At 40.0% G+C, this 72,089-nt stretch overlaps 2 protein-coding genes across 2 annotated transcripts; one reads left to right on the top strand and one right to left on the bottom strand.

The window, feature by feature from the left end:
- Positions 1–16,401: 16,401 nt before the first annotated feature.
- TMEM179 (transmembrane protein 179) lies at positions 16,402–23,657 on the top strand (the record flags this gene model as incomplete). The annotated part of the gene is made up of 4 exons (XM_083349650.1): positions 16,402–16,703; positions 20,819–20,956; positions 22,033–22,111; positions 23,478–23,657. The coding sequence occupies 4 exons, from the start codon at positions 16,402–16,404 to the stop codon at positions 23,655–23,657; spliced, it is 699 nt and encodes a 232-aa protein (XP_083205776.1).
- A 16,516-nt stretch (positions 23,658–40,173) lies between these two features.
- LOC310634746 (nutritionally-regulated adipose and cardiac enriched protein homolog) lies at positions 40,174–58,184 on the bottom strand (the record flags this gene model as incomplete). Its single annotated transcript, XM_083353281.1, has 5 exons — positions 40,174–40,712; positions 51,585–51,711; positions 56,654–56,762; positions 56,862–56,866; positions 58,047–58,184. 5 exons carry the CDS (start codon positions 58,182–58,184, stop codon positions 40,510–40,512), a joined length of 582 nt encoding a protein of 193 aa, XP_083209407.1. The 3' UTR covers positions 40,174–40,509.
- Positions 58,185–72,089: the final 13,905 nt, after the last annotated feature.

Below are 72,089 nucleotides of genomic sequence, written 5' to 3' on the forward strand. Positions count from 1 at the left end.
ATTCTGTGGGAAAAGAAATCTCCCCCAACACACTATTTGGTTTACCTTGCATGGGTGGGGTCAGATAGAGAGATGAGGGAAAGAGGAATCACATTGAAGACCATTGTGATTGATTTGTAATGCTGCATAGGTATCTTACAAGCTAGAAACTAGTGACAGGTTGTACTCTGGGGCCACTCCATATTTCTAACAGAGATCCAGGATTTGGAGGTATCACTTTTAATATAAATCAAAGTCATTGTGATGGGTTGAATTGGATAATGAAGTTATTTATTTATTTTTTTATTTTAATCCCATTTATATCCCGCCCTTCTCCGAAGACTCAGGGTGGCTTACAATTTAAGCACAAACCAATGTGCTTAGCAGTAGCCTTCATTCTATGTATATTTATTTATTTATTTATTTATTTATTTATTTATTTATTTGTTTGTTTGTTTGTTTTTATAAACCGCCCTTCTCCCGAGGGACTCGGGGCGGTGTACAGAGTAAGGTAGGCAAACATAATGAAACAGTACTGAAAAACAATAAACAAAACAAACTGGGACCCCAATTAGAGCTATCAGGCCAGGCCGGACTGCTGGAATAGGTAAGTCTTCAAGTCGCGCCGGAAGGTGCGGAGGTCGGGGGCCATCCGGATTTCAGTTGGTAGGCAGTTCCAGAGGGCTGGCGCACCCACTGAAAATGCCCTCCCCCTGGGGGCCACCAGCCGACATTCCTTGAGCGGTGGCACCCTGAGGAGGCCCTCTCTGTGGGAGCGCACAGGGCGGTGGGGTGTTGACATTGGCAGAAGGTGCTCCCGTAGGTAGTCCGGACCCATGCCATGTAGGGCTTTGTATGTCATTGTTAGCACCTTGAACTTCACCCGGAAGGCAACTGGAAGCCAGTGCAGCGCACGGAGGAGAGGTGTGATATGGGAGTATCGGGAGGCTCCCAAAAGTGTCCGTGCCGCTGCACTTTGCACCAGTTGAAGCTTCCGAGTGGATCTCAAGGGCAGCCCCATGTAGAGAGCGTTACAGTAGTCTAGGCGAGAGGTCACAAGGGCATGGGTGACTGTACGTAAGGCATCCAGGTCCAGATAAGGCCGTAGTTGGCGCACCAGTCGAACCCGGGAGAAGGCCCCCTTGGTCACAGCTCCTATGTGATCTTCCAGGGAGAGCTGTGAGTCTAGGAGGACACCCAGGTTGGGGGCCCTATCAACAGGGGGTAGTAACTCATCCCTGATGTTAAGGGATGGGATGCTCTGAGTAACCTGGCTTGCCGGTACGTACAGCCATTCAGTCTTGTCTGGGTTCAGTTGAAGCCTGTTCCTCCCCATCCATTCCCGGACCGCTTTCAGGCAGCGGGACATCACGTCGAGGGCATCACTGATGCTGTTTGGAGTTGAGATGAAAAGCTGGGTGTCATCAGCATACTGATGGTACCCTACTCCAAAGCTACGAATGATCTCACCCAGCGGTTTCATGTAGATGTTGAACAGGAGAGGCGAGAGGACCGACCCCTGAGGGACTCCGCAAACGAGAGGCCTTGGAGTCGACCTCTGTCCCCCTACCAGCACCGACTGCGAGCGACCCTGGAGAAAGGAGGAGAACCAATGCAGAACCGTGCCTCCCACTCCCAGTCCCCTGAGGCGCCGCAGCAAGATACCATGGTCGATGGTATCGAAAGCCGCCGAAAGGTCTAATAAGACTAGGACAGAGGAATGGCCCCTGTCCCGGGCTCTCCAGAGATCATTCATCAGAGCAACCAATGCCGTCTCCATGCTGTAGCCCGGCCTGAAGCCCGATTGGCATGGGTCTAGATAAACCGCTTCATCCAGGACCTGAGGAAGTTGGTGCGCCACCACGCTCTCAACAACCTTCGCAAGGAAGCGAAGATTGGAGACTGGACGAAAGTTATTCAATGAGGATGGGTCCAAGGTGGGCTTCTTGAGGAGAGGTCTCACCACCGCCTCCTTCAAGGCAGTGGGGAAGTGACCCTCACTCAGAGAAGCAGAGATGACTGCCAGGAACCAGCCTCGTGTCCCCTCTTGAGCCGCATAAGCCAGCCAGGAAGGGCACGGGTCCAGTAAGCATGTGGAGGAGCTCAACCTCCTCATAATCCTGTCCACTTCCTTAGGAGTCACAGGATCAAATTCCTCCCAGATGACGTCGACAAGACTGTCCATGTCTTGTTCTTCCAACTCAGCCCAGTTGGAGTCCAGGCCGGTTCGAATCCGAGCAATTTTATCCAGCAGATATTGACCGAATTCCTCGGCTCGACCCTGCAAGGGTTCCTCCCTCACCTCTTGGTTCAGTAGGGAGCGAGTCACCCTGAACAAGGCAGCCGGGCGATTATCTGCGGACGCGATGAGGGTGGAAAAGTAGTTGGATTTTGCCACCCTTATCGCAGCGAGATAAGACCTGGTGAGGATTCTTAATCGCAATCGGTCGGATTCTGATCGACTGGATCTCCAATGGCTCTCTAGGCCCCGTCTCCGACGCTTCATCTCCCGGAGCTCCGCGGTGAACCATGGGGCTCGCTGGGATCTGCGCCGGGTCAGAGGCCGCAAGGGTACAACTCGGTCCAGAGCCTCCGTGGCTGCCTTTTCCCAGGCTTCCACTAAGGCATCCGCCGAGCTGTGAGCAGGGAGTACATGTGCGTCCCCAAGCGCTGCCTGGAACCTATCAGGGTCCATTAGGCGCCTAGGGCGGTACCATCTGGTTGGCACCGTGCACCCACGGCGGGGGGTGGCAAAGGGGAAGTCTAGTCGTAGGAGGTGATGATCGGTCCATGACAGGGACGTAACAGTCGTGGCACCCCCACCGATATCATCACGCCACCGTCCAGACAAGAACACCAAGTCTGGGGTGTGGCCTCCCTCATGAGTCGGTCCAGAAATTATTTGCGACAGGTCCATGGCCGCCATGGAAGCCATGAACTCCCGAGCCAGTTCAGACGATCCTCCCAGGGATGGTAGGTTAAAGTCGCCGAAGACCATGAGTTTTGGGAATTCAACCACCAACCCTGAGAGGACATCGAGTAGCTCGGGCAGGGCTGCCGCTGCACAATTAGGTGGTAGGTACGCCAGCAGCAGACCCAACTGCGCCCCCGGGCCATATCTCAGAAGGAGAGACTCACACCCGACTATCTGAGGGACGGTGGTCTCTCGTGGGCTAAGGGACTCCCTGATGATAACTGCCACTCCCCCGCCCCTCCCATGGGTCCGAGGCTGGTGCAGCACCTGGAAACCTGGCGGGCAGAGGTCAACCAGAGGGACACCACCCTCTGGGCCCAGCCAGGTTTCCGTGATGCAAGCCAGGTCCGCGTGCTCGCTCTCCACTAGGTCACGAACGAGGTGAGCCTTGTTAGCTACGGACCTGGCATTCAGGTAGACCAGCCTTAGCATAGGAGGCTGCACACCTTCGCTCCCGGGTCCTCCGGGGAAGTACAGAGGGTCATGCCTGCTTATTAGGGCTTTCCCCCCCCAAGTAGCATTATTACAAAGTCAGCTTATTGCCCCGAACAATCTGGGTCCTCATTTTACCTACCTCGGAAGGATGGAAGGCTGAGTCAACCTTGAGCCTGGTGGGATGCGAACCTGCACTAATTGCAGGCAGCTGGTGTTACTTAAGGAGGCATTAGCCCACTGCTCCACCAAGGCTCCTAGTGATATATCTTGCTGCTACTGTGGTTCACATTTTTAAAAGTGTCATTCTTTCTCCTGGGTGCTCAAGATGGCAACATGGCTTATCTCATTTCCCAATTTATCCTCAAAACAACCCTATGTAACTGTGTCTCTTCAGATGTTTCTGACTTAAAACTCCCAGCCAACTCAGTCAGCATGGTCAGTATTGAGGGATGCTAGACAGCCATATCCAAAGCCTCAAACTGAACGAGGATTTGATGGCCTTGATATGCTAAATCAGTGTTTCTCAACCTTGACCACTTCAAGATGTGTTGACTTCAACTCCCAGAATTCCCCAGTAAGCATGGCTGGCTGGAGAATTCTGAGTTGAAGTCCACATATCTTAAAGTAGCCAAGGTTGAGCAACACTGTGCTAACTCATTACACCTATGAGTCCCATAGTTTAGAAAAAATATTTGCCTAATATACATAATACCTGAAAGGCAGAGATGATGTTCTTCTATGGAATATTGGAATATTGGTTTGAAAACTATTGAAGCATGGAGTGAGGTTATGTTAAGAAACATCTGATAATTTTGATAATATTTCTGGGGAATACTTATGTGGGAAAGCCTGTAGCCTCATTATGCTTTAACACAGCTTAGGCAGGGCAGATGGACATACACTGGAGATGACAACTTAGTGTGAATATTCATGAATAGCTTTCTCATGTACCTTTAATTTGAAGATAAACTTTTGGCAGCTGCAGATTCTGTCTTTTTCCTGCAAAGACCTTGCCAAGGACCTTTGTATTATGGTGTATTTCTGACTGGCGCCTTTAAGTACAATGCTATTTTTTTTTTTTTTTATTGAAAAGTTTTACAATACAATTTTCCATTAAAAACCCCCATCCCCCTCCACCCTCCCCTCCCTACCTCCCCCCTACCTCTTCCCTCCCCCCTTACCTCCCCCCTTCCCCCCTCCCTCTTCCCTCCCCTCCCTCCCCCCCACCCCCCTCCCCCCCCGGACTTCCCAGAGCTAAATACAAGGTATATATATATAAAAGCAATCATAAGCAACCATATACTAACAACCATAAATTCTAAAATCCATCACTCTCTAACTTATATAAGAACAAACAAAACTTAACATTATTAAATATATATAAAAAAAAATAGGAAAAAAAAAGAAAAAACACGAAAGAAGACTTATTCGAATGCTAGATAAAACTTCTTAACCCTATACTTATTCTGGATAAACTCAATCCACTTTCTCCATTCCATAATATAACGTTCTTGCGAGTGATCTTTCAAATAAGCCGATATCTTCGCCATCTCTGCCAGGTCGGAAACCTTTAAAGTCCATTCTTCTATAGTCGGCAGCTCCTCTTTCTTCCAATATTGTCCTATCAAAAGTCTTGCTGCCGTGACTAAATTCAGCATCAACTTGGAGTCCACCACTGTAGCATCAACAATTATTCCCAACAAAAAAAATTGCGGACAAAACTTTATCCTCCTTTTAAAGATCTTCTGTATATTCCACCAAATTTTAATCCAAAAGGCCTTAACCTTTTTACATGTCCACCATATGTGAAAATATGTTGCATCTTCAACCCCGCACCTCCAACACTTAGGCTGATAATTCGGGTACATACTTGCAAGCTTTTTAGGATCTAAATGCCATCTATAAAACATCTTATAAAAATTCTCTCTTAAATTTTGAGCTTGAGTAAATTTCACATTCCTCACCCAGATCTTCTCCCACATATCCATTGTAATAACTTCCTGGATATTTTGGGCCCATTTTATCATACAGTCCTTAACAAGCTCTGTTTCTGAATCAATCTCTATCAATGCAAGATATATCCGTTTAATGTGTGCAGGTCCCTGATTTCTAATTTGCTTTATCAGATTTTCATCAATCGTTGCAAATCCAATTTTCTGGTCTTCTTTCCACCTGGCCCGTAACTGAGTATATTGAAACCATGTTTGAACAACCTTCTCTTCTCGCAAGAAGCTATATGATTTCAAGCACCAAACATTCCTTTCCAAACTTAAAATTTCCTTGTAGGTAGTCTCATCGTGTTTGAAACCAGCATGTATATTTTCTATTGCGTGTTTTGGAATTGCCCACAATGGTATCTTACAACTTAGCTTATGTCTATACTTCTTCCAAACTCTCAGCAATGCCTGTCTTAAAATATGCGTCCTAAACACAGTACCTACCTTCTTATCATACAACAAATATGCATGCCAGCCAAACAACAAATCATGGCCCTCAAGATTTAATAACCTCGATTGCGTCAAATTGATCCAATCACTTATTCCTACTAATGCAGCAGCTTCATAATATAATTTAAAATTAGGCAATTTAAGGCCACCTCTCTCACGAATATCCTGCATAATCTTAAGTTTAACTCGTGGCTTTTTCCCTGCCCACACAAATTTATTGATACCACGCTGCCATTCCTCCAAATTAGAGTCTTTCTTAAGAATCGGTATCATTTGGAATAAAAATAAAAATTTGGGCAGGACATTCATTTTCACTGCTGCAATCCGTCCCAACAAAGTCAATTGCAATTTTTGCCAACTCTCCAGTTCTTTTTGAATTTTCCCCCACAATTTTTCATAATTATTTTTATATAGCTTTGTATTCGAGGGCGACAAAATTACCCCCAAATATTTAACCCTTTTAACAATCTCAAATCCAGTTAATCCTTCCAAGAAGGCCTTCTGTGAAACTGTCATATTTCTAGCCAAAATTTTAGTTTTCTGTATGTTTACTTTAAATCCAGAAACCTTCCCATATTGTGTTATTATCTCTATCAGGTCCACAACAGAGTTCTCTGGCTGGGTCACTGTAACAACCAGATCATCTGCAAATGCTCTCAATCTATAGTCCTGATCTCCAACTTGTATCCCCTTAATTTTTTCCGAATTCCGAATCTTGTTCAATAATATCTCTAAAGTTAATACAAATAACAAGGGCGATAACGGACATCCTTGCCTTGTACCCTTCTCAATATTACATACTGCCGTCAGACTATTGTTAACTATGATTCGGGCAGTTTGCTTTTGATATAATGCCCTAATCGGCTGTAAGAAATTTTCCCCAAAATCCATTTTATCTAACATTCTCAACAGAAATTGCCAATTCAATTGATCAAAAGCCTTTTCAGCATCTAAAAAGATTAGCGCTGCAGAGATCTGGTTGTGCCTTTCCAAATACTCTAACACATCAACTATATGTCTAACATTATTTTTCATTTGCCTACCACTAATAAACCCCGTTTGATCCCCATGAATCACCTGTTGCAGAACCCTCATCAGTCTATTAGCCAAAACCTTAGCAAATATCTTATAATCTGTATTTAAAAGCGAAATTGGTCTGTAATTTTTAACTTGAGTAGCATCCTGATCTTCCTTCGGAATCAATGAAATAAAAGCTGTTCTCCAAGACGGTGGCACCTTTCCCCCCCTCTGGATTGTCTGGAACAGTTCCTTTAACGGTTTTATCATCTCAAATTGTAAATTTTTATAAAAAGCCGCAGACAAGCCATCTGTACCGGGCGCCTTATCAACCTTCAAATCCTTAATTGCTGTAAGGATTTCTTCTTCTGTGATCAGTTGGTTAATCCCCTCTCTTTGTGCTTGCGTAAGGACCGGAATATTAGCATTCTCCAAATATTTATCAATGTCTTTTACCTCAATTTCCTCTTTGGTATATAATTTCGAATAAAAATCCACAAAAGCATCCTTAATAAGATTCTGTTGAAACACGACCCTTCCTTTATATTCAATCTTGTCTATATTAGAGGCCCTTTGTTTCTTCCTCAGTCTATAGGCTAACCATCTGCCTGGTTTATTAGCGTTGCAAAAAATATTATGCCTAGCAAACCGCAGATTGGTTGCCACTTGGTCTGCCATTAATTTATCAAATTGTCCTCTTAACAGCCTAATAGCCTCTTTAATCTTCACGTCCCCTGGATTCAAAATCAAAGCCCTTTCTTTTTCCTTTATTTCATTCTCCAGTTCTTTCCTTCTGGTTTCCACTACACGTCTACGTCTATTATTCATATATATCAACACACCTCTCATATAGGCCTTACTAGCATCCCAAACCATATCCATAGAGGTACCCTTATTCATATTAATCTCAAAAAAATCCTTCATCCGCTGTTTACATTCTTCCACATTTCTCTGATCTCTAAACAAGTTCTCATTTACGCGCCACGAGCGCCTGTCTCTTTTCTCCTTATCAATCTCCAACCAAACTGGACTGTGGTCTGAAATAGTTCTTGCACATATCTTCACTTTTTTAGTTCTCAAAAAGAAATCATTAGTCAACAAAATAAAATCAATCCTTGAGAAAGATTGGTGTCTGTCAGAGTAAAAAGTATAATCCTTCTCCTGCAGGTGCCTCTCCCGCCAGATATCTCGCAATTCGAGATCATCCTTCAATTCAAAAAAAGTTTTAGGCAGTCTGGCGTGGCTTGGAATACGCTTAAAAGCTCCAGCTTTATCCAAGTGTACATCCAGAACACCATTCCAATCTCCCATAATAATAAAAGATTTATAATCCAACTGGGTAAGCTTTGTATGAAGTAAGCTAAAAAAATCAGCTTGTTGTTGGTTAGGTGCATATAGTCCAACTAGAAGCATCTTTTTACCTTCTAACAGCAGCTCAATCATAACATATCTTCCATGCTTATCTGCTTCAATTAAGTCTGCTGTTAAGGCACTTTTAACATAAACAACTACTCCATTTTTCTTATTCTCTGCAGAGGCAACAAAATGCGTACCCAGTCTCGAGTTCAGTAAATACTTTTGATCCAAAACTCTAATATGCGTTTCTTGCAAGCATATAACATCTATCTTAAATTGCTTTAAATATTGAAAAACTTTCTTCCTCTTCTGCGGTGAATTTAGTCCATTAACATTCCAAGTTAAAAATTTAGTTGCCATGCATATCATCCAGAAGCCCTTGGACCACAGCCTTGATAGGACTAACTTCTTTAGGCCGTGCCCCTCCCACAGCTTGACTGTATGTACGTTGCGAAGAAACTGAAGACTTTTGCTGATCTTGTTCTATTATTTTCTTTGCTCGTTTTAAAGCAGCACGCGTCACTCTTTGCTCTCTAGGATCATCCAAAGAAGTTGTAACTTGATCTCCTCCCACGCCACTTTCCTCTGTTTCCTCCTCTTGTTGTTCTTCTTCTCCAGATCCTTTTCCAGCTTCCAGGAGCGTTAATGGGGTTGCTTTTAGGACATTATTGTAGAAATCACGCGCTTGCTTCACAGTAATCAACCGGTACCTTTTACCTTCATGCATCACCATCAGCCCCTGAGGAATCTCCCATCTGAACCTTATATCTCTTTGCTTGAGCTCATGCACGAGGAATGTATAATCCTTCCTTCCCCTTAAAATCCTTGGAGGAATTTCTTTTAAAACCAAAACTTCTTGTTCAGCAATCACCACTTTAACATCATAGGCAGCTTGTATAATTTGATCTCTGATCTCTCTTTTTGCAAAATAAACCACCACATCTCTAGGCAACTTCCTCTGTCTGGCAATCCATGAATTCACCCGAAACACTTTATCCATAGCTGCTCTTATTTCAGATGCTGGCAGGTTTAATACTTCTTCAAAAGCCTCAGAGATCAGCTGCTTCAAATCTTCTTTAGTATCCTCTTTTAAGCCTCTGATTCTGACAGCAAACTGCATCTGGTAAAATTGGGCTAAGCTTAAGTCCTTCTCCAGTTTGTCTCTTACATTTTCATTCTCTCTTACTTTAACTTCTAATATAGCATTCCTTTGAGCCAAATCATCCATCTTTTCATCTAATTCTTCCACACATTCCGCCACTTTATGCACTGAAGACAAAATGTCTACCTTCATCACGCTGAGCTTCTGTTCCATCCTCTCTTCCATTCTCTCCTCCAGTTTCTCCAATTTCTCCTCCATCTGCGCAAATTTGTCAGCCATTGATTGATTAATTGAGTCCAAAAGTTTATCCACAGCATCTCGAAACTCCTTCGCTGTCAGCGCTTCAGAAGGGTGCAACGCCTGTAAAGATGATTGTTGCACTGGCGAGGATCCACCACTCCGAAGAGTTTTAGGGGGAGGTTTCGCCGCCATCTTTTAATCCTCAAATATGACGCACTTTCACTTAGAGTTTAAAAAGTTCAAGTAGTTAGAGAGTATAATAAAATAAGCCTCTTCACCTTTATCTCTTGTATCGCTCTGCCTGCTCCTTTAAATCATAGTCCTTTCTTCAGGCAGGGATGGTTCGCAGACGCCTGGCTCTGCTCCAAAAAGTTCAGAGCAGACACGCCGGCCAGCTGGGAGCAACCCAGGCTTCGGGGGAGTTCAATCCTTCAGCCGCCCAAGCTCCGAGCTCAGGCGGCCTCGGAGAACTCAACCCCTACCTGGGGCCTCACCCCCTCCTCTTCTCCCGAGGAGGGGGCTTCAATTTCGCCCGAACAGCTGTTCGGCGCTGTTACGGGCGAAAAAACAAACAGCTGAGCCGCGGGCAGCCCGGGAAGGCTGTCTTCGGCGCCGCGACGCCACCGGAAGCTCAGTACAATGCTATTTTTAAGTACTTAAGAGAATTTCACCTTTTTGTTTGATAAAGGCAAAGGGTCAAAAGAAAACATGCAAAGGAATATTTCTTGCTATCACAGAAGGCTGTTTTTCTGTCCTGGTCAGGCTGACCTTTCCTGCCATACTACTGTGCTAAATAAGATTGCCCATTCTCTGGCAATTGCAACAGAGAGGCTTAGCTTTGATTTCATTTCAGCTCGGCCAATTCTGTCTCAGAGATAGCACTGTATATTCTGCACACGTGCAGACACAAGCTTCTCTTTGCAAGGGTGCTTAGTGACTGTTGTTCACCCTTTCCCAGCATTTTATCAGGTTTAATAAAACCATAGATTGAGATTGCATAGAAGAAGAGGAAAAATAGTTAATTCAATAAATATACTTTTGAATACTATACTGTAATGTATTCTTAATAGATTACTATAAATTACTGAATTGTGGCCCTTAGATATAATGATTAAAGTGTTGGATTAAGACTAGAGAGCCTTGGATTCAGTTGCCTCTCAGACTTGGACCTTTGGGTCAGGCACAATCTAAAATATGTTATAGAAAGTTTGGGGAACCTGCAGATATAACTGAAATACAATTCCCATTGTCTCTCAATATGGACTGTGCTGACTGAACTTACTAAAAGTTCTGGAGACTCCTAGGTTCCTAATTTCTAAAACAAAGATTATGACTTTTTATTGAGATATTTTCAATAAAAATGCGGCCGGCGTCAACTTCCCTCCGTCCAGTGCGCTCCCACAGAGAGGGCCTCCTCAGGGTGCCGCCGATCAAAGAATGCTGATTGGTGACCCCCAGGGGGAGGGCGTTCTCTGTGGGCACGCCAGACCTTTGGAACCGCTTACTGGTTGAGCTCCGGATGGCCCCCGACCTTCGCTCCTTCCGGCGCGATCTCAAAACATTCTTTTTCGAACAAGCTGGCCTGGTCTGACTAGTTTTAACTTTAATATGTATTGATTTTATGGGCATGATGTTTAATGACTTTTTAATTTTTGTATTCGATTTTTATTGTGAATTGCCCTGTTCACCGCCCTGAGTCCTTCGGGAGAAGGGCGGTATAAAAATCAAATTATTAAATTAAATTAAATTATTAAATTAAATTAAAATGGCATTTGTCTGATTTGAAGGGATGAGTCTGCTTAGGTACCAGTCTTAGCTGCAACAACACTCTCCATGTTTAAAAACAGTTTCTAGAAGAAGTTTACACTGAACAATTAAAGATTTCCTTAAAGCACTGTTAGCAATATAAGCATTTTGACTTCTAAGATGACAAATATGGCTTTCTTCCAGTATTTAGCTGCTTTTTTCCCCAGACAATTTTTATAGTGGTGCTGTTCAGCAGTATTCTACAAGTGATTACCCAGGTTCTTATATTGTAAGTTGCCCAGATTCATCGGATACAAGATGGGTGGCAAATAAATTTCTAAATTAGAAGTAAGTAAGTAAGTAAATAAGTAAGTAAGTAAGTAAGTAAGTAAGTAAGTAAGTGATATCCTTCTTGGTTGTGAGTCTATTGGTATAGAATTTTTGCAGCTATTGTCAATAGTTCACTTTCATCATCTTCATATGGAGTTCTTTGCCCAAGCTTCCACTTTATGTTGATGTCTTTGCTGCTGAATGAATTGTGTAGGTTTGTATTGTGTGGGATCACACAAGACTGTTTCTAAAGTTCATTCTTACATTTTGCCTTTGTTTTGAGAACCACTTTGTTGATTGTTTCTTCCATGAACAGTCTATCATTCCTTCTAGATTTGTAAATGTAATTGGTACACTTACAGGATTAGATTTTATTATAGAGACATGCTGATAAGTGATGATAAATGTGGGGCACCATCTCAAGTCAATTCTGTCTTAAATCTTTGGTTTGACTTTGGTCTCAGAACTGAATGAATGTATCCATTTCAAAAGTAGATGGTGTGGAATTTGGTCTCTGGACAGAAAATGGAATTGTCTTAAGAGAATCTAGGATCACAGTCTGTGAATAAAATTTCTACCCTCTGCACCTTGCAATAGGAAAAAAAAACCACTGATACAAACTGAAACAAATTTTCCTACTTTCTATCCAACTTTTTCTCCAGTAAGGGACAAAATGAGCTTCACATCCTCATTGATTCCCATTTTAATTTTAGAAAAAGCCTACGAATCATAAAGGTTTGCATTTCAAAGAAGAGAACTTGAGAATACCATTTAGCAGTTTAGATTTTTCTCTTTCCCAGTCTTCCAAACATAAGTAAAATGAAATATCTGGGAATCTAATGAAAAGGCTACTGCTATCCACTGTTGTCCTCACACTTAAGACCTTGAATTATCAGCAAAATCACTTTGCCCCAGGGCATCATCATTTGCAATTTGTTCCATTCTTTGAAAAATGAGCTCGGGCTCTGCTAGAAATTAATCAATTTTGCAGCAGTGGAAATAAAATATTGCACAACTTCCAGGAGAATAGATTACACCTACAGTACAATGAAAACATAATTCAGGATGTGAGTTTTTGTTTTATGTAGGGCAAGAATTGAAACAGCATTTTTTTAATCTTTCAGAAGGACTTTATCTGTCTTTTAGCTCTGTAATTCTCACTCCCCTCCCCCAACAAACCCTGAGAAGGGAAAAATACCATTCTTAGGTACTTTATCTATCCTTGGATACAAAGTGCAGTGAGATAGTCTGGAAGGACAAATCATTGTATGCTGCACAATCGAATGTGAAATTACTCTGAAGACATTTCTTCTGTTGCTGGTCTAATATATTATTTCTATAGTATGGATTGGGCATGCATATTGGAGACAGCCATCATGCTCATTACTAGTTGGCAAATGTTGCTAGATTTATGCCCTCTTACAAAATTAGCACAAACTAACTGTGCTTTTTCTATCCGACCTAGATGCCTCTTCAGACTACCACTGTCACCAAATGGTACATTTGGAGGGACATGCAAACATACATTGCTCACTATTCCCATTATAGGTATAATCTGGATAGTGTATGTAAATCCACAGTATATTCTTTGTTTCAATATTGGAAATAGCAGCTATCACTGAAGTGCAGAGTACCACTATAAATTTGGAACTGATTTAGTGGACAATCACTTAAATATGAGCCAGCAGTGTGCTGCAGCTGCCAAAAAAGCCAACACAGTGGTAGGCTGCATTAACAGAGGGATAGAATCAAGATCACGTGAAGTACTAATACCATTTTACAATGCCTTGGTAAGGCCACACCTGGAATACTGCATCCAGTTTTGGTCACCACGATGTAAAAAAGATGTCGAGACTCTAGAAAGAGTACAGAGAAGAGCAACAAAGATGATTGGGGGACTGGAGGCTAAAACATATAGGGAACGGTTGCTGGAATTGGGTATGTGTAGTTTAACAAAGAGAAGGGTGAGGGGTGACATGATAGCAGTGTTCCAATATCTCAGGGGCTGCCACAAAGAAGAGGGAGTCAAGCTATTCTCCAAAGCACCTGAAAGCAGGACAAGAAGAAATGGATGGAAACTAGTCAAGGAGAGAAGCAACCTAGAACTAAGGAGAAACTTCCTGTCAGTTAGAACAATTAACCAGTGTAGTGGCAATTAATTTCATTTACAATATTGCAAGTTTATCAATTGCAATAGTGCTGATAAAGAAAGGTAAAACAGACAAATATGAAATTGTGTCATCTCTCATGTTTATACATGATGTGGGAGTCTAGAGATCAGGCATTTACAGCTGTGCAAACTAACACAAATTTCTAGATAGCCATTTTCAGGAAACTATTTCACATTTATCATTTTTTCCTGTTCCCCCCCAATAATCATTGAACAATACTTGCCCATTGGCTCAGTTCTTGGTGGAAGTATTTTGTCACTTTGCTTCTTAAGGAATTTTTCTTAAAAGTTTCTTAACCTCAGACCATGAATTTGATGTTAAAAAGCATACTGGAGATTGCACTTAAAAAGAGGATGGGGCTAGATGAAATCTTAAACTTCTTTTAATAACAGTAGATTAATTTAATGAAAGATAATTAAAATGTTATTTGCTCATTCCTTCTTTGATTTGGACAATGATGTACTGGATATATAAGAATATTCAAATAAGGACTATGAAGAGATGTTATCCAGAGTGTGCATGGGCATGTACATAGCATCTCTTGTGTCAAAAAGATCTTTTCATAAGATCAACCATGAAGTGCTGCTGCTTCATCCTATAAAATACACACTTGTTTTAATCCACATAGCTGTAAAATACATTAATAAAAATGACTAGAAATACATATATCTTAAGAACAAATCTATATAACTTTAATTCATGGCTATTAATGTCAACATATTTTTCCAGTTCAGACGGTGAAGTTTTTACTTGTAGTCAGTCCCCATGCTTCATGGAAAATAATGGCTAGAATTACAGTTTTAATTTCGACAATACTTTAGGGCAATGTGAAGGTCAGAACCATGGACAGCAGCATTCATATAAGCAAGTGCAATCAGAATGGGCGAGTTCTCCTTGGTGCTGATGAATGCTATTTACATATTTGATCCTGTATAAAATAAAGTTATATGGCTGTGATTATTATGACAAAACTTGTCAAGAAAAGCCAATTGCTCTTTAAAAGCACTGGAATCATTAGGTACTAGCATTAGGCTGTTTTTTCTTCCTCTCCTTGTTGGAATAAACACAAAATACAACATGTTGAATCTTGAATGAAATAAGCTGTATTGTGCATCAAAGATATGGAATGTGTGTATGCACACACATGCAAATATTTCCATTTATATACTTCCTCTCAAAGCTTATATGCATTGTGCATACAATGTTTCTATCATAAGTCCATTCAGTATTCTGGTATATTTGCCTACAACTTTTTATGCAGAAGGGAAATCTATTTATTTAATCAATTTGTATGGCTACCCATCTTAACAGATGACTCTGGGTGGAAAACAAAATTAAAATAAACTTAAAACAATAGAGTAACAATAGAAAAAATAAAGTACATAGCAGTTGAAGAAGGCATCAAATCAAATACCCAAGAGATAGGGTCTCTGTCACACACTCGAGGCCCCAGGCCTAAGTACACTACCAAGTCTTTACTGCCTTATAAAAGGAGAGCAAAGTCAGTAGAGGCATATGGCAAGAGATGGTCCCTTGGGGAAAATCAATGCACTCCACAAGAATTTGATTGCTGATCAATTGCAGAAAACACTTTGAAGCAATTGAACCAATGTTGTTGGCCAGTGACTGATCCAAGTTGGACCAATTATGTCTCATAATGCACTACACACACCCCTCCACACCAGAGAGAAATAAACTGCCAATATGAGAACTGGGGTTCCTGTATAATTTTATATCACATGGAGTGTAACTCGAAATTAAAGGAAAGCCTTTTAATCTGAAAGCACAGGTTCATAAAGTATTATCCTCCTGTGTAAATAAATAAATGACCTGAGAAAAGCACTACTACTGAAAAATGTAGTAGCTTGTAGTACCCATAATTTCTGTATGATTAAAGGTTCCCTGCCCAATTATTAATATTTCAACTTTAAGCACAGCTACTGAGGAGTTAGAGGGGCAGCTGTGTACATTTCTTGCAGCAAGATAAAAACTTCTGGGGCATATTAAAATCCCTGGTAATTTACAGGGACACATCCACACAGTTCATTTGCCATGGCTATCTTCACCTTAATATTATTTTCCTAGTCTACACATCAGGATTTTCTAGGGTGGATTCCATCCAACGCTAAACAGGGCTGACCCCGCTTAGTTTTCTAGATTAGACAATATTAGCTAGTGCTGGCTTCATGGATCACAGTCCAGTTTAGTCCAATTAGATTTCAGTACCTTGATACTTTCAAAATATTGGAGAGGATGTTTGATTACTTGGGGTTGTTTTTTTTTTGAAACCAAATAGTATTTGGGACGTAAAACTGATTGGTTAAATTATTATTATTATTTTGGTCCCAAGGGCAGACAACTCATGTTGAAGGCCCGATTTAGGCAAGAGCTAAACCGTACGTCAGTGAGAACGACACTCTGGAGAAACCTCACTATAACCAGATTTGGCAGGTGCCGCTCTCCTCTCCTCCCCTTCCCGCGGAGGCGCGGGGGTTGGGAGGGCAGTTGCGGGAAAAGGCGTAGGCGCGCTTCTCATTGCGCATCCTCGGGCTGGCTCCTTGTTTCTGGGCTGCCGGCGGTTCGGTCTGCGGCAGGCGGGCGATCATGGCGCTGAGCAATTTCCTCTTCGCGCAGTGCATCTGTTACTTCCTCGCCTTCCTTTTCAGCTTCATCGTGGTGGTGCCGCTGTCGGAGAACAGCAACGACTTCCACGGCCGCTGCCTGCTCTTCACCGAGGGCATGTGGCTCAATGCCAACCTGACGGCCGAGCGGCAGCGCTTCACCGTCCAGGAGTGGGGACCCGAGTCCGCCTGCCGCTTCAGCCTCTTCGCCGGCCTCCTCTCCCTTCTTCTCGCCGCAGTGCAGGCCTGGAGGACCCTCTTTTTCCTTTGCAAAGGCCACGAGGAGTAAGTGCTGGTCTTGCCTTCACCTGGGCCGGGAACCGAAGCGAAGGGGGTGCTGTTTATTGAGAGGTCGGGGGAGGTGAAGAAGAAAGGGGGAAGATCTCCACGGAAACAGGCTGCTCTCGTGGCCCCGCAGATGCAATGCCTGGAGCTCCAGGGGACCAAATGGGGTTTCTCAAAAGTTGGTTTCCCTGAGGAGAGGGATTTCCATTGTGCTCTGGCTGGCTTGGTTCCTACAACACATTGCTCCAGAGATTAGCCACCCTTGTTATCTCACAACGAAGTTGGGGTAATCAAATAAACTATGGTTAAATAAACAATGACTAATCTGGGATGGGAAGATTCTGTAATCTGGAGCTCTCCAACTGCAATGGACACTACCTCCCATAATATTGAACAACCCTGTCATTTAGAGTATTGTCTGTGAGAGGTGTAAACCAGACAACTGGGATAGGCATACCATTTTGGGACTTCATAAATCCAGCCAACTACTTGATGGCATCATATTTTTTTCTGTATCTCTCAGCTGTTGTTTACTGGCCTTCCAGACTTTCCCAGCCAGCTATGGTAAATCCAGTCTGGAGAATATCCTGATGGAAAGGGTAGCCTATACTCATTGCTTAATAGTTGTAGAACTGTGTAACTTGACCAAGTTTTTTGATTAATGGGATTTATTTTCAAGTATGGCTGCACAAGATGACCTAATGTAGCAGGCAAGGTCATCCAAAGAGATGGATGTAAAATCCAAAAGCTATTTAAATATATATTTTAGGCATTCAAATCAATGTATAGATAGAGATTTCACTTAATTGGGGCTGGTAATTGTATTGTTAAGCAACATAGTCATATGCTGGTAATTGTATTGTTAAGCAACATGTCAGTTGTGGCAGTTCCATATGCCATTGTTAGGTAAATCTCATGTGGTTATAGTGTCCCTTGGTCATATGATTGCCATTTGCAAACTCCTGATATCTTCCCCATTGACTTTGCTTCTCAGATGTTGGCAGTGAAGTTCACAAATGATTACAGGACAATTGTGAGCTGATTGTCAGTTACCTGAAACACATCATGTGATTGTGGGGATGATGAGACAGGCACAGCTATGAGGAATAGTCATAAATTTGCCTTATTCAGCCCCACCTTAACTTCAAAGAGTTGCTGATTGTTCAATGAAGATTATCTGTAAAACCAATAAAAGAATACATACATACCAAAAAGCTAAACAAATAAAAAATATTGGCATGACTATAAGTGATTAATTCTAGTTAGACCTTTCATTTCCCAGTTGGGTGCCCTACAGATGTATTAGATCAGGGGTAGGCAACCTTGGCTCTTTTATGACTCATGGAACTCAACTCCCAGAATTCCTGAGTCAACCATGCTGACTCAGGAATTCTGGGAGTTCAAGTCCACAAATCATAAAAGAGCCAAGGTTGCCTACCCCAGTATTAGATGAATGATATGCTGGAAATTCTAGTACAATAGATCTGGAGAGACAAGATTTTTGTTAATACTTGCAAAATTTTCCTAAAAGTTTCCATTGTACTGAATTAATCTCATCATATTCTATTGCTGTAAAAGTTAGTTAGACCATTTAGAAAATTTATGTTGGCCCTGTTTATTCAATGGAAAAGTAGGTGTGATTCCAGGCAGATTTTTCAATGTGCTTTGTGCATAGTTCATTATTGTAATTTTATGTGACAGCTATTGAAGACCTACTTCAGTGCAAATTTTTCCTCCATTTGGTCTAGCTTTTATCTTACCACTGATGAGCTGTTTCAGCTCCAATCTCTAAAGATGTGAATGTTCCATAATGGTATGGCTCTTGACTCTTCCAAATATTCTAGTTCTGAGATGTATATATGTGTTTCATATAATTCTTTTTTACCAGAATTTTAGACCATTACTTTGCAGTTTTGAAGTCACCTATGATTCATGTCTTTACATATCTTTTCCATTCCAAGTAGAAAGCATTTTATGTATATGCTAAAATGCAGTATCAAGCTATAACATTTGGTAAATAGAAGAAAATCTCATGTCTCAGGCATGAAAATTTCATCCGATATAAAAATTGTGTTAAGTTGCATTATGGAATTTCTCAAACCTTGTAGAGAATAAGAAAGAAATGAATATTTTTAAAGAGGAAATGTGACTTGGAGATAGTTTCATTTTCTTAAAATTAGCATCCAGATTAACCCAAAGCAGAATGATGAGCAGAAGCTAAAACAGACAATGTGTACTATTTTAGTGTGGGCTAAACCGTCATGTTCAGCTAAGCAACCCAAGCCACATTTGTGTAACAAATACTTTTTGATCTCTGGAGATGTGTTTCTATAGCATTTGCTGATATATACTATGAAGTTATTTAACACTGTTTCATTATGACTTAATGAAAGAAAAGGGAGAGGAAGAATTTGGTTTACCAGATGTCATAAACATAAAATCAGGATATCTAAATAATTATCCTGGGATCAGCTGCACCTGAGTATCAGACACATTCAGAATGCTGTAATGATTCATATCAGTTCCAAAATGTCTGCAACTCATTAAAGCAACTGCATTTCTCTATGTATCCTGCATATTTTGTGATGCATATTCATTCTAAAACAGTAAAATCCTGCAGCTAGGGTTATTTTTTTAAATTGTTACTTGTTACTTTTAATTCTGCATTTAAAATTATCTACTGTAATTTACATAGCAGACTATAAGAGCTTTCATAAAATCTCCTTTAGACTTCAAAACCATTCCCATATCTGAAGCACTGCACAGCCTAAAAATAATATTCCTCCCCAAAGGAGACATCAGCATACATTATACCAGCAATGAATATGGTTTCCAAAATTTCTGAAACTTAACACCAGAACACCATTTGAGATTGACTGCAGCCAATCAGAAAGGTCTATGCAGTGTTTCTGCACACGAGAAGTTCTGCTTTTCAGTCCTATCAGCAGAAGATTAAAAAGACTCACTTTTCTATTTAGATTCAGAGGGGGACTCTACATATCTGAAGGAGGAATTGTAAGTCCAAAGAAGTTTCCCTTAAGGATTTAGGATTCCCCTACAACATTTTCATAAGAAAATTACTTTTCAGAGTTCTTTGTATCCTCTGTGGAAGTGTTTTCTGGAGAGACATGTCTAGTATACCATGAGGTCCAAATTACATTCAGGGAATTATGTATGGCATTTCATTTAAACAGTATAGCACCAGCATATATTAAAAGCCAGTTGTCCTCATGTGAACATATTCAGATTTTTAAATCAATTTCAGAAGTTTTCTGAGTCTATTGATTTATTCAAATAATGCAGCTGATCAGAAATGTTAAGTTTTTGGTTATTGCATTCAGGCAGTAATGTTTGCAAAATAATATTTATAGTTACTTTTGAATGCCAGACTCTTCTATTTGCTCATACTTTTTTTAGTTTTATTTTCTGCTGGTCTTTTAAATTGTTCCTTATGACTTGCCAAATGATTAGAACTATCTGGATAGAATCTTTCATGTATTTACGTGTAATTGTTACCCTTCTCTATGAAAGAAATAATTAAAAATGTCATCTACCTACTGCAACCAAAAATAGGAATTATCATGTGAGGTTCTAGAGTCAACGCTGCTGCTTACATAGATCAATCTTAAGTAGATTATCTTCATTATGGTAGAGACAGGGAAGAAATCCCATCCCAAAAGGTTCAGACAGGAAAGACTGAAAGGAAAACCTGATTCTAATCTGTCAATCTAAATAGTGGGCAGAGCCCACAAGAGCCTGGGAAAATCAAAGTCTGAAGAATCGAACGGGATCAGGAAAAAAATAGCTTCTCAGGTGGGCATGCATAGAGAATGTGAAAAGTTCAATGCTGATTTTGTGTGTTGTATTCCATCCTGAGGAGAAAGATATCTTGTATTACTTGGCTACTCTGCCAAGTTAGAAAAATGACTCAAACCAGAGAAAGTTTAGAGAATCAGAAGGAAGTAGACCTGTAGGGAAATGTGGAGCTAGATATGGATTAGATTCCTTTCCTTTGATTTGATTCCAACACTGCATGTGATCCAGAGTTACTGCTTGTGTTACTGACGAGATATGTTTTTCTTTCTCTTCTCCCCAATCTCCCATTTTCATTGCAGCTCTTTCTTTTATGCTTTCCTGAATCTTCTGATTAGTGCCTTCGTGGTTTTTGTCATCTTTATTGCTAGCACTATCGTGACTGTTGGGTTTAACATGTGGTGTGATGCTATTACTGAGAAGGGAAGCATGCCAAATAGGTGAGTATTGAAGATGATACTTTGGCATGGAGAAATGGGCAATAGCACATAATATGCAGATAAGAAAACAATGAAAACAAGGAACTTCATAATTTGGAGGTTTATTAAAGCAAGACTGGTTACATAAGAGATTTCTCCTCTGTCATCATGTTCTTAAGGTCCAGTAAAGTTTTACTTGCCATATTTAGAACACTGCAAATGATATGTAGTTGAGATTCACTAGTTTCTTCTGAAATCTCAAAATGAATATAACAATTTGGGAGGTGAATATGGCCTTATGGTGAACAAAAATATCCACTGGGACTGCACTGAGTTAAGCTAAATGTGTTCAGTTCTTTACACAACTGAATTGGCCTCAGGGGATTTCTAGCACAATCAGATATGTGTAAAATTCCATACTGCACATTAAATACTGCACATTAAATAAATGCAGTCAATCACACTGGGATTATTTGGAAAAAAAGTATAAAGTGATTAAATGACTGTGTGTGATTTAATAGAAATCTTGTGTAAGTATGTAGAGTATTAAGACAGTGAATTTTCATGTCTTATAATCTACATTCATGGTTAAACCACTGTGTTATATAGTATGTGGCCAGTGAAATAATATGCATGTCCTTTCTAAAGGACATACAAGGAGAGGTCCTGGCAAAGTAAGAATGAAGTTTGAGATGATACCAATTCAGCTGTAAGCTTCATCAGCTTGTCTTCAGGAAATCGGTCAGAATGGGAACCATTGGCAAAATGTTGGAGAAGACACTGACATGTTGACCCTTTGCTCTATTATTTCTTGTCTGCAATAAAAACTTTTGACAGGTTCATTAAAAAACTTGAGAGAGATTGTAATATAAAAGTTTGTTTCAAAGACAGTCATAAGATTGTGTGAAAATAAGATGTATAATCAGTTGTCGTACTTAGTGAGTGAGTGTCTATGTGTGTTTGAGAGAGAAAGAGTGTACGTTAGAGTCATTTAGCGAGTTAGTGATATAGAGGATGGATTCTATGAAAGATAATTTATAACTACTGAATTATGTTTCCTTTCCTTCTATTTCATCCAAAATGCCTTCTCCCTTTAGCTGTGAAGAATTACAAGATATAGATCTTGAGCTGAATTTAGAAAACTCGTCATTCTATGACCAGTTTGCCATCACACAGGTAAATTAAGCCTCTTTGTTCACAGAACTGACACATAACTTGGAGAGACTTCAAATGTCACTAAATGTCTTCTTCATACTAAAATAGCATCCTCCTTACTTAATGCTATCCAGAATCGGTTCACAAATGTTACACTCAGCATTGTTTCACTCTGCACTTGATGACTAGCACTGTATTTCATCTGAAGCAATATTTCTGTCTGTAATCTGACATGGTTCATTCACATAAACTAGCTGAGTTTGAGCATATCCAAATATGAATAAATATGGAAAAAAGGTAGAAACCAAATTCTGGGAGAGATGGTTGGACATTATACAGAAGAGAAAATTAAGTGATAGGTGTTGTTACCATCTGTCAACTTTAAAAGATGGAACACATTAGATCTTTATTACTTTGGAGAAGACAATTGGAACCAGAAATTGTAAGGAAGCTAATTTTGGCTAAATATTGAGATAAGCTTCTTAACAATGAGCAATTAAACAGTGGAACTTGGAAGATGATGGTCTCTACTTCATTAGATACATTGAAGAAGAACCTGCACAGATATCCAACAGCTGTAGTTGCAAACTGTATGTTAAACAGAGAATTGGAGTTGATAATCTCTAATTAATTTTCTAGCTCTGTAATTCTGTGAATGCTGTAGTCATGAATTTATGGAAATCCACATTTCAGCTCACTCTAAGATGACAGCATAGTTCTTTTTATTTGGAAACCACACCTAGACATAAATATGGCATGAATAAATCTTCAAGAAACATGAAGATGAGTTTCTATTTGCATCCGTAGTCTCTGACAAGGAATACTGTATGTGTATTGGTTCTTAGATGACATTCTTGAGATTTCTAGGAAAGGCAAGTAGAAAGAAGGACCAGACTAAGAAATATAAAGGCTGAATATGTAATGCCAACCTGGACTGTATTCTTTTTAGTAATGTAAGATATGTGCTGTTATTGTCTGGCAAATACACTTACTGTAATGGACTTTTTGTTACGGAATTACAGATTGTACAGATTTTTTTAAAAAAGTGTCTATAGAGTCAAATATCACATTAATATTGTTTCTTTCAATTAAGCCTAATGAATTGGATCAGCTCAGCCATTTTATAAATTGTAGGCTGTGGATACTATGAACTGAGAAAATCTTCAACATTAACTATTATTCACCTGAAGGTTTGGGTGAAAATGTGTTACACATTGTATTAGATTCACTTTCCTCAATAAAGTGATTTACAGGTATTTTGGGACTGCAGTTCAGATAATTTAGGGGATTCTAGGAGTTAACAGATTTAGAGGGTATAATTTTTGGAAAGGTGTATATTTATATTTTTGAAGTATTCTCATCATCTCTTTCTCTTTTTTGTTTCCAGTTTGGCCTCTGGGCTGCCTGGCTGACTTGGCTAGGAATTACAATATTGGCCTTTTTGAAGGTTTATCATAATTATCGGCAGGAGGACCTCTTGGATAGTCTGATTCATGAGAAGGAATTTTTGTTGGGACGATCTTCATCACGAACTTCTTTTCAGGAAGAGAAAAGTGGCATAATCTAATATCCAATAAACCTCAGTGCATAGCAGGTTGTAGGTTGTATATTATGGGCCTTAGCTGGAGGTAAAGATAGAAATTGAATTGGCATGCCTAGAAAACCTTTAAGAAAGAAACAGAATCTGGAATTTAGCATTCTGTTAAATAGATATTGTCCATAGAATATCCCTGTTAAAATATAACTATAGCTCATACAGTTCCCTGGATCACAATTTATGATTCCTTTAATTGTTTAGCACTTTGTGGTTTTCAACCATGTGTGCAAATTCTTTTTATTGAATAACCTGTGATATCAAATTAATTTCTGAGGATTAATTTAGGAAAACCAATTCATATGGACAAATCACAATATGATGCTGCAAGTGGACATGTCATATATGCTTGAACTAAGTATTAGACTGGATTTGTTTATTTGCCTAAGGTTGCCATTGTCTGTGAATTTTTTTAGATGTTTGAAGACATAATTGTGATCTATCTGCTTAGCTGAACTCTACTTCCTCTCAGAAATGATGTCCTGAATGATATGAGCAATCTACATCTAATCATGTATTTATCCAAATTATGTGACTTTTCCTCTCAAATAGGGTGGAAATTGAAATCAGTGATCGGGTATCTATTATATGTAGTGTTGAAGGGAGGGAATTTAATGTTTCCATGATATAGGTAAAATCCATGGAATAGGTGAATCCATGGACATTTACAAGCTCATGTTAAATATATACCTCAGTAGGAGTTGGCCATATGGCTTGGACAAAATTATTTGTGGCCACTGGTGCTCTCTCTCTCTCTCTCTCTCTCTCTCTCTCATTTCAATGAATAAGCCTTAGATGTTGTCTTTTGGCTTCTATGACAAACTCTTAATTAAGAAGAATAAGATAAATGAACAATTATTTTTTTAACACAGCTATGTGCCAAACCATATATATCTGATGCATGTGGAGCAAGGGGGGTGGTGGGGGGGTAAGGTTTTACTGAAGTATTCTGAAACTACCATCTACATGATTTAGCTTCCATTAATTGATGCCACAATTATGTAAACAATAGCAATTGTGGTTCAGTATTGATGCTATGGCACTTAATGATATTAGCACATGGGATAGCAATTATGCATTGGAACACTGAAGCTATTCAAGCATACTATTAACTGCTTATCATATGACTCAACAGTTCTAGTCTTCTACAGATAACAATATTATCTTGATTATTTAAGGGTAAACTGAAAATATTCCAGAATCAGCATCTGAGGTTTCACTTTGCCAGTTAATTTGTTACAGTTATTTATTATTTAAGGCAACATTTCCAATGCTTCTGGATACCCAGCAGCAATTGTCTGCGTGAAGTTGCAAATTTGTATTTTGCTTTTTTTAATTTCAAGTTTCATTCTGAAAAGTTGTTTTTCCCTGAACAATCTCCCGCTGGTACATGTTCTTATATTATTATAATGAGGTAGATGACTTGCTGTAAGGAATAATACTAGTATACTCTCCAGATCTCCACAAGTGATTGCAGACTACACTCTTTCTTAGCTTCAACTTTGAGGTTGGCATGTGAAAGATATTATTATCGCTTAGTAAAATATAGTGACAATATATATGGTGATAATAGTTGACAACATTCTTGTAAGCAATTAATATATCTTGCTTGCTTCTTCATATATGGAACTAGCATTTATGCTATAAAATGTTAATTATATATTCCACGATACTAGTGTTTATTTTCGATGTCGCTATCTTAAATCTTTGAGTGTAATATATGGTATTGAGTGAAATTACCCAAATCTATAAAATAGGCATCTAAATAGTTGGACAATTGCTTCCTGATTGAATTAGAAGATTGTATTTCTTATTCTTATTCTTATTCTTATTATTCTTATTATTCTTATTCTTATTATTATTATTATTATTATTATTATTTATTGAATTAAACTACTGTGGTGGCAATCTGAGGAATTTGTATTTCATAGATTGGTGGAACTAATATGTATCTTTTTCAACATCATTTTCAAAACTTGTACAGGCATACAGTATTACTGTTCCATGGTCAGTGTTATATTTTGCAGTATAAAGCTTGATTGAGTGATCTTTCTAATATCATTTGAAAAGTAAATTGTGTCCTTGAAAGTTTACATGGAATTTAAAAGCAGGGAGGCAAGAAAATGATACTATAGTTTGAAGTGAATTATAATTTTACATAAAAGTTAGATGCAATTCTTCTCTATGTTCCAAGAGGCAAATCCATTTACCGGTAGTCTGCATTACTGATGGACAGTTACAGATATTGTTTACAAATAAGAATCAATTTGTGGAGTAATTCATCTTTAGCATTTCAGTTTTTTCTGCTATGACTTTGAAGTTGCTTATTTAATAACCTGAATGTCAGTCCCAAAGGTATTTATTTAAAAGAACAAAATGTATCCAATGGAGCTCTCTTCCAAGGAATTATAAGTAGGATTTTTAATTACTTAGTTCCAAAGCTTTAATGAGAGTAAGAATACAATAAACCTGCCTTTTTTCTACTTCTTTAATAAATGTTAGGCATATAGTGTTAGCCTACAATGTTGGGTTGAAAATATATTAACCATGATGTTATGTCTTTAAGATGTTAATTGGCCAATGGGTGTGTAAGTGTTCTCATGGCCATAAGAGGAAGCTAGGAACGTAGCTTCTCTCTCTCTCTCTGAATTCACTGATCTCTACTATTACTGTTTTTGCTCTGCTGTTGGTTTACTACTGTTGTAAACCTGAACTGTGTATTGACCTCTGGACTGGTAAGAAGACTTTGTATTTTGGGTTGCTACTTGGACTGTTTATTTTTGACTGTGCATTTTTGTTTTTACACCACCTTAAAGTAAACTATTTTTTGCTTTTACAACTCAGTGTACTCTTGTGTGACTTTTACTACTCTCAGTACCCTTCCTTGTCTGTGCAACTCTTTGGTAGTACAAGGAGACCTCTGCACAACAAATTCCTTAACACTGGTTATGGGCCCAGGCCTGTACTGAGAGTTAGTACACACAGTATTCCTAGCTGAGTTTGTGTTAGCTATTTGGTGTAAAATGGCACAAGAACTGTTGTCAGGCATCTCCTGGATAACCCGGTTGGATGGGACAAACTATGTTTCCTGGTCCACGAAATGCTGCTTGCTTTTGCCAAGGAGGGACTATGGACTGTAGTAAATAACCCATCTGATACTACTGCTTGGGATGCAAATAATGAAGAGGATGCAAAGAAGATAGACGACTTTAAACAAAACAATGAGAAAGCTCTTTGCATTATTGGGCTAACACTGAATGACCAGCAGCTTGTCCATATTCGTGGTGAGGAGTCTGCTGCTAGGTGTTGTGGCATTTTGCGAAGGCTTTATGTTCGAGACAGTGTGAGTGCACATATACACCTTACACGTAAGCTGTTTAGGGCTCGTCTGCAGAAGAATGGAGATATGCTGACCCATTTAAACTACATGAAGGCAACTTTTCAAGAGCTTCATGAAAAGGAGCTGATTTTTTCAGAGTTGCATCAGGTCTACATTATTCTGTCATCTTTGGATGAGAGTTATGATGAGTATGTTTCTTCTTTGGAAGTCCTGACCAGAGAGGAACTGACTTTGACTAACATTACTGGGAGACTGCTGGAAGAGTCCAGAAGAAGGCGTGACAGAGACCAGCTGAGAGAGACATAGCCACAAGAGGAGCAGCCATTCACCACTGCTTACAATGTCAAGAAATGTTTTCTTGTGGGGCTAGAGGGTAAAAAACAGAATGTAAATAGCAGTGGAAAGGCTAAGAAGAGCATTGGTTTGGCTATTTCTGGTGAACCAACATCCAGAGATAATGAATTGTGGGTTGTTGATAGTGGGGCTTCCCAATGCATTACTAAAGAGAAAAAGAGGTTTATTAATATGAAAAACAGCAACCAATATGTTTCACTAGCCAACGGTTGGAGGATGAAGGCCTCTGGTGAAGGTAATTCCTATTGCCCATGCATTGATGAACAGTTACCTATGTTATATATACTTAAACTAAGATTCAACCTGTTATCTGTAAGGGAATTGGTTAAAGTTGGGTTTGTGGTAACATTCAGAGGGGAGCAATGCACTATTGAGAGGAATGGAACCTGTGTAACTGCTAATTTGAAAAATGGTTTATTTGTTCTCACAAGTAACCAGGTTAGTACAGTTAAAGCTAACTCAATATGTGAGAATAAGAAGCCACATGATGAATGTATACATTTATTGCATAGGCGGTTAGGGCATGTAAACTTTAAATCACTACGTAAAACAGTTGAGTTAGTAGAAGGAATTAAACTGAAGCCATGTAGTAAGTATTTGAATTGCAATGCCTGTAATCAGGAAAAGAGGCAACTCCTGCAAACAGGTTAAACGGCTTCAAAACAACTGTTCTTTTGGAAGTTGTGTTTGCAGATTTAATTGGACCCATGAAACCAAGTTTAGGAGGGTCATGTTATATTTTAAGTATCCTTGACCACTACTCTCGATATGGATTTTGTTACCTGCTGAAGTCAAAGGCAGACACTTTCCAACAATTTGCAAACTGGCTGAAGTTCGTCGAGAGGAAAACAAAGAGAAAGGTTCAGTGTATAATTACTGATAATGGTACTGAATTTACAAACAAGCGTTTTGTTGATATGCTAGAATCAGCTGGCATTGAGCATAAACGTTCAGCTCCTTATAGGCCTCCACATAATGCATTTGTTGAGAGAAGTGGGTAAACGTTACAAGCCATGATGAGAACCATGTTAAAATATTCTGGCTTAACAGATAGACTGTGGGGGGAGGCAACAAAATGTGCAAACCATATTCTGAATATAGTTGTTAATACTTCTACTGGTAAAATACCATACACAACCAAACCTTGATTACCTGCACACGTTTGGCACCCCAGCTTGGGTCCACATTCCTGCACAACTCAGGAGTAAAGGCCAACATAGGGCTAGGCAATTATACTTCGTAGGTTATGAAGCTAATCACAGATCCTATCGTTTCTGGGAACAAGGCACAACTAATGTATATAATAGTGCAAGTGCCAAATTCCTTGAGCACGTTGGTTGGGATAGATTAGAGCAGGGGTCAGCAACCTGAAACAGTGAAAGAGCCACTCAGAACTGGTTCCCTCAAAAAAGGAAAAACTGGGAGCCGCAAAAAAATGTGTGCGCATGCGCGTACATGCGCGCATGTGCAGAACAGGGTTTTACTGAAGAGTGGAGCCAAGGCGAGATATGCACCTACCCTGCATATTTGAATTGATTGGTTGAACTTTTTTAGTCCCACTTTTTTTTTTGGACTGCACATGGCAGAAGGCTGGGAGCCGCAGGAGATGGCTGAAAGAGCCGCATGCGGCTCTGGAGCCGCGGGTTGCAGACCTGTGGATTAGAGCAAGGAACTGTTAATCCTCTAGTGTTTGAGGACTCCTCTGATAATTTAACTAATAATGTTAAGACATCTGTAAATATAAAAGATGAAGAGGAGATAGGGGAGATAAAAGAGGAATCAGTGGAAGGTGAGGAGACAGAAACTGAAAGCCCTGTAATTCCTTGGTGGTCAATGCGCATCAGATGTCCACCTGATCGCTATGAAGCCAATATAATATATCAAGTTAGTTTAGAGCCTTCTAACTATGATGAGATCAGGATGTATCCTGAAAAGGAACAGGCATCATGGAAAGCTGCAATGAACAGGGAGTTGAAGTCTTTGCAGGATCTTAAGGTCTATGAGAAAGCAAAACTGCCACCTGGTGAGCAAGCTATAGGTTGTAAATGGATATATAAAATAAAGAAGGGTGTAGATGGGACTGTAACCCATAAGGCACTTTTGGTTGCACAAGGTTTTGCCCAAACTACTGAGGATTATGACGAGGTGTTTGCACCCAGTCTGAGCGTAACTACTTTAAGAGCAGCTTTAGTGTGGGTGGCTAAAAACCAATATATGGTTAACCATGTAGATGATGAAACTGCATATTTACATGCTCCATTGCAACATACTATTTATTTAAGAATACCACCAGGATTGACCAATGATAGAGACCATGATTGTTGGGAATTAAAGAAAAGCCTCTATGGATTGAAACAATCAGGCTATGAGTGGAATACATGTATAGTTAATGAGTTGAGTGCAATAGGTTTTGTAGCCAGTAATGCTGATCCTTGTTTGTTTAGAAGAGAACACAATGGAGCATTATCTTTTATTATTCACAGATGATATTGCAATAATAACAAAAACTGAGTTAGAAGCACGAACTATCATTTCAAGATTGCAAAATAAATTCACAATTAGAAATCTTGGGAAAATAAGCCACTATTTGGGGTTAGATATTGTGAAAACGAATAGGGGTTTTAAGGTGTCACAAGCCAGTAAAATATCTCAGTTATTAAAGAGATAGAATATGGAAATGTGTAAACCAGCAAAAACTCCGATGGCTATGGATTTTAAGGACACTAATGTTGAGAGTCCTGTATTTGATAAGACTATGTACCAATCTTTGATAGGAATTCTTATGTATCTGAGTAATTGGACTAGACCTGATATTTCTTACTGTGTAAACCAATTAGCTAGGTACAACAATAATCCAACTGTTAGACACTGGCAATCAGCTAAACGAGTATTAAGGTATTTGAAGCAGACTATCCACTACTCGTTATATTTAGAGCCAAATCATGAGTTAATCCTTACTGCATATGCAGATGCAAGTTTTGCCTCTGATACAAGCACTCATAAATCTACTTCAGGATTGGCTGTAATGTTGGGTGATTCTTTGATTGGATGGAAGTCCATTAGACAAAAACACATAAGCTTGTCTACAATGGAGGCTGAATTTTCATGTTTATCAGTGTTATGTACAGAACTGCTAGTGTACAAACAATTATTGTTAGATATGGGTTTAAATGTAAATGATCCATTTATTGTCTATTAGGACAATCAAGCTGTGATAAAGATGGCAAACAATGCTGCAGTAAGAACAAGATCCAAACATACTGATCTTCGTTATTTAAATGTCAGACAATGTGTCAAAGATAAATTAATACAGCTAGAGTATTGTTCATCTGATGTAAATATTGCAGACCATTTTACAAAGGTACAAAGTGCTGTGAAACACAATGCTAATTGTGAAAGAATGTGCATAAGATTGTAAGGGTTATATATTATTCTACCCAAAGGGGAGAATGTTAGGCATATAGTGTTAGCCTACAATGTTGGGTTGAAAATATATTAACCATGATGTTATGTCTTTAAGATTCTAATTGGCCAATGGGTGTGTAAGTGTTCTCATGGCCATAAGAGGAAGCTAGGAACGTAGCTTCTCTCTCTCTCTGAATTCACTGATCTCTACTATTACTGTTTTTGCTCTGCTGTTGGTTTACTACTGTTGTAAACCTGAACTGTGTATTGACCTCTGGACCGGTAAGAAGACTTTGTATTTTGGATTGCTACTTGGACTGTTTATTTTTGACTGTGCATTTTTGTTTTTACACCACCTTAAAGTAAACTATTTTTTGCTTTTACAACTCAGTGTACTCTTGTGTGACTTTTACTACTCTCAGTACCCTTCCTTGTCTGTGCAACTCTTTGGTAGCACAAGGAGACCTCTGCACAACAAATTCCTTAACAGTAGTCTTACACAGAGATGCTTTTATTATTTATTTCAAGATGAAATGGAAGCAATCAAAACCCTCTAATTATCCATGACTTCTTATAGCTTTAGAGTTTGCCCCAACGAACTAGAGACATTTGATGATAAATTAATATATTTATATTTGTTTTCATAGATTTTCACGGGTACAGGTATGTAGGTCTTTGCATATTCGGGTCTTTTCCCATGTAAGATTGATAGTGTCTTGGTGACGTTTCGGTGAGGTCCCACTTGTCATCTTCAGGCTGGTTTCTTTGGCTTCGTGCTTGTGTGAGCAAAGGGTGATCGGAGCTGCCATCTCTCTGTAAATATTGGGGGTGTGTGGGGTGCTGGCTTTGTTGCTGGAAGCAGGTTGGTTGGCTGTGTTGTTACATGTTGATTGGTTGATGGGGTTATTGTTTGTGGATTAACATCCTGTGTGGCTGAGGTGTTGGCTGTGTGCCCATTAGTCTTTTGTGTTGTAACGACCTGGATAATGAGCTGTGTAATGACATCCTGATATCCTGAGTTCTGTGCTGCAACATCCTGGGTGGTTGGCTGTGTTGTGACATCCCAAGCTTTAGCATTGTAACTTACTGAGTTCTGTGATGTAATGTCCTGAGCAGAAGGCTGTGGTGTAACATCCCAGGCTTTGGTTTGGCTTTGAGTTTGCGGTCTGGCCTTGTGTTCATAGTGTGTGTCAGTTTGCTTTGTGTGGGGGTCAGGGGTGTGTACAGCAGCTGGAGATGCCGCCGTGGTTTGGCTTCTGAATGGTGGTGGCATTTCGTCTATGGGGTGGGCTTGGGTTTGAGTCTGGTGAGGATGATTGGTGGTGGCATCCTGTGTTGTTGTGGGTCCAGTGTCGGTTTTCATGGCTGGGACTTGTTTGTTGACTAGGGCTGGTTTCCAGATGTCTGGTAGGCGGGAGGTATTGTCACGTTTATTCATGTTGTGGGGGTGTTTATTTCAATGGCTTCCATAATTATTCTCTTGTTGTAGTGTTCAGTTTTGGAGATTAATTTCATTAAGGAACGAGGCACAAGCACGAAGCCGAAGACACCAGCCTGAAGATGACAAGTGGGACCTTGTCAAAACGTCGCCAAGACACACTCAATCTTACACGGGAAAAGACCTGAATACGCCAAGACCTACACACACACACACACACACACACACACACACACACACACGTGTGTATATATATATATATATATATATGTGTGTGTGTGTGTGTGTGTGTGTGTGTGTGTGTGTAAAGGTAAAGGTTCGAACTGCTAGGTTGGCAGAAGCTGGGATGAGTAACAGGTGCTCACTCTGTTACGTAGCACTCGGGATTCGACCCGCCAAACTGCCGACCTTCTGATCGACAAGCTCAGCTTCCTAACCCACTGAGCCACCACGTCATATATATATCTATATATATATCTATATATCTACCTCAGAAAACAAATATCTATATATATATCTATATATATCTATATATATCTATATATATTTGTTTTCTGAAGTTTTCGCGGGTGCCTGTATGTGGCTACACGAGATGATACCTCTCGTCTACCAGCCATTTGGAAACCCGCCTTGATTGACAGACGAGGCCCAACCACCAAGAATGATACCAGACCCAAACTCATGATAACATCACATGACATCGCCACCACACAACCATTCAAAAAGCAAATCCGAACCCACAACGATAAAGACACACAACCACAAAACAGAAACCTAACTACAGCTGCAACATCAGCCACTTTAAACCCCTCCAAACCACACAATAAGCAAACTGACACCCACTATAAAAACATGGCACCACCACAAACACGAAGCCGAACAAAAGCAGCACAACTCACCAGCTCAGTTCTGGAGCTGGCAGCTGAGACCAGCCCATCCACTCAGAACACCCCCCCACCCAATCAGAACACACCCACCATTCAAAACACACTCCCACCCAATCAGAACACACTTGGTCCCCTACCCAATCAGAGCACACCTCCACAGAACACACCCCCTCTGGCAGTTTAAAAAAGAGGAACTAACAGCCACAGCTAAAGCCTGATGATGACGGATGGGACTCCGTCGAAACGTTGCGCCCACACCTTTAGTTCTACGCGGGGAAAAACCCGAAAAACCAAGGATCCACATCTATATATATATCTATATATCTATATATATCTATATATCTATATCTATATATCTATATCTATATCTATCTATCTATCTATCTATCTATCTATCTATCTATCTATCTATCTATCTATACACACACACACACACACACTCATTTAACGTAGGTAGAAATAGTGATGGTTGGCATCAAGAGGATAGTGGTTGGCCAAGACATGCCTTACCTTATCAATCTTTTTAATAGAAGTGAATGCCAAGAGAAATAGAGCCACAGTACAGACTTGAGTCGTGGGATAATTTGTTTGATCTTCATGAAAACGGGCATATGCATCTCGGGACATTTGTTCTTGGTGATTTTTGCATTTATCTACACCATTGCAGCTATATTGGATTGTGATGCTTCCTTTTTTATAATGTTGCAGAGATGGCATTTCTTAAAAAATGAAATTGTTTTCTGAATCAATCATCGCTGTTAATTATATAAAATGTATGTATTAAATGCCTTGATTTTACTCCTTCCTAGTATTATAAACTCTAAATTACTTTTTAAGAAGTTTTACAACTTTTTCAAATCTTCCATAGAATCCTAAAGAACCATTTTGCATTATTATTATTATTATTATTATTATTATTATTATTATTATTATTATTATTATTATTATTATTATTATTTTACTGAATTTTGCTATCCCAGTTCCATTTTGAGGGCTTACAATCCTAACACGTAGTAGAAGTTTGGATTCTTGTCCTTAGAGTATCACTGTTTTCCAAATGTCTTTTGAAAAAATAGATTGGATGATGCTCCCTGAATGCATTTTCTGAGATGTATATTGTGAATAATCTTTTATTATTTAATTTGAGAATTTAAAACAATGTCAGTGATCTCCATATGAAACAGTACAGTCAATTATAGTTAAACAATGCATGTGGTCGACCACACCTTCACTGCTATCCTACAAATGTTTTAGTTAAAAGTAAGGATGGATTTTTGAAACAGAAACCCCTCATTGAAACAGAAAAATTAGACCTGAGCACCGATCATTAATAATTGAAATTGCCAAACTAATCTAATATTCTGTTGCCTTGTCAGAATTTGACATTATTCCAAATTTAACACCCATCTAGATTATAAGGTCAGGACACAATGTATAACCAAACACTGCATAAGTGGAACTTTTCATCTGATCTATTTGTGTCCTCAAATTAGAATTCTAAGCTTCTAAATACATTAAAATGTACCAGGTCAACAGGTGAAATTAAAAATAAAATAAATTAAAATTGAAAAGATATATTTTGCATTTGTTTTATACTTTATGAAAGTGCATATAGTTCTGGCTGATTTCTATTGTGTTTTGGAGTCTGTTTTCACTGTTTATTCAGGCATGAACAACATGCAAGTATTAGAATAATTTGTAATTTTAACAATACAGATGGTGTTTATTTCTTTCAGAACTGAGCAGGGTGTCTTTCTTTTACATGCAGAGAGTTCTATATTGCAATGCTTCATGAATATCAAGCAAAGCTGAAATTTAAAGGTCTATTACTTTTCTCATGTGAACCGCTGACTTTCTTATGTTGGCTTTGGGGTGGAGGGAGATTTAGATGGTCTAAACAGCATTGTACTGTATGGTTATATACTCTTCTTATAGTTGTTTAACAAATGTGTTTTATATCAATTGCTTTTGTTTCCCTTTGGAGAGCATACTGAGCTTCTGATACCATGCCATGTATAAATAAATGGTCCTAAAATTTAGTGTATTTTGGCATGTTATTTCAGAAGAACTGAATTATCATGTTTATAAATCAAATTATATTTTTCTCTAAGACAGGTTTTCTTCTCATCTTTAGAAGGAATAATAATTGGATTGTATTTAACAATTTTTAAGGCTGTTGCTGCTGACTTTGATTTCTACCACTCTTTTAATATACTTTTTTCCCCAAGCTTTGGTGCAAAATAACACAACAACAACCCACCTAATTGGCTGCTGTGTTACATTTTTAGTTTCCTACTTTGGTACCAAAATACTTTCTTGAATATTTCCCTATTCCTAGTTGGATTTCCGCATCACTAAAATTATATTATTTTATGTGGAGGGGGAGGAGTTAATATGTATGCATGTATTTTATAAGAACTTTACATTTTCAATCATGTTTGATGCTTAACTTCCCCCTTGTTCCTTTATTTTGGAGTAGTATCACAGTGCTCATAAGTATAACCTGATAACAGTCCAGTTTGTATGAAAAAATAACATTAATTGAAATGAAATTAGAACTTCTGGATTAATTGCTTAATATAATCAAGGAGCATCTGTCAAAAGTAAAAATTCTGCTAGCCTTTGTAACAAATTAAATAGATTTTAATTATTATGCTTGTGAAAACAAAGTGTCTTTTTACACATGCAGGCACATGTGTGGCACATGTTTTTATTTTACCCTATTCTATATGAGCTTTCAGAAGGGAAATTAGCCAAGAGAAAAACAACTAAATAGAATACAAGATGAATAGTCTAACTAGTTGGCCCCTTTTCCTTTTTAATGGCTTCAAACTCTTCCAATTTCATTTGTTCAGAAAGACATGACAAACAGGTTTAGCCATTCCAGAGCTATTTTCAGAGTTTTTAGGAGCTTTTTACTGTCCCCACAGTAAAATCATCATCATCATTATTGGGAGATCGAGAGAAAAGTAGATAAAGATAAAACTTGGCAATGGCTTATAACTGGAACATGAAAAAGTTAATTAGCATTAAAAATTTAATTAACATTAAAAAATTAAAAAGTGAATATTGAGATAATGTAATAAAAACATGAACCAAATACTGGCAAGAAAAATCTTTACATGATCAACTTCTACAACAGATCGAGGGGAAAGTGGATCTAGATAAAACCTGGCAATTGTTTACAACTGGAACATTAGAAAAAAACTGAAGGCTTGATTGCATTAGTTTGAACAGCAAGCTATTCAAACTAATGCAGTAGGCCAGAATTGAAAAAAATAATAATGGGCAGATTGGGCAAAGAAGCAGAAGAAACAGAAAATCCCACATACTGATTATAAGTAATGACATTAACACAGTTGCCAAAATTATTCACTGGAGCATCTATACAAATTGTCATGAACTATGGAAAAAGGCCACCTGAAATGGAATGGCTGTTCAACACTCTCCAAAATAAACAGCCAAGATATTGCCATGGATTTGGACTGAATAAATCTGCCACCCTTACCATCAATGGGAAAAGTAGTAAAAATGAAGGAATCAAGATGTCCTATGGAAATGCTATCAAGAGTCTGGTTGAAGAAGATCACTACAAATACCTGGGCATCTTTCAGACTTACAACATCAAATACTCTCAAGATCAAGAATTAGAAAGGTGAAGAAGATTTTAAAGTCCAAGCACAGTGGCAGAAATTCTACCAAGGCACTTAACACCTGGGAAATCCACCTGGAAAGGTGCTAAACTCAAGCTGAAGCCCTGTAGGACAGAATTCCCCAACCTTTCCTGCTTTGAAGACTGGGGGGGAGGGGATGTGAGCAGCTGGCAAGCACATGCATACGCAACTCCATTTGCATGAGTGATATGCATGCATGCCCACCGCTCATGCAAATGAAACGTGTGCACACACCTGCTGTTTGTGCAAGTGAGGATGCACATGCATGTGTGCGCTTGCCTGCGTTTCTGCAGCCCAGTTGCAAACACCTCACTTCCCACCGACCCATGCTGTAGGAAGCCCATAAAAACAATGGGAAGGACTCATGCCCTTCATCCATGCAGTGAGATCTATTTACTAAGGAGCATAGGTGGGCATGGAATTTTGCAAGTACATCAGACAGTTGAAGAAAAAAAATGAGTATAGAAGAATATTTGAAAGACAGTGAACAAGATGCACTGAAGCTAGTACACTACGAAGGCTTACTGAATACCAAAGAGACAAAAAAAAATACCAAATGAAGAATAGAAAAGAGACATGGCAAGACAAAGCCATCTGGCAATAGCTAAGACCAGGATAGTTGAAGAAATAAATAGTGGGGTGAATTCTGGCTGCACAAGATCAATCGTAAAGAACAAATGTATACAAAGTCAGAATTGAGTAGACAGCACCAATATGCTTTCTGCAAAAAAGCTGAAGCAACAATGCACTTCACCTGGTTAGCTGCTGCAAGAAAATTGCACAGACTAACTACAAACAACAGGATGAGAAAGTAGCAACAATAGTGCATTGGATATCTGCAAGAAGTACCATTAGCAAGAAATAAAAAAGTAACAGAAAATGAAAAATGCTGTGGGACTTTAGAATTCAAATTCAATTCATCTGCCATACAATCCTCCAGATTTAACAATTGTTGAATTCAATTCATCTGCCATACAATCCTCCAGATTTAACAATTGTTGACAAGTAAGACAAGTCTGGATGGTGGAGTAGAGTAGAAGAGAAAGATCTGGAGAAAATAACAAAATACAAAGACCTGCAAATATACAAATAGTAGTACGCATCTGCTGCAGCATTTGAACATCAGCTGTAACAAAATCACCATCAGGCAATTGCAAAAGGCAACAGAACAGCTTACATCCTGCAATGATACCTTTAATATTATTAAATAGCATTTGTCTATACCAGATCCTTGGGAAGGATAATAATAAATAATAATAATAATAAACCTTTATTGTCAAAGTACAACACGTGTACATTGAGATTAGCTGAGCCTCCCCCCGTGCTCTCTCCCCCCAACACACAGTGACAACAAACCCTCCATCCCACCACACCATGTGAACCAACTACACCACACACCGGCCTCCCAAGTCAATTCTGCATAAGATTATGTCCCATTTAAAAGCCTAACAGCCCACAGATAAAAGCTATTTTTCAGCCTGTTGGTACGGCTGGCTATATTCCTATATCTCCTACTGGATAAAAGGATTTGATAAGGGGACAAAATTGCCAAATCCAGACTAAATATCTGGTTGACTGTGTGAACAACCTTAATAAAAAGAGTTGTTTATTAATGTCGTTGTTATTGTTATTATTGCTGTTATTATTATTATTATTATTATTATTATTATTATTATTATTATTATTATCTTAATTATGAAGGGTTTGGGAGCTAATTTGGACCCTTCTAGCTGGAAATATTATTTAAAATAAGGTGAGTGTTAAATTGTAAATGTAACTGTTGGTTTCCACATTTGCTTAGCTGTATATGATATCAGGTTGAAGAAGGTAGCATTAAGATAATATCTGGTATCTATAGTTTTATTTTATACTTTTTATAACTTTCTTTGCATTTGCCTCATGTTATCCTAGGGGAGAAAGAACACAGCTCTGGTATTTTTCTCAGAATGGGAGTTATTGTACCATCTGATTGGATGGATCCCTGTTGATAGTAAGGCCTTTATGATTTAGTATAATCAAGCTATGACTAGATACTTTCAATAGATTCATACTTCACATTTAATTAAATTCCAAAGATTGTATGTCAACTCACATTTGATTAATAAAGTATTTTTGATAGTCCCTCCTCTATGTGAGGTTCCTGGATGTGGAGAAAATGGCAGACTTTCTGTATGAAAACCCCTGCATAGTAAGGAAACTACAGCTCTGAAGATCTGAATGGCACTGTCTCTTTATCTTCAGAAAGATTGCTAATTCCCCCCCCCCTATTTTATACAACCACTTAATGATTGACTACAGCCATTCACTGGAATGGTATAATTTATGTCATGTTTGTTTGTTATGTCATTTTTGTTTCACTATTATTTTGCATATAGAGTCACACAATTGGGGCCATTAACAAATGCTGTAAATATAAACAAAAAATAAATATGTGCTCCTGTTCCGGTCTTCAGCAGAGCAGCTGGAGAATTCAAAATGTTGGATACTCTGGCTGAAATTTCTTATTGTTGGGGACCCTAAGGGGCCAGAATCCACCCTAAAGGGGTGGACTGAAGGAAGGAAATCCCAGGGACTTAGGAGAGACGGCGGTCTCTCCAAACAGTCCAGGACAAGCCTCCCAGAAACCAACGGAAGAAAAGGCTGACGAACGTCATGTTCAGTCATAGCTGAAGCTGAAGCAAATGGAAGTCACAAGCGATTAAACTAAGTGAATAGCAAAACAGCATGCTTGAATCTGGGTAAGAGTACTGATTTTCTCTATCCTACCTACTTTCCTGAAGAAGAAAATCCCCAAAATAAGAGATCTCCGAAGAAGGAAAGGGGGAGAGGAACGGTTGTTCCTTCTCTCTCGCTTGGGTGGCGAACTTTTTTTTTTTGGAGAAGGAAAATACCAGAAAGACAATAAAATGAGCAAATGCTGACCCCTGCTGGTGGAGGAGAATATCTTTTTTCTCTTTTCTTTTTTCCCCCTTTGAACTCTTAAGCTTTGAATGCACCTGCTTAAACAATTTTTTTTAAAAATTCCATTTATATCCCGCCCTTTGCCCCAAAACTAGGGTTTATTTTTGAGGTAGGGCTTATATTAGGCCCACCCCCCAAAATCAAGCTAGGGCTTATTTTCAGGGTAGGTCTTACTTTCAAGAAAACACAGTAATTTCAAATGGTCACTAAACAAATGGTGGTAAGTTGAGGAATATTTGCATATCATCTAGCATACAACAGTTTTGTATAGTGCATCTAGTATCCAGTCTACAGTGTTGCCAGAAAACAGAAAAATTTGAGCTGTTTTTAAACATTCCTGGTCTGAAGGAAGAGTTGATAATTCTAAGGAAAAGAATGTTTATTATATTCACCTTTCCATATTTGTGTCCATACATCATTCTGTAGACGATGTCCAACATTTGTTTCTTCATTAACAGCCACAAAGAAGTTATTTGTGTGTTGTCTAGTTTCAGAATTATTTTTTAAGAAATTGACTGGCAATACTTTGCTATTTTGTTCGTAATGCCCTCACATCACCAAGATTATCTTTGGTATGTTAATTATCTTAAAACAATGGCTCTAATTGCTACCAAGATGGCTGATAGATGATAATTGCAGTCTGAAAATAAAATGTTATTCTACCATATTGTCCTGTTTAGTTTTCCTAAAAACATTTTCCCCTCACTTCAGAGTTCTTCAGTTGTTAATCTAAAATAAGCCAGTTGTCACTTCTAGCCTTATGGGCCTATTGCCTCAAAAACCAGGTCCAAAATTTCAAAGCAGTACGTCTGATCAGAAGAAGGATGGTGAGAAGGTGGGAGTAAAATTCTTCCAGGACTTTGAAATCTTGTTTCCTGCTGTTGTAGTAGAGACTTGCAGCTAATAGCATCACGACACAAAAGGAAAGGCCCAGGAACAAAGGCAAGATCCTGACCGTCCGCTTGTGAGCTGGGATGTTGTAAAAGAAACAGAGAAATGGATTAGCTTTCTCCTTTATATACTGAAATCCCTATCACATTAGAATCTGCAACAGTGGCGAATATCTGTAGCTCGGGTATAGGAGGAGGGTGAAGGTTTCTTCTCTGAGCTTGTGGGTTGGTTTCCGAATGTTTCATTACCAGGTTAAGTAACAGTGGAGTTTAGGGGATGTCAGTGACAGTGCTCTTCTGTTTATAAGGACTTCGGGTGTGGGTGTGTCAAAATCATCGGCCACGCAACCACCCGCCATGCTCGTGAGTTCATCGAAGCCTGGCACTCCACAAACAATTCCATTAACAGACACATTGACCTACAACCAGCCTACGAACCCTCAGAATTCAAATCAACCACACAGCCAACCAGAGACAGCACGACCTTCAACCAACCCACGCAAACCCCCTCTCCCCCAGCAGTTCACTTTCCAATAGCCCTGACCTGATGTGTTCCTTATCTTTTGATTTAGTCTAATTTGAAGTGAAGTGGGAGCAAAGAAATATTATATAATCTGAAAAGGTGGCATCAAACTCCTTCTGATTTTTGTGTCCTCTATGAGAACAAATGTTGATGGTGGGGAGCCTTATACTTAATCACTTGAAACCTGAATTACCACAATGGGGAGAACCATCCCATCTACCTCAGTGATAACAGTGATTAATGCTAGGAGTTGAAGTTAATTACGGGAGAAAAGCTGAATCAGCTCATGCTTTGCATGAAAATTATGCAATCCTATGTGCTTCAGGATAAAAGATGGAAAAACATCCTTTCCAACAGATATCCATAGATTTTTTTTAAGTGAAACACCTTAAAAATTGACTTTCACAGCACCAATGGGTATGCCACTCCCAGAAACATGCAAATGTCTGTCTCAAATACTACACACACACACACACACACACACAAACACAAACACTTCTGAGATGCATCAAGGTAATTGTCCATAAACATATTGATATTAAAGATGGACGTTTACAATTAGCATTTTACGAACAGTAATTTCTGAGAATAGTGGTAATTTGTGCTTGAATTTTTTAAAAAAAGTCAATCTACCCAAATTGTAATGGGGCAGAATAACAGTTGAATGGATATCATCCTGTCAGTGACTAGATTTAGATTATCTGCATAAATCATGTTAATAATCAGCTGGAAGAACCTATGAACAATTTGTATATAAGACAGCTTCCCCTCTATCCTGCTCTGTTTTGGAACTAACGTGTGTGTCAGGCCATGACATGCTGATGGGTTGCAGAGCCAGATAAAACATCTGTTTCACCCAACATGGCAATTTTTATTTAAGGTGCTTTGCTATTATTTTGTAATAATGGTATTCTTTTATAAAGCTATTTGTGCAAAGGGAAATCTGCGCCTCAGATAATGATTTTTAAAAATTGAATAGACTACAGCCATTTGTCTGTTATATGCATATAGCTAGTAAGTGGATTTAAAAAAAACCAAAACCCTGCCATTTCCTTATCATTATGGGTAAAGGTCCACCATTCACTCTGGCCTATTTAAATTACGTGCTATTACTCGCTCCAGAATTCATGGTAAACACACTTAAGCTGTCAGGCCAAGGCACACGACGAAAGCAGAAGTCATAAAGTCAGGCAACCCAGCCCATAATAATGTATCAAAATGTGTGAGGAGGAAGCACAATGCTAAGAGCAAATCATTTTAAAACACCCAAGAAACTGAATCAATGTTCTCTAATAGAGTTGGGGGAACTACTTGCAGCAAATCATTTATTCATCTTTCATGAAGCCGTTCTTTCCGTTTGCAAATTATCTCTGAAAGCCTTCCATTTTCTTTGTTAAATCGATTGCTATTTAAAATTACTCTCTTTTGTGCCTTCTGTGAATAGTTGCCAGTAGCTTGTTTGCTTATTTCTCCATGCATATGCTGATTCAAAAGTTATTCTGCTTCAATCTCATTTATCATTATGGTTGGTCGCATAGTCAGCCAGATGTTTAGACTGGATTTGGCATTTTTATGCCACCCATCAAGTCCTTTCCAAAGACAGGGGAAAGACAGATGTTGTTTCATGGTGTCAAAGGTATTGTCACAGAAAGTCAGCTGTCCCAAATAGAGCTGTCTTTTGCAATTGACTGATGGCGATTTTGTCAGTGTTGATGATGTTCATGTGATGTTCCAGATATTTTGAGATTGTACCCAAGACCTTTCACTACATCATTCTACTTCTAATTGCTGGTCTTTGTATCTTGTGATTTTTCTCCAATTCTGTCGCTTCTATTTTGCTCTCTCCAAGTACTGCCAGGCCCATTATACAGATTTTTTAATCTGTACAGTCTTTCTGGTAAACATCTGTTAAATCTGGGGTGTTATGTGGCAGGTGATTGTCTGTTTGAATTCTAAAATCCTAGAGCACTTTGGTATCTTCATTTTCTATTACTTTGTCTTGCAGGCAAATGGTATTCCATTTGATATTCCAATGCACCATTGTTGCCACTTTGTCAGGTCATTGTTTGTAGTCTGTTTCTGCAATCTTCTTGCAGCAGCTAACTAGGTGGTCCACTGTTTCTTCAGCTTCTTTGCAGAAGTGGCATTAACTGTTGCTGTCTTCTCAATTCCAGATTTTATGCATCTATCTATCTATCTATCTATCTATCTATCTATCTATCTATCTATCTATCTATCTATCTATCTATCAAATTTATTGGCAGGCCATCTTATCACAGGGTGCCCTGGGTGGCTTACAATGTTAAAAATAAAACTATATAAATCAAATGTTGCAAAAGTATAAAAATACAAAATATGATAGCTAAAAGATGGAGAGAGAAGGAGTAATATGGGCAGGGAGGGAGATGGGATCTGATATTAATTTGTAAGCCACCTACAACATGAAGCCCCTCCTTTGCACCTCCAAGCCAACTGGTAGAGCCAGGTCTTTAGGCTCTTCTGAAAGGTCAGAAGAGTTCGAGTGGACCACTCTCCAGTGAGGCAGGGAGGAAGATGTGTTCCAGAGGGCAGGCATAGCAGCTGAGAAGGCCTATGTCTTGGACCGTATGAGCCAGAATTCCCTAACCAATGGGAGCAGCATACCATCTCTGCTGGCACGGGTGGGGGAGCAATTCCAGGGGGATGAAACAGTCCCACAGGTAACTAGGACCCATGCTGTGAAGGGCTTTAAACACCTTGAATTGCACCCAGAAGCAAACCAGCATTTGGTGGAGTGTATTGTGTACTCAGAAATGTAGTACTTTAATTTATATTAGCTTCTTGCCCCAGAGACATTGTAGCTACAATTCCCAGAATTCCTGGCTATTGAACATGGGGTCAGAATATGTACGTTGCTATAGTCTCTATCTAGAAAGCAACTCTTTAAAGAAGGCCATTTTAGCTTTTGGGAATTTATCCTTTTAGACCAGGCTTTTAGCTGCCATGTGCCAGCTGAAAACAGAGGGCATGCCTGCAAACCTTACCTCCATAGTCTCCAGAAAACCCAAGTCTCAAAGCTCTGCAGAGTCCCCATATTAAGTATTAAGGACATTTTTAGTATATCTTTACACATGCTTGCAAACAACCTGATTTAGTGCATGAAGGCACTCTAAAAGTTCTGATTCAAAACCAGAAGGAGAAATGGTTAAGAATATATTTCAATCTTACACAACTTTCACAACTTTTAAATGAGTAGATCACAGCTTTGAGAATGTTCAAACGGAATTCTTAGCAACTCCATATTGCTGAAGGTCCACTTAGACTGGGAAGGATGATTTATGACTGTCCTTTCTCTCCTCTTCTTTGCTTGTATCACTAGTACTGTGTTTGTCACCCCCAAAAGTAAGCCCCAGCTGATTTTCAGGGGGTGGGCCTAATATAAGCCCTTCCCTGAAAGTAAGGCCTACTTAAGGGCTTGCACAGCCTGCCTGCCTATAACAAGGTGAAGCTGGTGGGGGAGGGGGATCTGACCCACAGTACTGGTATATGGGTTCCTTACTACTGCCTGGCTTGTTCCATGGCTTCATAGCAATGGCATTGGGCAGGAGGTAGCAAATGGCTGGTTTTGGCACGACTCGGACATTTGGCACCTCATGTGTCACACCCAATGCTGCTACCATAAGGCCTGGCAGATCCTTCCCCCTTCTGACCTATGTGCCTGCAGGGTTTCGGTGTCTGGCAGGCGGAGGATAGCAACTGGTCCACCATCATGCTCTCGCTGCTGCATTGCTTCTTCAGCCCTTGCACAGGCCCCACCCCATCCCTGAGCTCTCGCGGCCTACTGGTACCGGTACCGGCAAAAAGTAAGCCATCCCTGAAAGTAAAACATTGTGCTTACTTCAGAGCACAAAAGGAAGTAAGACAGGGTCTTACTTTCAGGAAAACATGCTAGTTATATTTCTCTTTATTGGTAGTTACAATTTTCTTTTAATCCATAAAATTGCTTGCTCTCACTCTGAAGATTTGGTGAGAAGTTCTCTCTGTGTGTGTTTGTGTGGTGGAATAAAAGTAAAATGAAGTCTGCCATTGGTAATTTTATCTTGCACTCCAGTCTGCGAGGGGCCTAGTACAGTTAGTTCATCATTACTACATACTATCTACATTTCTTTGATCGATGCGTCTCTCCATCAGGTTAGGTGGTATGTACATAACTAATATATACAATAGCTCTATAAGACAGGCCATTTTATCACATAACATCTTGTTTCAAAAGCAAAGGGGGGTTATTGCTAATATGGAAAGCCTGGCCCAAGACTACCTAATGAATTCCTGGCAGAGTAATATTTAAGCCATGGAAGAATTATAATACTTTGGGTCCATTCCAACTGATTTGTATTTTATAGCAGGTGTGCATTAGGCATTATTAATAATAATTGCAGCAAATAATATATGTCTTACAGTCAGTGTATCAAAGGTTACAGCTATACAACTATTTAGTCACTGTAGGAAATGTCTAGAAAATAGCATGCAAACTTGTAGTATATTGCAAAGAAAACCTTTGGGGAATGATACAAACAGGCAAATTAGATAAGGTTGAAAATTGCCCAGTTAAGAAGTAAATGCTGATTTACTTAGTTGCAAACACAATGAATAGCTTTATAAATCTACAAAGAAAGTGAGCAAGATTTGTATTTCAAAAGTCATTCAAGTTAATTTAGCTGATTCTAGTTTCTTTCTATAAAGAAACATGCCTACTCAGATTTCCTTTCAAGAAGTGCTAGGATTTTTGGCTGGTTGATGTTGTAATACAAGTTCAATGAACAGAGAAGGCAGCAAATATAAGATAAGGTTTTGTATAGCCACATATCAGCGTCCCAAGCTAAACATTAATTAATTAAATGTATATGCCACCCATCTCACTATTAGAGCAACTCTGGTAATATGATGGTGCCTAAGACAAAACTCAGATGTTGTTTTTTCTACTATATAATGATTATGTTCCTAGGTGGAAAGACAAATCGACAATCGGGTATCTTCAGGGAGTGTCAAAAAAAATCAAGGTGATAGGCACAATCATGCAGTTGAAGGACTGTATTGCTCGAGGCACATAAAAACAGGTGGGGCTTCAAGTACATGGCTATGACAGCCTTCTTCAATTTTTGACCCCTCTATCTTACTCTGTGCAGTAATTTTCTTTGTTGGCTTTACTTTTTTCAGTCTTCCTTTGATGCTGGTTTTGTCACTAATCCATTATTTGCTATTTCATTTCCTTTTAATGTTCATTGTTCCCTTTTCTTTATTTATATTGTAAGTACAGATGGTAATAGAAAATCTCACCTCTGCAGATGTGTTTTCATTTCTTCAAATTGTGTCAGATATTGCACCCCTGGGGCCATCTGAAGAACAATGTTAGCACTAGATACATGACTCTACACAGTGCTGATGAATTCCCCTTGAGAAGCATGATTATTTTTCACAGGATGCCCCAGGGAGAGGAAATATTTGCATATTCTGAAATATTTTCAGTAAATTAAAATGGTGGCTATCAGGAGTATCTACCACAAAAATTAGCTCCACTATTCTCATCTATTGAAGCAAAAATAAGAGTTAAACAATTGTGGAATAATGAAAACAAATGAAAAATGATAAACTAATTATTTGCCTTTTTCCCTAAAAGACAATTATTAAATACATGAATTTTTAACAAACTTCCATGCAAGATGTTGCTGTATGACTTCATTTTGAAATAAATTAAAATGGACTGCACTTGATTAATATGTTTCCCCTATATGCAGCTTTAAATGACAGAGGGCGTCACACAAAAAGTTCAACTTTGAACTGGTTTGTTACCTATTCAGGTGTCTTAAATCTGCCAGTTGAAAAAAATATGTTACTCTACAAAAAACCTCATTTGTAATCATGCTACTCCTTTTGAAAGAAGTTCCAAAAATAACCATGGATCTCTCTCTGGATATTCCGGAAAATGACATTCTATTAATCTTTAAGGGAAGTATTATCAGGCAGCTAGGTCTGTCCTCCAAGATAAATATCTATAGTAGATGCCTTCTCCTTTCAATAGAACAATTGCCACATCACTTAGGATCCTAATTTATCAGGATCTTATATTAAGATGGGAGTCTCCACTTTAGACATAGGGTTGGGTGTTTTCAGTGGTGGGATTCAGCCAGTTTGCACCAGTTTGGCAGAACCTGTAGCTAATTTTTTGTTGTCCAGGCCCAGAATGGACTTCTAGAAGTGGCATCCACACAGAGAACCAGTTGTTCACATATTTGAATCCCACCACTGGGTGGTTTGTTTTTTTGCTTTCTATACATGGGTGGTGACATGAAAGATGGGGATAGCATCCTAATAGGATGCCACTATTTTCCATTACTCAGACCACACACACAGATACAGACACACACACATGAACCCAAGTGCACCACACTTAGAATACATGCCAGGATATTCACATGAATATTATCTTCCCAATGCAATTGTTGGCTGTGTGGCTTAGCTACGTTATTTGGAACACTGAAAAGCCTTTGGAGAGGGATTTTTTATGGGTGGGAGTCAGTGGGTTAGGAATCCTTAATCCATGATGGCTGAGAATTCTGGGAATTATAGACTAACCCACATCACGGATATCAAATTAGACAAATCTATGCTATAGAATGTTTTGAGTAAAATACATTTTATAAATCTATTTCAGTTATAAGAAGAATGATGATATAAGGAACAGTTGCTGGAATTTGGTATGTCTAGTTTAATGAAGAGAAGGACGAGGGGGGACATGATGGCAGTGTTCCAATCTCTCATGGGTTGCCACAAAGAAGAGCGAGTCAAGCTATTCTCCAAAGCACCTGAAGGCAGGACAAGAAGCAACGGATGGAAACTAGTCAAGGAGAGAAGCAACCTAGAACTAAGGAGAAATTTCCTGACAGTTAGAACAATTAACTAGTGGAACAACCTGCCTCCAGAAGCGGTGAATGCCCCAACAGTGGAAGTTTTTAAGAAGAGACTGGACAGCCATTTGTCTGAAATGGTATAGGGTTTCCTGCCTGAGCAGGGGGTTGGACTAGATGACCTCCAAGGTCCCTTCCAACTTTCTTCTTCTTCTTCTTCTTCTTCTTCTTCTTCTTCTTCTTCTTCTTCTTCTTCTTCTTCTTCTTCTTCTTCTTCTTCTTCTTCTTCTTCTCCTTCTCCTCCTCCTCCTCCTCCTCCTCCTCCTCCTCCTCCTCCTCCTCCTTCTTCTTCTTCTTCTTCTTCTTCTTCTTCTTCTTCTTCTTCTTCTTCTTCTTCTTCTTCTTCTTCTTCTTCTTCTTCTTCTCATCATCATTATCATTATCATTATCATTATTCTTGTTGCAGAATTATAGTATGTTGTGCAAAAACAATGATTTTGTAATCATGCTTTCTATTTTATTTCCCCCCCAAAATATGACAGAGTAAAAAAAAACAATCTGCTGTTTTTTAGAGTCACCCTTGGTACACAAGGATACATCATCTACTTGTATTTGAGAATGATATTTGTTGATAAAAGCCATCCAAATCTTGATTTAGGGAGAAATCTACTGCAAATGGAAAAATGTCTGTTCTGCCAAAATGCTTTCATTTTTCAGTCTATATAGCTGAGCCACATTGATGGTTTGTGTTGTCATTTGGCAACATAAAATTTATCAGAGACCATTTGCACTAAAGGATATAAATGGATGAGTTGGCAGTAGAAAATGAGGATTTCTTACCACTATTCCAAACATGATTTTTCATTGTGAGCTTTGTCATCATGGCAACTTTATAATAGCTCATGTAACTTTGTAGTAACTGTTTAAATAGAAGTAGGGACAAACAATTCATATATTTTGTTTTCATTCAATTTTTCATGTTTATAGCTTAGAATTTGGTTTGATGTGCTTTCACTTTTTTGTAGTATTTTTCTTTTTAAAAATCTCTGCTTCCATCCTGTGACGATATCTGTAATACCATCAAACATCCACATCTGCCTATCCCAGGTCCTTGGTAAGGACTAGATAGGTAGACAAAAATGCCAAATCCAGTCTGAACATCTGGCTGACTGTGCGATGATCATCAATAACAACAACAACAACAACAACAATAAATTGGAAGGGACCTTGGAGGTCACCTAGTCCAACCCCCTGCTCAGGCAGGAAACCCTTCACCATAATGAAAGATAAGTTCTAGATAGAAGTCACTGAATAACTGTAACCTGACTTTGCTTAGAATATCTTGCTTAAAAGAACTCTAATCCTGAGCTTGCTTAGAAGTTGACTTAATAGGTGACAGCAACAATTTATAGGGGAATTTCCAAAGCATTTTATTACATATTATTGCACTATTGCAGCTTGAAAAGCAGTTTTTGAAATCAGAGTAAAGGAACATCCCAGTACCCCTTATACACTTATGAAACTTCTCTGTGCCCCACTAGCACTATTATTAGTGCATGAGAAAGTTATAAAAAAGGTAAAGGTAAAGGTTCCCCCGCACATGCGTGCTAGTCGTTTCCAACTCTAGGGGCCGGTGCTCATCTCCGTTTCAAAGCCGAAGAGCCAGCGCTTGTCCGAGGACGTCTCCATGGTCATGTGGCCGGCATGACTAGACGCCAAAGGCACACGGAACGCTGTTACTTTCCCACCATAGTGGTCCCTATTTTTCTACTTGCATTTTTACGTGCTTTCGAACTGCTTGGTTGGCAGAAGCTGGGACGAGTAACAGGAGCTCACTCTGTTATGCAGCACTCAGGATTCGACCCTCCAAACTGCAGACCTTTAGATCGACAAGCTCAGCGTCCCAACCCACTGAGCCACCGCGTCCCTGAGAAAGTTATACTTGCAGGATAAAACCAGTGTTGGGACTGAAACATAGCCTTTGTACATTTGGTTTTAGCTTCCATCCTCAATTTTTATCCTGAAATTCTTTCTCAATTCTTTCTAGTCACTTTTTGGGGAGTAAATGAATGAATGAATGAATGAATGATTGAATGAATAAATGAATGAATGAACCTTTATTGTCAAAGTACAACCATGTATACATTGAGATTGGCTGAGCCTCCCTTCGTGCCCCCACCCCCAACTCACAGTGACACAAACCCTCCATCTTATTACACCATGTGAGCTAATTGCACAACAAACTGGCCTTGCAAGTCAATCATGCATAAAGTTTATAAAATTATATCCTGTTCAAAAGCCTAACAGCCCATGGATAAAAACTGTTCTTCAGCCTGTTGGTACGGCTGGCTATACTCCTATATCTCCTACCCAATGGTAGGAGAGTAAAGAGATACCGTCCAGGGTGTGAGTTATCCCTGAGAATTTTCCTCATTCTTCCAAGACAGTGAGCCCTGGCAATGTCATCTAGTGGTGTCAGGGGACAGCCCACAATGTCTTGTGCTGTGTTCACCACCCTCTGTAATGCTTTCCTATCCGCGGCTGTCAGACCTGCATGTAGTTATGAAATAAAAACACAAATTCAACATAATCTGAGGGTTTTTTTTAATGTTCTTGTGATGATGGATAGGTTTGTAAAAACCTGGTTAAATATTGAGATAATGACAGAGGAGTTTCTGGAAATTCATTTATTTCTAATTTTAGTGTGTTATGGAAGATTGACCTGCTCCTACTTGTTTTTCTTAGCAAAGTGGCATAATGTTTAATGTGTAGAGCTATGCCCAGTGAAACCCAGCTTAAATTCCAGTCTCAGTCGTAACTTACTGAATGACTTTCTTTCAACCCAATCCATACCACAGCATTTTGTTGTGAGAAAAATTGGGGGATAGATGGTGTATACTGTAGAGCTCACAGAGAAAATTCTAACATCAATCAATCTTCATGTGAAGCTGTATTGCAAACTTTCTGATACCCGCTCAAACCACTTACTCTTATAAATCTCAGTTATCCCTTTTAAATGATGGCAAATCTTCAGGTTCTCAAGTGCCCCTTTGGAGCCCTCTCATATTTGGAATCTGATCCCTCAAACATTTCTTTGTCTGACCTGGGTCTTTCTGCATGCAAACAGATTCTTGGATTTGACCTGGATCCTTCTGTATGCAAACAATGTACTCAGCCACTAGGCCCTTTCCTTTTTGATTATTTATGATGAAATAATTGGGGTCATTTGCATGTAGGAAAGTGCTAGGCACATATTTGAACAAAACAACTCCCATGCAATATGTGTAAATGAGATCTCTGGTTATTCACTGACTCTGCTTGCAATTTAAGTCTAAAACATGCATCTTGTATGCCAAAAAGCATCCTCAGCTCTTTTCTTGATCTTAGAAAAGTGGGTCTCATATTCCCCTTTAGGGGTTATTTCAGGGGTTGCATAGGGATACAGCCACAATTCAACAAAGGTATCACAAAAATAACTCAAAGCTACTTAAGAACCCTTCAAAAAGAGTATGACAGATCATAAGTAAGAAAGCCTGAAACATACCATTTGTAATAATTTCTCCTGGTTCCCGAAATCGAACTCTTCTCTCTACTTTTTGCTTTTCTCTCAATGCTTGTTTCATGGAAGATCTTTTCCTTAGTATAGATGGAGGGCATTGGGTAAAACGTGGCTAAAGAAAAAAGAAAATTGTTGAGCATAAAATAAATGTCCAGTTAGTTTATGTGATGGTGTGAGAATTGGTTATATGTAGTTTGGTTATAAAATTCTTTGAATCTCTTTGTACTTCTATAAGCAAGAAAGGGTTGATTGCCAAACTGCTGAAGATTCAAGTCAATTGGTAGCGACTATGAATAGATAAAGAAAAAAAAGGGGAGATAAATTGAGAAATGGCTTGCTTAGTATCAAAAGGAAAGCAAAAGAAGGAAACCTGGGATAAGATTTAGGAGATGATTTAACAATTCTGTTTTTATAAAAAAACAAGTTAGGAGGAAGTAACAATATGAAGTACTTAAGAACTTGACATAATGAGACATCTACAGTAATTATATGTGCAAGTACATCATTTTGAGTAGGATAAATTACTATCATTCCAGTTAATTATTACCTCTGGAATCCTCCATGTAGGCTTTAGTTGACGAAAATAACATACTAGAAAACTGGGTAACAACTCCATGTCTCAGTATCCCACACTGAAGGAAATAAATCCTATTATATAGGAAAGCAATATTCAAAGAAGCTTAGTGGATAATAACGATAATAAAGATGTGTTTAATGCAGGCCATAAGCGGAAATCAGCTTTGAGTAGAAGTCAAGTTTCAGAAAAAGTGGAGGAGGGAAATTTGATCCATGAAACACTAAAAGTGATTAGTACAATTAGGGTTGTGTTGCATTTTTCACCTTAAATAATGTCCAACAATTAAAATGCAGTGTTATCTCAATTGGGATTAGGCAATGGATGTTGGTTAATATGAAGCCTATAGCAGAGAATAGCATCAAGGTGACCTTGGCTGTTTTTCAAACAGCTAAGTAGGATTAGAACCCACTACTGTTTAGATGCCAAACTACCAGAAACCCTATGTCTGCAGGCTAGATGGGGAAGTTAAAAAAGAAGCATCTTGGAAGAAAACAATGGCAAACCACTTTGACATTACTTCCCTCAGTTGAACATCCATGGAAACAAAGAAGCCCACAGATCTTTCCTTGAGATCCACAAGTCCCCTCTTCACTAATGATTTAAAGGTCTTTAAGAATCATCCAATCATTATTGTGGCAAAATAACATTAATGCAGATAAGCTTTATATTTACTTAACAGTGAGCTGCTGATACAGAAATGATGTTAGTTATCTGGACCCAAGTACATCTGCTTTATTGCATATGTATTTAATATTAATATGGGCTTTACAGAGATCTGTATTCAAAGGGCAAAATGTGGATCTCCATACAGGTAAGTATGGGTAACATCTTATATCAAGTACATTTTTCTTTGGGATTGTTCAGCAACCAAGCCACACAAGTCATCTGTTTTAATATTCTCACATGTGCTCTGAATTACAGTATGTTCTTTCAATTTGGACCAAACACCAATGTTCTCAATAGCATGATGTTTCTTTTACCTTATTTTTGTACATAGATTAATGTCCTCAGAAATCAGCTCATTTATCTTTCTCATGGTAAGGTAATATGGTTATATTATACATATATGATACAAATTAGATCAATTATAGTAATGAAGTGGAATTGCTTACCAAACATTCATTCAGCAACCATTCAAAGATATAATGGCCCTGAAAAAGGACATTATGACTCGTCCTCAAAGTTGAGGCAGTAGCCGTGTCTCCAGGGTCAGGTGATCTTGATTTGGGTGCTTGGCAACAGCACCTTTTCAACCACATTTCTGGCCTTCACAGTTGGCTTTCAACACACAAAGCCAAGGGGGAAGCTGACGCCAGAAGTTGCCGTCATGTGACTCCGTGCTTCACAATCTGTGATGATTCACTTAACAACCACAATCAGAACTGATGTCATTATCAGGCTCAATCACATGTTGTTTCACTTTATGACCATGCTGCTTAGTAGCCCCAATTGTGCTTGGTAAGTGAAGGCTACCTGAATTGCTATATGAGAAGGGGAAAATTGTTAAATGTAGAACTGCATTTAGCAAAGAAATAAAAATATTTGCTTAACTTTCAAATGAAGTATTGCAAAGTCCAACAGAAGAAAACTTAATTCTCTAAACCAGCTGATCTTGTGAAATTGAGCAGGTTTGGAACTGTTTCTGAATTGCTGCAGAACCCTTTGCCTGAGGGGTCTTTTTAAAAAAGATTCCTGGTTGTATGTATGGTATTACAGTGTGCTGTGATTCATTCCCAGTTCTACATTCCTAATGATAATATTGCATTTGTATGGTGCAAGAAAGATCTTGTCCCTCAAGGAAAATACTGCAAACAAATTATTACATTGGGCTGATAACACTGCTAATTCAGTGTCTGTGCCTGTGTGAGGGAGTTGGAAGGAGAAATCCATGTATGAAGATGTTTGTTCCATTTTCTGAATCTAATTTACAATGGCTCCATTTTGTGGTTGCAGATTGTGTCCATTAGTTTTATGTACAGACCTGATCACATCTAAACATCCAAGCCTTCTTTTGTTATAAGAAGTCCTGGATGTTGCCATATTTAGTTGTGCATCAAGAAATAAAATCTCGAAGCGTATACGTTGTACCCATGCGACCTCTGACCCGGCACAGATCCCGTTGGGCCCCATGGTTCTCTGTGGAGCTCCGGGAGATGAAGCGTCGGAGACGAGGTCTAGAGAGCGGTTGGAGATCCAGCCGATCCGAATCCGACCGATTGCAGTTAAGAACCTTTATAAGGTCTTATCTTGCGGCGATAAGGACGGCGAAGTCTAATTACTTTGCCGCCCTTGTCGCGTCCGCAGATAATCGCCCGGCCGCCCTGTTTAGGGTGACTCGCTCCCTCCTTAACCAGGAGGTGAGAGAGGATCCCTTACAGGGACGAGCCGAGGAGTTTAGTCATCATCTGGCAGACAAAATCGCTCGGATCCGGACCTGCCTGGACTCTGACTGGGCAGAGTCTGATGTGGAGGAATCAGGCGGTCTTGAGCACGTTATCTGGACTGAGTTCGACCCTGTTTCCCCTGATGATGTGGACAGGATCATGGGGAGACTGAGCACCACCACCTGTTTGTTGGATCCGTGCCCCTCCTGGCTAGCTTATGCGGCTCGGGAGGGAACACGAGGCTGGTTCCATGCAGTAATAACTGCTTCTCTGAAGGAGGGTGTCTTCCCTGCCGCCTTGAAGGAGGCGGTGGTGAGACCCCTTCTCAAGAAGCCTGCTTTGGACCCGGCTGCTTTAGACAACTACCGTCCAGTCTCCAACCTTCGCTTTCTGGCGAAGGTTGTTGAGAGTGTGGTGGCGCATCAGCTCCCTCTGTTCCTGGAGGAAACTGATTGTCTGGACCCGTACCAATCGGGTTTCAGGCCCGGACACAGCACGGAGACGGCATTGGTCGCGCTGGTGAATGATCTCTGGAGGGCAAGGGACAGGGGTTGCTCCTCTGTCCTAGTCCTATTAGATCTCTCAGCGGCTTTCGATACCATCGACCATGGTATCCTGCTGCGGCGTCTCAGGGGGTTGGGAGTGGGAGGCACTGTTCTACGGTGGTTCTCCTCCTACCTCCAGGGCCGCTCGCAGTCGGTGTTGACAGGAGGGCAGAGATCCGCCCCGAGGTCTCTCATTTGTGGAGTTCCTCAGGGGTCGGTCCTCTCGCCTCTCCTGTTCAACATCTATATGAAGCCGCTGGGTGAGATCATTCATGGTTTTGGGGTGGGGTATCACCAGTACGCTGATGATACCCAACTCTTTCTTTCCACCCCAAACCAACCCAGTGATGCCCTCTCCGTGATGTCCCGGTGCCTGGAGGCGGTTCAGGTCTGGATGGGGAGAAACAGGCTTCGTCTCAATCCCGCCAAGACTGAGTGGCTGTGCATATCGGCATCTCGGGTTAACCAAGTTATTCCACCTCTAACGATGGGGGGTGAGGTGTTACCCCCCGTTGATAGGGCTCGCAACCTGGGTGTCCTCCTGGACTCACGGCTCAGTTTTGAAGACCACATAGGAGCCGTGACCAGGGGGGCTTTTGCACAGGTTCGCCTGGTGCGCCAGTTGCATCCCTATCTGGACCGAGACGCCCTACGCACAGTTACTCATGCGCTTGTGACCTCCCGTTTGGACTACTGTAACACTCTCTACATGGGGCTGCCCTTGAAGACCACTCGGAGGCTTCAACTGGTGCAGAATGCGGCCGCGCGAGTTGTAATGGGGGTCTCCCAATACTCCCATGTAACACCTCTACTCCGTGAGCTGCATTGGCTTCCGGTTGCCCTCCGGGTGAAATTCAAGGTGCTGGTTATTACCTATAAAGCCCTACATGGCCTGGGTCCGGGCTATTTGAGGGAACACCTGCTGCCGGCATCAAACGCCCTTTGCCCAGTGCGCTCCCACAGGGAGGGTCTGCTCAGGGTTCCGCCGGTAAGAGATTGCCGGCGGGTGACACCCAGGGATAGGGCCTTCTCAGTGGGAGCGCCTGTCCTCTGGAACCAGCTGCCGGTGGAGCTGAGAACTGCCCCCAACCTCCGATCATTCCGCCGGGGCCTGAAGACCTGGCTCTTTGAGCTCACGGGCCCAGGCTGAGGAGAAATTTTTAATTGGGGTTTTAAGTGTACAGGGTCAATTTAATATTTTTTAATTTGGTTTTTTAACTTTTGTATGGTGGATTTTTTAATTCCCTGTAAACCGCCCTGAGTCCTCAGGGAAAGGGCGGTATATAAATGTAACTAAATAAATAAATAAATAAAATCTGAAAGTGTGCAGCTTGTCTTAAATGTAAACATTTTAGTAAAACTAGACAAATTTATGGATCTTGAGAATGGAAATTACACATTCCTCTGGTCCCTAACCTTTTCAGCCCAGCTGGCTTTCCATTTCATAGCCAGTACCTAGTCAGGATCATTGTGGCATCATTATAGACTCTGTAGGTTTTTTTAGTTACCATCTATTAACATCTGCTACAAGCATTCCAGAATTCTTACCTTTTCTTTCTTGTGCATTGGGGAAACTGAAGGCATACATTCATGCTGCAAAAAAGTGATATTTGCAGAACTTCTGAAAGCCTTGGAAAAAAAAGCTCCTTCAGTACTTCTGTGAAGAATGACAGAGAGAAATAAAATTCAGAAATGCAAACTGATCAACACTACTCTCATGATCAACATCACCCTCATTTAGTACAGACACTTTTACCTCTTCTTGAGAAAAAAAAGGTGAAGAAGAGTTAGTGCTTTTGCTGCTACTAACCTTTTATTTTATATCAGCTCTAAAATTTATTCAGGCAGTCAGTAGAAAAAACCTTTAAGTGTTTGAGTGAATAAAAGGCTGGATACATTTTCCTCTATCATTGCTCCTTCTTGTAGATCAGGTCATCCTGTTGCAATCCCACTTTATTTGGATTGAACAGAAAGAAATGAGAAGGAATTCCACTAGTGTTCATATGGACTTGTATAAAAAGCTCTGTGTCATTAGGCCCTTGGTAATGCAAAATCCTTGCTGGAGCAGATTTGAATTACCTTCAAGCAAAACATGAAATTTCTATGGAGACCTCACTGGTCAACATAGTAAGGGATCTAAAGAAGCAAGTCTGGTGTACACAGAGACAGCAGCATCCTCTTCCCTGACATGTTTAGTGCCCTAACCCATTACTGCAACACATGAATAAGACTTAGCTATAAACCTAAGAGAAGGAAAGCCAACACAGTGTTAGGCTGCATTAACAGAGGGATAGAATCAAGATCATGTGAAGTATTAATACCACTTTACAATGCCTTGGTAAGGCCACACTTAGAATACTGCATCCAATTTTGGTCACCACGATGTAAAAAAGATGTTGAGACTCTAGAAAGAGTGCAGAGAAGAGCAACTAAGATGATTAGAAGTCTGGAGGCTAAAACATATGAGGAACGTAGTTTTGCAGGACTTTTACCTGAAGCAGTGCAGGGCATAGAATTCTGGCAGAGTAAAAAATCTGCCAATCTGTGATGCCAGTCACCTGTGACAATGCGCTTGAGTGCTTCCTTCGTTGTCCTCACCATGCGTTCAACTTGACCATTAGTAGATGGATGAAAAAGCGCATACGTTGCATGTCTGATGAGATTAGCTCTAAGGAAGGCCTGAAATTCAGCAGCAATGAATTGGGCCCCATTGTCTAAAACTAAGACATCTGGCAACCCATGTGTTGCAAAGAGTTTTCTCAGCATCTGGATGGTTCTAGCAGTAGTCATGTTAGGAACTGGAATTACTTCCAGCCATTTCAAGTGTCTCTCCACTACTATAAGGAAGAGCTGTCCCTGAAAGGGCTCAGCGTAGTCTATGTGAACCCTAGACCAGGGAGTGTGTGTTTGGCATGAAAATGGTTGCCGCCGCACCCCTTACATCTTGGTAAGAGAACTGCTTTGTAATTGTCCTGTTGCTGCTGGCTATTTCGGTGTTGCACGTTGGGCTGCTTTTGGAGTTGGTTGATTTCAGGTTCTTCCTCCTTGGAGAATTCTTTGGTGCATTTGGCATCCTCATGGTGGACCATTTCTTCAAACTTTGTCAATTTGGCGGGCTGCACTGTTTGAACGGCACCCCAGCAGCTTCGTCAGCCATCACCTTGTCTTGTAGATCATATAGGAGCTGTGACTAGGGGGGCCTTTGCCCAGGTTCACCTGGTGTGCCAGTTGCGGCCCTATCTAGACTGGGATGCCTTGCGCACAGTCACTCATGCGCTCGTGACCTCTCGTTTGGACTACTGCAATGCTCTCTACATGGGGCTGCCCTTGAGGACTACTCGGAGGCTTCAGCTGGTGCAGAATGCAGCCGCACGAGTGGTGGTGGGGGTTTCCCGATACTCCCATGTAACACCTCTACTCCGCGAGCTGCATTGGCTTCTGGTTGCCCTCCAGGTAAGATTCAAGGTGCTGGTAATGACCTATAAAGCCCTAAATGGCATGGGTCCAGATTACTTATGGGAGCACCTGCTGCCGGCATTGACTTCCCTTCGTCCAGTGCGCTCCCACAGAGAGGGCCTCCTTAGGGTGTCGTCGGTCAAAGAGTGTCGACTGGCGGCCCTCAGGGGGAGGGCATTCTCTGTGGGTGCACCAGACCTTTGGAACCGTTTACCGGTGGAGCTCCGGACGGCTCCCGACCTTCGCTCCTTCCGACGTGACCTAAAAACATACTTATTTGAACAAGCCGGCCTGGTCTGAAGGGTTGGGGTATTTTAATATTAACTGTATTAATTTTATTGGAATTGGGCTGTATTATTTAATTCTTTTTTAACTTTTGTACATTGTATTTTTACTGTATTTGCCCTGTACACCACCCTGAGTCCTTTGGGAGAAGGGCGGTATAGAAATTAAATTATTATTATTATTGTTATTATTATTATTGTGCTTCAGAAAACGTTAAATTTGGCCTAGCAAAGAGTCTCTGCTGAAGCGTTCTGTCCCGTAGGCCACAGATGAGCCGGTCTCATAGTCGCTCTTCTAAATTTGAAAATTTGCAAAGGTGTGCAGCCTACCTCAGGCCTGCTATGAACTCGGAAGCTGATTCACCCGGTTGCTGCACTCTTTGGTCGAACTTGAACTGCCAAGCCATTTCAGACATCTTGGGCTGGAAGTGCCAGGTTAGCTTCTTTTTGAGGTCTGCGTAGGAGACTGCTTCGATTGGTGTTGGTGCAAAAAGGTTCTCGGCCAAATCAAAGGTTGCTGGGCCACACACGCAGAGTAGCGTTGCGGCCTTCAGTCCTTCTTCCATGATCTGATTGGCCGTGAGATAGTTTTCTACTTGTGATAGATATGATGGCCATTCCTCCAGGTGTTTCACATTGAATTCTCTCAGTTTCCCGACCTTCGGCATTCTTTTGCTGGTTCCTGCATTCTTCCGGATCCTGCTTCCAGGCTCAGGGAATGAGTCCACTGGGCACGAGGTCGCTAGCATAGCTTGCTAGCCGACCTTGAGAGAGGGGGGGGAATGCCTTTTCCCTCCGGAGTGCACTGCCTTTCCCTCGTAGACTTCAACTCTTAATCAGTGAAGCAGGATCCCACCTTCATCGCCACTGTTAAACAATGGGTTCTTTGGTGCAGGAATGAAGACACGAAGCTGAGTACAAGGTAACTCACAGTTTATTTTGTGCAGAAACTGTACTGGGGAAAAGGCTGCAACTAGCCGCAATATATAGTCTAGCCCCTAGGTGGCAGCCAATAGGTTTAAATCAACCATTGCCACCTGGAGATAGCCAATTGCAGCACAGGAGACTTGTAGTCTGGGTTGCTGGAGAGCCGTTAGCTGCTCCAGCAACCCATGTGGTATACTTTAAGAGCCCAGTACATAACAATATCCACATCCCTGGGCTCCACAGTAATCAACGGAGTGACATATTGCCAGTCCTACTTGAGGTAACATATAGCCACATGACTAGCAGCCAACAGTAGCTTTATCCTCTTTTAATTGGCCTCATCTCCTTTCCAAGTCATCAGAGTTGAGGGCCATCACCTCATTCTATATGGAATTGCACAGTTAATAATGTCTGGTGTGAAAAAAAAAAAGAAAATCCATTGCCTGAGGCAGCCAATTCCCTTCCTCTTACTGTATAACAGAAAGATTTTTCTGTTGGAACTGCTGTTAAAATATAATAACACAGACGCTTGGCATTCACAAAAAAAATCTGCCACCATTCACAGTGTAAGAATGGAGTGGGAATATTATAGCATACCACCAAGAACTATAACTCTGCAAAAAGGCAAAGGAGTGTACCATTCCCTGTTTATACTTCCCAGTGGTAAAAAGTCTAAACAATAAACCTTTTGTGATACTCCCCCAAATCATTTTTATGCACATGGGAGAGCAGCAGAAATAATATGCAGGAATAAATACTTGAGACAAACAAAGTATTTTGTAAATGATGTCTTTGTATGGGATTATACAGTATGGTTCAATTAGTCCAAAAACTAGCATTTTTTATATCATTGAATCTGGTTTTATTACAAATAAGGTCACAGAAATAATTGTTCCCAGAAATAATGGACTTAGTTTACCTTCCAGGGGCTATGTGTGCCTGCCCCGATACAATATTTATATATGTGTAAGTGCAAGCACAGACATGAATGCACACATACATATGTATATTTTGGGCAGTTATGCATATATTAATAATGAAGTAACCTTATCTTGTACAATCTGAAAACAAAACCATGTAAGAACTGCAGCAAAGTATGCCGATGTAACTGGAAGCTTGCATATCAAGGCTCACAGAAGAAACAAATAATGAATAAATAAGGAAGGATCCTTCCAGAGTTCTTTTGGCTTCCTAGGTGCTAACTGATCCCCTGTTCAACACTCCTACTACAATATTCCATTAAGTAAAAAATAAGATGCTGTCTCTGATCCATCTCCAATAGCTTAAGGATGGATTGGAGCCCCTTCTGCCAAGTGCAAATTTGACAATCACTATGTATCATAGCAATACACTTTGTAGGATATGCACAAGGTTTGGCTAGGAAGAAATAGCTGCATACTGATAGATTCACAATTAGGAGAACATCTATAGATATTGTATGGACATTTCCCCCATCTGCCAGCTTATCATAAAACATATCCTATTATTAAGGAAATGTGGTAAGGGTCAATATACATAGTGTTGTCTTATATTAAATTATATTTATCTATCACAGAGATGCCCAATCTAAGTGTCCAAGGACCAGAGTTATCTGCAACCAAAAACAATGTCTAAGTATTATTAGCAAATGGTAATTTTTCACATTTCTGAAGGAGAAAGATATTAAATATATGGTAATATATTCATATTCTTGGTATCACTTAATTATAAATGCAAACTAACTTAGTCTTTGTTCTATTCTATCCCATTGCTTTTTGAAATGCAACTCCTGGCATATCACTCAAACCCACCACAAAGGACTCCCAACCTCCGCAGCCAGTGAAGACCCTGAAAAATTGTGACATTATGTAGGAAACACCCCCATGGTCTACAGCTGAAATACGAAATGGCTCATTATGAGAATTTTGATTCAATGCCACTCTTGTATTAATCATAATTGATGCTCTGCTTTGGATGCACCAGAAAAGCAACCAAAATATTCTTAGAAGAAGAGCACTGAAGGGTCTCTGTAGGTCTTGTACTCTAATCCCACACTCGCTAGGAACATTGTCAAAATATGGTTGTGATCTCCAACATGAGGAAGGTCAGGAGATTTTTAACCTATTACTTGGACCGTGATTTCTAAAATGTTCAAAAAAACCTTCTTGCCTTCATCATATCCTTTAGATGAATTTCAGTATTAGAAAATATTTAATTTCTTCCCAGCTGGTATCATGAGCCTTTAAAGTTTACTGAAAAGTCTCCTTAGGGTTCTCTGTATGTTCATTAATCTTAACTGCTGCTTCCGTCCCAATACAATTTTTAATATTTCTGTTCTCTGAAATATTAGAGTATCCATTGAATATGCATGCATTGATAAGCACTGGCTTTGACCTATGCTGCTAAGGACCTATGAAGTTTTAAATAATTGTAAATACACAACTCTTTATTGAAAGAAGATTCATTTGCTGTTGATCCCTCTTTTCACTCCCCTCATCCATATCTGCATCTCTTCCCACTCTTAAAACTTTTAAGTATGACAATATGTACTTTATTAGGTCAGAAAGAGACATTTCCAATGAAAAACATTGTTTCAGATCAGGACTCAACCTTGGCTCAGTCACATACCTGCTCCATGATGTGATAAAAAACATACTCTGAAGTCTCAAGCCTGTGCTAAGTTGGGAGGCATGCTTAGCAAATCCTTCAAAAAAGTAGCAGCTGTTCTCCTTCTCTGTCTGCAAATTCCTTTAAAGCTGTCAAAGATATTGTAATCAGATGAGGTTATCAAACCCAATCCTCCTGAGACCTGGAAATAAGATCCAGAGATGAGCAATTCATCTGCAGTAGGACTAAGGCTGGAACACTAACGTTTCTATTGAAATTAAATGAAGAGACTTGAATTGCTTCAAGAGTGAAAAGCAAAGCTTCAACAAGGCTAAGTAGGACTGATGTTTTGGGCTCCTTCTTTAACTGATGTGAGATAAAGTTCTATGTGGCCCATAATTGAATCTGAAAGCAGTTAAAACATTTATTGATGGGAGCAAGTTCTGCAAAGGATTGAATGTTTAGCTGTGCGTTTTTCCCAGCAAATCCCACCCCCTCTTACAGCTGAGTAGTTTTATTACTGGAGAATCAGCAGAAGCCAGAAAGAAAAAATGCATATCCCAAAGCTTTTATTTGATCAAGTCTGTAAAAGTAAAAGCCCCAAAAATAGATTTGGAAAATAAAACAAAACAAAAAACATTGCAGTGTGTTTGATGCCTGCAAAGAAAGTAACAGAAGAGGAGGATTTAAGATAACTAAAGAACCTACAAATTTGTAGGTTGTAATTCTCCTACCAACAAATTGATCTTCTGCTTTGCAGCTTGCCACTAACAATATCCATTGGTTAGTGTATAATGAGAGGCAGAGGCAGAAATGCCAGATGTTGAGACTCTAGAAAGAATACATAGAAGAGCAACAAAGATGATTAAGGGACTGAAGACTAAAACACATAAGGAACAGTTGCTGGAATTGGGTGTGTCTAGTTTAATGAAGAGAAGAATGAGGGGGGGACATGATAGCAGTATTCCAATATCTCAGGGGCTGCCACAAAGAAGAGGGAGTCAAGCTATTCTCCAAAGCGTCTGAAGGACAAGAAGCAACGGATGGAAACTAATCAAGGAGAGAAGCAACCTAGAACTAAGGAGAAATTTCCTGACAGTTAGAACAATTAACTAGTGGAACAACCTGCCTCCAGAAGCAGTGGATGCTCCAACACTGGAAGTTTTTAAGAAGAGACTGGACAGCCATTTGTCTGAAATGGTATAGGGTTTCCTGCCTGAGCAGGGGGTTGGACTAGATGACCTCCAAGGTCCCTTCCAACTTTCTTCTTCTTCTTCTTCTTCTTCTTCTTCTTCTTCTTCTTCTTCTTCTTCTTCTTCTTCTTCTTCTTCTTCTTCTTCTTCTTCTTCTTCTTGTTATTGTTATTATTGTTATTATTGTTATTATTGTTATTATTGTTATTATTGTTATTATTGTTATTATTGTTATTATTGTTATTATTGTTATTATTGTTATTATTGTTATTATTGTTATTATTATTATTATTACCTGGCAGGAAAGTCAAGACTGAAATCTTTGCATTACTTAAGTTTGTTAAGAAAGATAGAGAACATTTGTATTTAGGCAGAAGAAAAGGTGTTGATGTGGAGGATTGTCACTGTTTTAGAACTGGCTCACTGCTGCATGCATGTTGCCTGTACTTTTCAGTCTGTGAAAGAAGGCATTAAAAATGAAATAAAAAGGAAAAGGACAGCAACTCTGAGCACATGTCTTTTTCTAACTGTTGGGAATGACAAGAAACCACTATGTATTCAGAAAGTTAATCTGTGGGCTATAGATACACCAAAAATCAATGGAGAAGACTTAAAGGAGAGCGAAATTCTGGCTTAGTGGAGTAGAGAGGAAAAAATCCAAAGGATTGTAATAGGGTTGAAATGAAAGTAAAAAGCAAAAGAAAGTGGAAAGTGTTTGGAGCACTGATAAACTGAGAGCCTTTGAGGCAGGCAGAAATAAGAAAAGAAAGAACCAGAAACCAGGTTGAAAGGCAGAGATCCGGGAAACGCCTCTGAACCTAGAACTATACACAGTCAGAGCAGTTCAATTCAGAGGAACCCATTAGTTGTCTTTGTGTCTGGAAGGTAGGGGGAAAAACGATGGGAAAACAATATTGCCATCTTCAGAATGGGACCTACGTGACCTATTTGATGTCTTCTGGTGGATCTTTGGAGTTTTGTAGCTCAGATATAGAAGTCCTGTTCACTTGCTTATTATATCAGACAAGTTTAAATCCCTATCTGAAATTTGGAAGTTGCACTTGAAACCAATCCTTAAGATAACTTCTACCCTGAAAAGAAAGAGAACTGCTATGCACTTTTTATTTTAGGAACTAGAACATTAGCTTTCAATGGAGAATTCCAGACATCACCTTGAAAGGAGTTTCCTACTTCTAATATAGATACAGTATATCTATAAAAATGCATAGCAAAGCGTATCATAACAATGCACAGCCAGTTAAAAGTCTATGGAACTGTCTATGGAACTGTCTATGGAACTGTCAAGTCATTTACTTGCCTGAACCTCCACGCATGATACAGCTTGCCAAAGACCCCATCTGGATATGAGCTAAATACAGAGTGTTCCCATGTGTTTATACTGGGGAAGGATGTTTAATGCTCCTGTCATTTATCTGAGGATCAAATGAAAAAAACACCAGTGCCAAGAAAAATTTAAAAAAGCACTATAGCTTGTGTAATAAATGCTGGCTTCTTTTCACCTACAAAAGTTTTCATTTATATACAAAATGGCTGAGCAAAATCTCTCTGATTACTTGTCTCCTTTCTTTTGCTATTCTTGAAATAGAGCCAACAAAGCAGCAACTGTTTCTTCTTGCTTTCCAAATTTTTAGACACAGAAGTACCAGCTAAGCATGTATTCGCTTACAAATACTTTCACAAATAGTCACTATTTTCTTATAAATCTCTAATGGTGTTTATTGTTATATAATACTTGAGCTCTTGAAGGATCACAAACCTCATGCACTATGAGAAGAGTCAAGTCAAGACTGAAATGACCCAGTTGTGTTATTATTCAAAAAAAGTAAGTGGGGAGGGGAAATAATAAGGACTCAGAATGGTAGGGAATTTCCAAGGTGATTAAGATAGGAGGTGCCTTTAAGAGACTCCCACACTCAGTGGCGTAGCGTGGGGGGTGCAGGGGGGGCCGGCCGCACCAGGTGCAACATCTGGGGGGGCGCGCTCGCACTCACAGCTCTCTGCCCCTGCCTGGCTCCTGCGAATCCGATCCGAGCTGCCGGGTCGCTGCCCACTGTGGGGGGGGGTGCTAGGTGTGCGGTGCGGTGCGGTGCGGAGAGAGAGAGAGCTAAAATCCATGGGTTAGGGGGCGCAAATTACTTGCCTTGCCCCGGGTGCTGACAACCCATGCTACGCCACTGCCCACACTCCCTGCTGTCACTTTATTTCTTCTTCCTCATTATTACAACTGCTTCTTTTGGGATGCCCAAAATGTGCTTTATGTTAGAATAGGATAGGAAGTTGATCCTTCTTACACTGCCTTGCAAACCATCAGCAAGAGCAAGCTGGAGAAGCAGCAATGCAGTATTGTGCCCTGGAACTTTTCCAGAGCTTCCCCTCAAATTAGGCAGCATGGCAGGGTGGCCAAAACCATCTGAATCTGCCATTAAGCACAGCAAGTGGTGACTTTTCAATACACTTTTATTTTTATTCTTAGAAAGAACAATGTTGTTGTTTTTTTTAAAAAACTGAGTAAAATAACCATTTTTGGATATTGTACACCTTGATTTGGAATAAGAGGCACCATTATAAAAGGTCATGAGGAAGTCCAAAATATGAGCTTCAGTAGGTATCTGATAAAATATTCTATTTACTGAAATGAACTTACTCTGCCTTTTGAAAATTTCTGTAATAGATGATTTAAAGCAGGACCACTATTGGATAATTGGGCTTCAACACAAAATGCATCAGTTTTTCTCATTTCTCTTTCTTTTCATGACTGATAAGCAAGTGATGACAATTAAAACAAGTTAATTAGGAATCCCTGCATCTATTTTAAATTGCCTAGCAAAAATTTGGACATTATGACTTGTAACTAAAAGCGCATTCTTTAAATAAATAATTCGATTAAAACTGTCAGCCTTTGGTAGTCTAAACTAATGTTGGCAGGTAATTGGTGCAACCCAGCTTCTTTTCCTTGTTCCTGGGAGAGTTGCACCTACTGAGTTAATCGGAAACCTTGTGGCCATTTGCCCATGTATTTTGCAAAAAACAAACAGGACATGGCAGGCAGTCTGTGAGCTGTGAGTAGACTTAGTTCATTGTAATGTGGGGACACATGACACTTTTCTTAGGTAGGCTTGATGTTCAGAACATCAAACTGTAAACATCCCAAGCAGAAACCACTAAGTAATATGCATTTCAGAAATTTGAGGAGTCTTGCTAAAGAGTCCTACTTCACAGTTTCTGATATGGAGCCTGTAATGAACAATTCGGAATTTGTTTGGGTAAGCGTTATTAATAGAGAGAGCCAGACTTTCAGAGCCAGTGACAACAGAAAAAAAATGTCATGGGAACTGTCAGAACACAGATGTCACAGGGACGGGAAACTCATGTACAGAATAGCTGCTTAAGTGGGTAAAGTCCCTTATAGAAGGGCCAGTCCACAAATAAGTAAATCAGTAAGCTAAAGGACAAATAATTTGGACCAGAATACAAAGCAATAATGGGTTCTAAGTCACAAATTATTTCCTTTGAATTTATATTTTCTTTTCTTTTAGGAACAGACCATATTTCTTTCTACCTACCTCCAAACATGTTTTCTCTACCCAAATCATAGCATATTCCCACTGATATTCCTAATCTCTTCAATTGCCTTCTATCCCAGCCCTAGACTCCCTATGCACTCAACTGTATGCCAATTTTCTTTCTTTCCCTATTCCAGCATAGATTTTTCTGAATTTATACTTTGATTCTACTGAATCATTCTCAGATCTTACCTATCCCAGATGGGTCTGAAACTTTACTGTTTCTCAGCTGGCAGTTCAATACCTACCTTGTCAATCAGGCACCACCAAAATATCTTCCCCTCTCTTTCTTTCTTCTGAAAATAAGATTCCAAAACCACTCTGAAAGAAATACGTAAATAAAAAAATCACTTTGGCTAGAAACCGTCCACTAATGTAATATTTAATCAGTTGAAATGCCTATGTAATTATTCCAGCAATCATTCGATTTCAACTTCATCTAGACTTCCCGCCATCCAGCTCTGTAAAAGTAACTCTTTATAACTTTCCCAACTAAAGTATATCAGATGTTAAACAAAGGGAAGCAAAGTTTTCCACAGCAGCAGACTGTAGGATCCTGGGGATTCAGATAAAAACTGGGATGCATCCAAAGGTCTTCAGAAAGGTCCTGACAGAGAAAATAATTCATGATGGAATGCAGAAAATAAAGTGCAAAAATAGAACTCAGTGCTGCTAAGCAACAAAATGCCTTAAAATAAAAATGAAGAGCGGAGAAAACTTAGGTAACCAGGAAAATAAGCATACTTGAATTTATTCCAGTCCCAAAGATCAAAAGACAAAAAGCCAATGTTATTCCAAAAATCAAAAGTGGATGTCAAAAATAAGCAAATCTTTCTAAAAAAAGACAATAAGTCACTTTCCAGAAAGCATGTCAAAATATAAATAACAGAGTTTGAAGGGATCTTGGAGGTCTTCTAGTCCAACCTCCCACCTAAACATAAGTTCCTATACCATTCCAGAAAAATGGCTGTCCACTCTCTTCTTAAAAACCTTCAATGTTGGAGCACCCACAACTTCTAAAGGCAACCCATTCCACTGGTTAATTGTTCTCACTGTCAGGAAATTTCTCCTTCTAGCTTGTATTTCTCTGTGATAGGTTTGCATCCATAACTTCTTGTTTTGCCCTCTGGTGCTTTGGAGAATAGGTTGCCCACCTCTTCTTTGTGACAACCTTTCAAATATTGGAAGCCTGCTATCATGTCACCCCTAGTCAGGCCTTTTTTTGTCATTGAACGCTCAGAACGGAGTTCCGGCACCTTTTTTGGATGGAACCTTATAGGGTAGGCAAGGTGGGTTGTATGACATGTGTGAGTTCTGGCACCTTTTTCTTTTACAAAAAAAGCACTGCCCCTAGTCCTTCTCTTCATTAGACCAGGCATACCTAGTTCCTGCAACTGTTCATCATATGTTGATGAGCAGTTTAGCCTCCAGTCCCCTAATAATTTTTGTTGCACTCTTTCTAGAGTCTAGAGTCCATCCCCCCAAAAGACAAAAGATAAATTAAATGACAAAAGAGCAAAAAAGAATCTCCTGTTGAGATTTCCAATTTCTTTTCTGTCTCCTAACTCTATTCTAATAAATTTTTCCATTTTGTTCTGCTGGGGCTAATTTAAATTTATTTTCTGGATTGGTGACTTTTGAGGAAGGGAGAATGGGGAAGTAGAAATTTTCAAAAATCATTTTCTGTTTGTAGGACTTGACATATATTCAAATGTATGGGCCCTTCACCTCTTGCTAAATCCTGGTGCAAACATGATCTGTCAACTGCCCTTCTCTCTATCATCTCATGTGTGACCATGACTAGGACAAGCTAAGTTGTACAATTAACTATAAATTAATCATTCCCCACTTTTTCTACCACTATTCAAGGAGAGACAACATTTACTTCTTCATTTATTTATTTGGCAATGCAAGGGTAGCATCCCCTTAACACAGGGTTAAAAACAGAAACAAAGCAAAAATAAAAAAAAAACAATAGAAGAACATATCTTCCGAGGTAGGTAAAATGAGGACCCAGATTGTTGGGGGCAATAAGCTGACTTTGTAATAATGCCGCTTGGGGTGTGTGTGAAAGCCCTAACAAGCAGGCATATACATAGAATGAAGGCTACTGCTAAGCTTATAAGCCGCCCTGAGACTTCGGAGAAGGGCAGGATATAAATGTAATAAAAATAAAATAAATAAATAAATATCTGAGGCAATCACAATTCTGTTTCAAAAAATTAAAGAACGGGCTCACATAAAATGCTGGGCAATTACCTGAAGAGAGAGCCAGGTTTTCAAGACTTTATAGAAAAAAAAAAGCACATCAAAATCTTGAGGAATTACCTCAAGACACGTGACTTTGAACAAGGTCTCCCAGTCCAGGATGGCAGCCTGAACTACCAAAAAGGGAAGGGGGCATGCCCTCACTAATTGTACCACTGGACCCTCAAAAGCAACTACTCATTGCTTTTAGTTTTTCAATCAGCTTTATGAGATCACATCATGGCTGTTCTTTCAAAATACAGTAAAACCGTTCAGGAATTAAGCACTGTTGGGTACACAAAGACATTTTCCCCACCCCATCAATCAAACAGAATCTCTCAGTCCAAGAGAGGAGGAGCTGAAGCGAGAAGAAATTTTTGCCTTGGTGATCATTAGGTCCAGCTTCTCTGTTTTGAAGAAGAGTAAATGAGGCATGTTTTGAAGTCAGGAGGTTCTTTGCCCTTTTTCCCCTGACTGACATATCCCAACAGGCAAGTTGATCTAATGGACAACTTAGCTTCTGTTCATAGTCACCAGCCTCTGCCCTCCCATTAGTATTGGATGACAGAAGCAGAAATTACCTAGATGTGGGAAATGATAAAAGGAGGAAGTAAAAGATGGACCCTTTTATTCCATCAGAGTAACCACTAGCAGGATGCAGTGATCTTAGGCTCAAAAATCTCAGCTAAGATGATTCTTAAACTCCCATTCCTTGACAGAAATCTGATGGCAAAATATTTAGAGAGTGGAGCTATAGCTCTTAAAGAAAATTAACCGTTTTCTTACAGTTTTTCTTTCCTCATAAATGTCACCAAATACGTTTCCTAACCTGATGTCTTCAAAACATGTGGACACATGTTAAAAGAGCCGATGGTTCCCTGATGAACTCATTTCCCTTTAAAACAGTTTAAATTTGAAAGTATCATATAGTGTCAGAGAGTTCTATAGACCAGGGACATTATGGCAATCATGTATTGTGTACTGAAATTTAATGGAGACTAAGAAAAGCATTGTTTATTATTTTATTTATTTATTTATTTGTTTGTTTGTTTTTATATACCGCCCTTCTCCCGAAGGACTCGGGGCGGTGTACAGAGCAAGGCAAGTATACAGTAAAACAATAGTAAAACAAATGAAACCCCAGAATCTATCAGGCCAGGCCGGCTTGCTGGAATAGGTAGGTTTTTAAGTCACGCCGGAAGGTGCGAAGGTCGGGGGCCATCCGGATTTTGGCAGGCAAGCAATTCCAAAGGGTTGGCGCACCCACCGAGAATGCTCTCCCCCTGGGGGCCACCAGCCAGCATTCTCTGACCGGTGGCACCCTGAGGAGGCCCTCTCTGTGGGAGCGCACAGGACGAAGGGGTGTTGAGGCTGGCAGTAGGTGCTCCCGTAGGTAATCCGGACCCATGCCATGTAGGGCTTTGTATGTCATCATTAGCACCTTGAATTTCACTTGGAAGGCAACTGGAAGCCAGTGCAGCTCATGGAGGAGAGGTGTAATATGGGAGTATCGGGAAGCCCCCAAAAGTGTTCGTGCAGCTGCACTCTGTACCAGTTGAAGCTTCCGAGTGGCTCTCAAGGGCAGCCCCATGTAAAGAGCGTTGCAGTAGTCAAGGCGAGAGGTCACAAGTGCATGGGTGACTGTACGCAAGGCATCCAGGTCCAGATAGGGTCGTAGCTGGCACACCAGGCGAACCCGAGTGAAGGCCCCCCTGGTCACAGCTCCTATGTGATCTTCTAGGGAGAGCTGTGAATCTAGGAGGACACCCAGGTTGCGGGCCCTATCAACGGGGGACAATAACTCACCCCCAATATTAAGGGATGGAATAGTCTGAGTATCCTGGCATGCCGGTATGTACAGCCGTTCAGTCTTGTCCAGGTTGAGTTGGAGCCTGTTCCTCCCCATCCATTCCCAGACCGCTTCCAGGCAACGGGACATCACGTTGAGGGCATCACTGATGTGGTTTGGAGTCGAGATGAAAAGCTGGGTGTCATCAGCATACTGATGGTATCCTACTCCAAAACCACGAATGATCTCACCCAGCAGTTTCATGTAGATGTTGAACAGGAGAGGCGAGAGGACTGACCCTTGAGGAACTCCACAAACGAGAGACCTCGGGGTCGACCTCTGTCCTCCTGCCAACACCGACTGCGAGCGTCCCAGGAGAAAGGAGGAGAACCACCGAAGAACCGTGCCTCCCACTTCCAGTCCCCTGAGGCGCCGCAGCAAGATACCATGGTCGATGGTATTGAAAGCCGCCGAGAGGTCTAATAAGACTAGGACAAAGGAATGTCCCCTGTCCCGGGCCCTCCAGAGATCATTCATCAGAGCGACCAATGCCATCTCCGTGCTGTAGCCCAGCCTGAAACCCGATTGGCACAGGTCTAGATAATCCGCTTCATCCAGGACTTGAGGAAGCTGATGCGCCACCACACTTTCAACAACCTTTGCAAGAAAGCGAAGGTTGGAGACCGGACGAAAGTTATTCAATGTAGCTGGGTCCAAGGTGGGCTTCTTGAGGAGAGGTCTCACCACCGCCTCCTTCAAGGAGGCGGGGAAGTGACCCTCACTCAGAGAAGCAGATATGACCGCCTGGAACCAGCCTCGTGTCCCCTCCCGAGCTGCATAAGCCAGCCAGGAAGGGCACGGGTCCAATAAGCATGTGGTGGAGCTCAACCTCCTCATAATCCTGTCCACTTCCTTTGG

This window comes from Vipera ursinii (assembly GCF_947247035.1).
Source record: "Vipera ursinii genome assembly, chromosome: 1".
NCBI classification, from domain to species: Eukaryota; Metazoa; Chordata; class Lepidosauria; order Squamata; family Viperidae; genus Vipera; species Vipera ursinii.